This window comes from Trifolium pratense, linkage group LG7 (genome assembly GCF_020283565.1).
Source record: "Trifolium pratense cultivar HEN17-A07 linkage group LG7, ARS_RC_1.1, whole genome shotgun sequence".
Taxonomy (NCBI): domain Eukaryota; kingdom Viridiplantae; phylum Streptophyta; class Magnoliopsida; order Fabales; family Fabaceae; genus Trifolium; species Trifolium pratense.
Window position 1 is genome coordinate 19,019,985 of NC_060065.1, and position 50,847 is coordinate 19,070,831.

At 33.3% G+C, this 50,847-nt stretch overlaps 2 protein-coding genes and 2 non-coding genes across 4 annotated transcripts; all 4 read right to left on the reverse strand.

Moving 5' to 3' along the window:
• Window positions 1-4,565: 4,565 nt before the first annotated feature.
• LOC123893789 (aspartic proteinase CDR1-like) lies at window positions 4,566-6,366 on the reverse strand. Its single transcript, XM_045943586.1, has 3 exons — window positions 5,904-6,366; window positions 5,754-5,843; window positions 4,566-5,239 (listed from the first exon to the last, which is right to left on the reverse strand). The coding sequence occupies exons 1-3, from the start codon at window positions 6,364-6,366 to the stop codon at window positions 4,566-4,568; spliced, it is 1,227 nt and encodes a 408-aa protein (XP_045799542.1).
• A 14,745-nt stretch (window positions 6,367-21,111) lies between these two features.
• On the reverse strand, window positions 21,112-21,217 carry LOC123900188. Its single transcript, XR_006805839.1, has one exon. It is a non-coding gene; the product is annotated as a small nucleolar RNA R71 (small nucleolar RNA).
• An 18,220-nt stretch (window positions 21,218-39,437) lies between these two features.
• Window positions 39,438-40,736, reverse strand: LOC123893790 (aspartic proteinase CDR1-like). The gene has a single exon (XM_045943587.1). The coding sequence runs from the start codon at window positions 40,734-40,736 to the stop codon at window positions 39,438-39,440; it is 1,299 nt and encodes a 432-aa protein (XP_045799543.1).
• Window positions 40,737-42,572: 1,836 nt separating this feature from the next.
• TRNAR-ACG lies at window positions 42,573-42,645 on the reverse strand. The gene has a single exon. It is a non-coding gene; the product is annotated as a tRNA-Arg (tRNA).
• Between the last annotated feature and the right edge of the window lie 8,202 nt (window positions 42,646-50,847).

Here is a 50,847-nt window from a genome sequence, read left to right on the forward strand (position 1 = left end):
TTATGGGCGAATTGAAGATGTCGTTTTGGAATCAACGAAATAGAAGCTACGATTGTTTGGAGAACCAATTTTAGGCGGTAGCCTAATTTTGAAGTAGCAAATTGCTAAGGGGTTAAGGAGAAGTGGTATTGGAAAATGTTTGCGTTAAGGAATGCAAATATTGGTTGAGAGATTACTTGGGAACAGAGTAGTCGTATTGGATTCGACTCAATGTGAGAAAAGGAATTTGACGGTTAGAGACGGTAGTTTTTAGCATGTGTCAATGAAGTTTGAGAATGTTGGTCATCAAGTGATCGTTGGAATTGAAATATCGAGTGATAAGTTGGAATAAGATTCGAATATGACTAAGTGGTGTAGCACAGTTAAGTGATTCATGAGGGAATCAAAGATTTATGAGAATTATGGAGTTGTGGAAGTATTCCACGGAAGTATCTTTCGGAGAGTTCGATTGGTTATACCTGTTTTGGGGTAAAGTTGTGAGTACCGTAGAATGTGAGTCTATGGATGTTTAGTGCGAAGTGGATGCTTTAGCGGTTTGATAAGAATGGTTTATGCTGATATCATAATTGTTGACTATCTATCGACAAATTGAGGAACTGGCCGTCCTTGATCTCTTATTGATAAATAGACAAAAATTGTGTTGGATGGAATAAACTAATTTTGTCAAACTTGGTAATGTATAGCGTTTTGAGCGTTTTGTTGGAGGGTCGGATACAGGAGTTATCCGGAGTTGTTTTAGTAGCGTAATTTTCGAGGGCGAAAATCTTCTAAGTGGGGGAGAGTTGTAACGACCCAATTTTCATATTATTATTTTTATGTGTTAAAATATTTTATTTAACGTGGCATTTTAATTAAGTTAATAACTAGAGTTATTAATCGAGTACTTTAGTTATTAAGCGAGTAGAGAGAGTTAACGTGTTATTGGGCCAAGCCAATTGGGCTTGAGGCCCAATGGGCCTTGAATGTGTGTGAGGGGGCGCCCATTAAGGGCAAGGAAGAGAGAGAGAAATTCATTTCTCATGTCTTTTGTGTTCTTGAGAGAGGAAGAGAGAGCTTGAGGAGCTAAGGCAAGGGGGGATCTAGAGATTCGAGATCTTCGTCGTGTTTTCTTCGAATCCAGGTAAGAGAGTAGATTTCATATTCGTGGGTGACCCGAGGAAGGGGAGAATGTCGATTTCTCCTCACCCGAACTTCCTCCACCCCATTTTCGTTTTAGCTTAGGACGGATTTTCTTGATGGAAATCGTTCCTAAGGTTCTTAATATGTTTAACATGCTTTTAACATGATTAATGAACGGATTTAATGATTAAAAAACGAGTTTATGAAAGATTAAACTCAAGAACTTTGTGTTCTTGAGAGTTTTGATGAAAAAGTGTTCAATCTTTACTTTTTCGATGTTTATGACGTAGATCTGAGAAATGAACTGTCCTTTTGTGTTTATCTATGTTTGTTAAGCTTGAATACAAACTCTTTTGGGATTTATAACATGAAAAATGGGATTTTTGGGTCATTGGTGTAGAAAACGCCAGAATTTCGCCCCAGGCGAAATTTGTTTCGCCCCAGGCGAAAATTGATCAGTGAGCAACCAGTTCATTCTGCAGTTATTTCGCCCCAGGCGAAAATGTTTCGCCCCAGGCAAAAATTGATCAGTGAGCAAACCAGTACTTCAGGAATTATTTCGCCCCAGGCGAAAATGTTTCGCCTCAGGCGAAAATGTTGCAGATTTCACAAATTTTCATCTGCTATCTTCCTTTGCATGTAGTTTCAAATCAGTGTCTTATTCTTACATGATTGTTGATGCATGTTATTGCTTATAATGCTCTTTGCTAATCGTTAATTGATTGTTAATCATGTATGAAGTATATTAAGGTGTTAATCAACTTAATAAAGAAGGATATTAGAATTATGTTATTCTAATAAAGACGTATATTAAGGTATAGTGTTATCTTAATAAAGAAGTAATGTTGGATAGTGTTCCACATTAGTAAAGGAAGAGCTTAATGCTAATTAAAATGATTGTGAGTGAATTCATGAAAAACATATACATGCATTCATGAATATATGTGATATTGGATATTCCAATAAAGGAGGATATCGGATTATATTTATCCGATAAAGAAGGATATTAGAGGTGAGATACTCTAATAAAGAAGATGGTACCACATGCATTAGAGGTGTCTAGAGGACATAGCATGAATGTGAAGCATTAGATTGCATTAGGGATTATGTATGCATTTTATGATAGATGATGTTTGACACGTACTTGGTAAATGTTGATTGTTAATCCGTATGTGAGGAGCATAGTCCGTTATGACTATAAAATGAACAACGCAGGGTCCGTCATGACCATAATCTGAACAATGTATTTGTTGATGTTTTGGTATTGTCCGAGACGACGTGAAACTATATGTTTGGTGTATTTTGTGGATGATTGATTAGGTGATAAATGAAGTATATGCATGATATATGAATATGCATGAATGATGGTGATGTATATGTATAATGTATGATTATGCATGTTTTTATGAAGAAGTGTTTAAGTACCATTTACTTACACTTGTATATTTTGAGTATGTTATCTAACTCTCTTTTATATGTTATGTGCTGGACCGTTGGGGGTCCAGATTTTACAGGATTTTGTGGTATTCGATGTCGAGTCGTTGGTGAAGCTCCGCTCTGATTGTGACACGGGAAAAAGGGGTTTTATATGTATATAGAGTCTCCTTATCTAGGTTGTTTTGTATAATCAATAAATACATTATTTGATTCAAAGATTTGTATAAACACTATTTCTACTAATTAATTACATTAGTATTATTTTGATAGAGGAGTGTAATACTCGAACCGATATTCAATAAATTAAATGTGATTTTCCGTTGCGTATTTTGAAAAAGATTTTACTAAAGGTAGAAATATATAAATAATGGGTTTGGGTGTTACAAATCTCACCACCCACTTGCGGGGGCCCCATTTAAAGCCAGAGTTTTTTTTCTCTGTATGGACTTAGCCCACCGAAATTGGCACCAGTGGAAATCGAACCTGAGACCTTGAGAGGAGCATACTCCAAGGGCCCAAGCCAACACCACTCGACCAACCCCAAGTGGGTTTGTATCAATAATAAATTAATAATTGAAACAATAGATATTATCAAAATAATATTAGCAATAAAACTTAATTAAAACTATTAACAATATGAATTATATTTGTAATTGCATTTCAAACAATTTATTTGTAGTGTTTCGTAAATATCATGCAAAGTCCCACTACGGAAATATCACAAATTAGACAATAAGAATTCTAAGAAAAAAAAATCTTGAATATTAAAAGGGAAATAAATGAAGAAATAAGGATGGGAAAGAAGGTTGGGTAGAAGGGTTATACAATGACTATGATAAAGTGTTAAAATAGAATAAAGAGCATCAAAGTCTATATATACTTGCAAAATAGTCTCACTTGTTAAATACAAAGAAAAAGAAAGATACAATAAAATCATAAAATTTCAGAAACATATCATTCTTCTACAACACTAATAACTCTTCCAAATAGAAATTTCACATGCCCATATATGTATGAGGAGGGATATAATATATTATAAAATAATTAATTCACAAAACCAATTTTATCATAGTGGGAATGTGAATCAAAAGGTTTGTCATTAAAAAAACATTAAAATTAGAGGTGATTGTTTCACTTATTATCTAACTCTTGATTTATCCACAAAAAGAAATGATCTAAAGACTATGATTAATTGATACAATTAGGATTAAGATTAGTGGTAGAAGAACTATCTAGGATTTATATACATAGATAGATGTACAAATAGTAACAAAAGCGAAATGTGCAATTGTATTATAGTATGAAAGACGAGGATGGGAGAGAATCAGAGAAGAGATAAACAGAGTAAATTAAATTAACGGAAATTATGCAAATCGGTTCCGCTAATGGATGGCACATGATTCACAGTAGGGTTGGAAATAGGCCAGGCGGCCTACAGGCGCCTTTGGCCTGACTTGTGTAAGCCTGACCTGACCTGTTTATTAAAAATGTCAGGCTTAAACTTTGAAAAAAACATGTTTACATAAATAAGCCAGACTCATGCTTCTAAAAAAATCTACAAAATTTGATAGGCCGGCCTGTTTATATTTAATTATTATTATTTATGTTTTTTTTGCCAAAGAAAAAATATTATTATTATTTAATCATATTTGTTATTTTATTAACTTTTAATTATTGTGATAATCATTTTATTAACTTTTTCTTAATGTTGTAGAAATTATAAAAATTTAAATGTGAAATAAGCTTCTAAGGCCTGTTTAGCTTATTTAAAAAGACTATATAGAGACCTTTATGTAACACAAACTTTTAAATAGGCTACAAGGTCGACTTTAAAAAGACTCAGGCCAGACCAAAATAAATAACATTTGATAGACCGTAAGGCCTGAGCCTGGCCTAACCTTTCCCAACCCTATTCGCTACACATTGGAGATACAAATATTCGCTATAAGTAGCATTTCTCTTATTATAAATATGAATTTAAGAAATTGAGTAAACAAAAATTACATTTATTACAGCTTGGTACAATCTGTAGCCTTAAACGACACGATATTTTGTTGAATATCATAACCAACCAACAAATTCTGTTGAGCTAAGTTCCCAAAGATTGGACCAATTTCAGATGACTGAAAAGCAAAGCAAACAATGCCATCAGCTACTTTAACAAAGGTACTAGTAGAATGCAATTGCACATCTGCGCCTTTAAAATGTGCTTTGATTAGAGGAAAATCATAATCATCTGATGTGATGCTATAACAAAGGCTGAATATTTGATTAGGATCATCAACACGGTCTAGTTTCACTTTTTCTACCACAGCTGATTCCAAATTTGTATAAACATAATCGGGTAAAAGCGTCAATGTTGTACCTGAATCAATTATGATGTTACCCTCATCACCACTACCCTCTGAAAATAATACTCTATCGTTTTCCACACTAAATGCTTCCAATGTCAAATAGTAAAAAATTGGAGGGTCCTTTTTTACTAAAGGAGTCGACGAAACACCATCACCAGAAACAACAGCGGCTTCTCCAAAATTGAGTTTGCTCGTCCTGTTTGACTCATCTGAATATGGCAGCAAACAATAAGAGAATTTACCACCAATTGAAGACTTCAGTTGTGTTGTAGGAGACGCTGCTCCAAGTCCTAGACCAACTATACCAGAGGCTGCTCCGTGAAACGTCCCTGTATTACTGTGTCCACCAAGGTTTTAAATTGCGGTTGCGGTTGTGGATGCGGTTGCGGTTGCAGGTATTGCGATTGCGGCTAATGCGGACACTGCGATGCAATTGCGGCCGTTGCGACGTGAAATAATTTTTTATCCGCACAAACACAGAAAAAATACTATAATTATTGTAATTCCTTATATATCTTTTACTTATAATTCTATATAAATTTTGATTCATTTTTAAGTCATCGAGACATAAGAAGACAGAAACTCTAAAATGAAAGGACATAAAGGAAAAAATAAAGGTGAGATTCTCTGAATTTTTACGAAAAGGAATATTGGATTGAACCGTTGCGGCCGTTGCAGTCAAAACTCCGTTGTGTTGCGGTGAAATGCTGTTGCGTTGCGGTTGCGTTGCGGCATCACGTGTGATTTGAGTTCACACCGCAATTGCGGTCCGATGCGGTTGCAGTGCCTACCGCATCCGCAATATTGCGGCCGCATCAGGTGATGCGGTCCGCAATTTAAAACCTTGGTGTCCACATCCTATAGTAGTTTTGGGAAATGCAACAGAATGACCCGTCGTGGAATCCAATGTAAGAGTCTCAATACTAAGATCTCCTTGTGAATGAGAATGATCACCATATTTAATAGTATATTCACAAATATTTTGGTCTTTACCAGAGCTGCTTCTCACAGATTGGCATAAGTCAGAAGAGCAAGGAATATTTTTGTAACTTGACGATTTTGAAGGATTAAATATAGGAGTGGTTTGATTGTAACATTGTTCACAAGGCTCGCATTGAAGCCAAACAATGTCACTACCTGTATCAATAATACCATATATATTGAACGGTGGAGTACCAACTGAATAAGTCATCAAATACTCACCGCTTTCATGGATTACATCTGATTGAGGTGTATTAGTGAGGGAATTTTTATAGAAATGATTGGCTCGATTGATGGAACGACGTGCAGAATTGACAAGATGTTGGTATTTGTTTTGTGTTGGTTGGTATAGAGGTGATTTTGGAGAGTCACGGTGGATAAGCTCAACACTAAAACCATTGTTTAGTGCATGGGAAAAAGAAATAATGAAATAAAGGGAAAAGAAAAGAAGGGTAAGAAAGGAATGTTTACTCATTGTTGCTAGAGGCGCTTGCTGTGGCTTAAGTAGATCTATGGAGGATTAATATTTTGGTGCAGCTTATGCTGTTTAGTGCCTTTTTATAGACTCTTTCTGTGAATGTAGATAGACGCATAGATAATAATTATACTAAATGAGAATTTCTTAGTGTCTTCTTATTATTAAGAATGGAAAATACTTTATAATATAGCCTGAAAGTTGTGATTATTCAATCAGAATTCATAAATGAGAAAGGTAAGATTTTTTTTTTTTTTTGTGAATGCAAAGGTAAGATAAGATATTGATGATGCTGTTATGAACTATTCCTAGAGAATAACATGAATAGAGAAGAAGAGATGAAGGAGAGAAAGAGAAGAGAGAATAGACTCTTGTATTGTTCTATTCAAGGTGTATATCACATTGTATCATATGCTCTATTTATAGGACAATATATGGGCCAATGAATATGGGCCAAGACTAATTGACATCTACTAATATATTCATAACACTCCCCCTTAGATGTCCATTGAGGATATGCCTCATTAAAACCTTACTAGAAAAAAATCTATTGGGAAAAAATCCTAGTGAAGGAAAAAGAGTACATAGTCTTTTGTGTGTGAACTGCCTCATTAAAAACCTTACCAGGAAAACCCAGTGGGATAAAACCATGGTGAAGGGAAAAAGAGTGCATAACATATTTATATCTCCCCCTGATAAATACAAATATATCTAAGAAGAAAAATGTCAAATAATCTTCAATATTAGTTGCTCCAAAGCTTTGACGATTGGTGATGACGTGTTGACAATCTTATATCTTCGTTATTATATTCTTCAAATTAGCAGTGTTTGTGATATGATCTTCATGTTGAATTGTAGCAAAAACCCTTTATTAGAAAAATCACAACCCCTTGTATCTGGTGAATAGCGTACTTCAAAACAAATCACATTCTTGATCTATTTCATATAGTGCTAAACTTTCCGCATCATTTTATTTCATGAGATTGTTATTATAGTTCTTCATCATTTACTCGAACTCTAAAATGACATTTATTTACATCGGTGATCTTACAAAACGTAACTGATTTTATCTTTCATATAGAATCATTTTAGAACCTTCTGTATATAAACTTCATGATTCACAAAATATTCTTCAAATACTTATTTTGTAAGAAATGACAATATCTCAAGCTCTTCAGGAGTCTCTTGATCATATTTTTATCATCGACATAAATCTTAAATATATCAAATTCATTGCCAAATATTTTCTTAAAATGAACAAATTGTCATTTTCATATTTCTCACTTGGAAATATTCAACAGGAATATTATACAACATGCATATAGATGTTGCTCGAGTATATAAGGAGACTTATTCATGTTTATTAAGTCATCTCTCCAATATATATGTGTCTTACGAAAATTAAATCCTTCTGGGATTTTCATATAATCATCATTATCCAGTGAGCCAGTCAAATACGTTAAAACACATATTTCACATAAATTGAGTATTTCATATGCTACTCAACTTAATTAATTTCAAAGAAGTTTTGAAATTCACTTTAGGTGAATATGCTTATTGAAAATAAAATATAGACGTTTATCAATATACTTGAATAACAATTCAAACTCTAAATATTTGATTTTCATTATTTTTCTCTTGAAAATTTATTCATATCGAATTATTTCCATCTGCAGATGGAATGGACTATTGGTCCAAAAACGTTCCGCTTTGCAAAGCTAGTTTAATTTTGTATCAATTACGTCTATCTATTTAGTCAATCATTTCATTGTCTATAATCCTTAATAGACTTTGATTTATGATCCTCATTATTTCTTATCATATATAGCGCTATATTATATAAATAAACACCGTCAACGTTGATTTTCTTTCGGTTTCATCGGATTCCATTCATGACATAATTTGTCGAGATCTCTTTATTTTCATAAATTTCAGGTACCTGATAAGTTCTGATGGAACTAGAAAATTAATTATGTCAAATAATCTTTTTATATCCTCACTTGGGTCATCTTTCTTTTTAGCTCCTTTTCTTATTTGAGGATTTTTATCTTTGGAACCGACCGACCTACCACGCTACAGGGTGGTTAAAATTCATTTGCAATATAAGATTGTCCAACAGGGACATCCATTTTGATTGGAGCATTAGCAGCTGATAGTTGATTTCATAAACTTTGCAAATGATATATCTTTTGAACATCTGGTTCAATCTATTTTATATGAGGATCAAGATGAGATAATAATAACTATTTATTTCAAGTGATTCATTTGAACTTCTGGTTCATATTTTTCAGCTGCTAATTTCCTCCCCCTAATATTGGGAAAACTAATTCATCATCACTTGAATATTTTCCTTCTGGGCTATAAACAAGTCCCTAATTATTGGCTCAATATAATTTATAAGGGACGAAGAGTCATATCAAATATATTTTCCCAATATTCTTTAATAATTCATCGTATTGCATTATATTGGAGCAATTGGAACATACCAACACATCCAAAAATGCTTATATAAAAAATATTAGATTATAAAACTAAACTTAATTGCAAGTTAAGGGGAAGACTTTTGTATAATAACATATTGGCTTCAGCGAATCAATATCTCAACATATATATTTAAATGTTCCCAAAATATAAAATAGAACTTAGAAGTATTGATCTCATAAGTATCGACCATGTAATTAACTTTAGACGTCTAAAGAATTGATCTTCAAGTCCATTATTATTTTTGTTTGTATGAACATATTCTACAAGATGTTTGGTATAAATTTCAATTAACATATGATACTTATCAAATACTTTCTAGAATTTTTTTTTATATATATATAAAATGAGCTCTCAAAAATAATCTCACAAATTTTTGGTTGTGAGTTGATAACTAACATACATGTGACCATTTAGTTGATGGATCTTTTAAAATTATAGAAATTTAATTGGTCCACATGATCGGTGTATTGATTTATAAATATCACCTTATATATAAAATAAGAGACGCTCGTTTACTAAATTTATCAATTTTCTTCGGGAACTAGTAATACACAAAAAGTGTTAGATTGAATGAACTTCTGGCCATTCAATACATATCCATAAAAAAAATTTCGCATCATAATAGACCAGAAATGACCCAACTGATCTTGCCAATGACAAAAATAATATGATTTATTTGTAAACTTCTGGTTTACTTGAACATGTGCTTAAGTTGCACTAATATCATAAGTACACCACAAACTAGAGACAAAAGTTGATAATATGTCTCGTAATATAGAGATAAAATATCTCCGTCGTTTCTTGTTTCAATATGATATTCATTTATGTGAATATCCTTCAGTAACAAATCTCTTTAAGACTTAAAATATAAAATACATTAGCAAAGTGCCACTTCGTTTCTCGATATAACAATGCATTGATTCTTCTGGAGCCTTCAATAATTTTCGTACTACCAAATATAAAATTCAATTTTTCATGAATAGTAGAATCAATGAATATTTTCAAGCTAAACAAATATGTTTCTACAAAAAAAATCTTTTCGGTGGAACACAATAAAAAAAATAGTAATAATTTATTTGTATGAGAATTAAAAGAGTAAAAATAAAGTATAACAAAATAATGCTTATGTGGATTTCAGTAGAATTAGAAATTAAAATATAGTAACAATTAAAAGATTTTAAAATTCAAATCAATCAATTGATTTAAATATGTAACCGAATAATTAAAGTCAGTTTATGTTTGCAAAGAATTTTTTTTTTTTTAAGAGCAAAGAATAATCATTATTATGAGAGGAAAAAAAAAACGTATGAACCATGCATTCAATCATGAGTTTAATATATCAATAATATTCATCCAATGTATGTACAACAATGGATATACAAAATATTCTTGAACTTATTTTTTTTCTTTTCAAAGTTGCTACTTCAAGAGCATATTCAAGAGACATAAATAATTTTTCTATTGATTTTCTTTAATTTTGGTCTATCTTATACCAAGTTCAAATATATCATATAGATTGTAATCATGTTGTAAAATTTTATAAGTTTTTCAGGAACTTAACAATATATCTCTATCAACAATGGCTATGGAAAATTACAATTTTCCAATCCTTCTAGAATACTTGATATTAAATTTTTGCTTATTCAAGAACTATATCTTTAGGGATATTATATTAAAATATTAGTTCTTCAAGAATTATACCACCAATATTCATAAACATTGATTATGAAAAATTGTTCTTGAGCGATACTACAAGAAATGCTTTAATATTGAATTTTAAGTTCTTCAAGAACTATACAAATAATTTTTCATTAACAATGGTTCGGGAAATCCATATTCTTTGAGTGATCCATCGGAGATCATTATTATTAAAACATTAATTCTTCAAGAACTATATCACAAGTGATCTTCATAATGATTAAGAATAATTTATTCCTTGCGTCAAAGAAAAAGAATAATTTATTCCTTATGCATTCAATTGGATTTTCCCTTTTTCTTCCTTAGTTCTTCGGGAACTAATTTGCCCACTTTAATTTTAAAATTAACACGGTCATGACTATTACCATGACCACAATTTTTTTTTCATGGTAATCTTGTGTTACTACATTCACTTCTGGGAATGGAGTAACATCAGTGGATCGGATTTCATTCACTTCTGGGAATAATTTTTCATTCATTTATCATTGATATATACTATCATCAAATAATAAAATTAAGCAAATAATTAGATAAACATAGTAAACACAGTCAAATAAAAAATTCCAATTATCTTTATTAATATTAATATAATGTAACATAAAAGTTTATAATACAAATTAAATAGTAACATAATGAAATTAATAATAATTATAATGTAACCTATAATAATAATTATAATGTAACATATATTAATTAGTAAGTTATTGAAAAAAAATTGGCATATGCATAGAATAGGTAACGTAAATTAGCATATGATTGTACTTTTTTTTTTCTTTTTTTTTTAACTAAAAATTCTAACATGATATGTATAGATTATGAGCAACATACATGAAGTATTCTAAAAAAAATGGCGCATGATATATGTATGTTTAGTTTGTTTTTATTATTATTATAGTAAATAAATAAATCCAATGAAAATTATAAATTGATAAAGTCATCCTTCAGAGATGCATGTATAGGAAGTTCTTCAAGAACTATATAATATAATGTAAGAATAATCTTTCTTTTTTTGTGTACAATCCTTTAGGATGCATATATATTGAATCATTCATAAGTTCTTCAAAACCTCTATAATAGATCTTATCAATTATTTTGTACATCCTTCAGGGATGTGTCACAATTGAATTCATCAAGATTTCATGGAGGACAAAATTTGAATTTTTAAGTTCTTTGAGAACTATATAATAGATCTAATTGTACGATCCTTCAAAGATGTATCCGTAATGAATTCTTCAAGAATTATGGAGAATAAAAATTGGTTCTTAAATTGTTCAAGAATTGTATAACAAATCAAATCAATTATTTATCCAATCCTTCAGGGATTGATGTTTTTGAATTCTTCTAAAAGATTAACAAGATATTGATTTTACTTATATCTATGAATCTTCGGGATTCATATTTTAAAATTTCATCATATTATATCTATGAATCTTCGGGATTCATATTTTAAAAGATATTTTACGTTACTTTTATAAGCGTATGCTTATGAATCTTCAGGATTATATTTTAAAATTTCATCATACTATGAATCTTCAGGATTCATATTTTAAAATTTCATCACACTATGAATCTTCAGGATTCATATCACCACGATACTTCTGGATCGTAGGTTTGTGAATTAATATATAAAAAAACGAGAAGAACAAAATGATCTGAAAAAATAGAATAAAAAAAAATTCATACATAAAATAAAATTGTCAATTCCCATTGTTGTTATACCTTTTTTGAAAGAGGAGAGACTATCGTGCTGATAACGTGTTATGAACTATTCCTAGAGAATAACAAGAATAGAGAAGAAGAGATGAAGGAGAGAAAGAGAAGAGAGAATAGACTCTTGTATTGTTCTATTCAAGGTGTATATCACATTGTATCATATGCTCTATTTATAGGAAAATATATGGGCCAATGAATATGGGCCAAGACTAATGGACATCTACTAATATATTCATAACAGATGCTTTATTATTAATTTATTATTAATTTTATGATTGTGCGATTTTATTAGGCTTTTCCATATTTCCTTTGCATATTGTAAACTGTATTCTTGAGACTCCTTTACATGATATGCTTGAGAATGATAAATTGATTTGGGCCGATGATATGCATGGTCATTATAGTGTTAAAAGTGGATATAAACTAATGATGAATGTGACAGGCAAAGCTGATATGAGTTTTCAACAGAGAGATTGGGGTAGCCTTTGGGCAATCCGTTCACCTCCAAAAGCTAAACATCTCCTATGGAGGATTGCTAATGGGTGCTTACCTACCCGTATGCGACTACAAGAGAAGCGTGTTTCTTGTTTGTTATTATGTCCACTTTGTAATCAACATAACGAAGATGATTGGTGATGACGAATCGTCACACCCTCTAATCCATGCCTATTTTAGCAACATTAGATGCATTTTAGTAGGTTTTTAGCAATAAATAGAAGAGAAATCTAACCATAAGCTTGATTACTTGATTTGCAAGAAAACAGGAAAAATTGCAGGAAATAGAGGATTTTCACTACGCTGGGGGCGTAGCCCATCACGCGCCGCGTGATGGAGCTCACAGGGAGCCAAGATTTTCACTCTTATCACGCGCGGCGTGATGCCTTACCACGCGCGGCGTGAAGCTTTGTTGAAGATGAAGATTGCTCTCTGACTTGATCACGCGCCGCGTGATTCTGTTATCACGCGCGGCGTAGTTGATGGATTTGCAACCACGCGCGGCGTGATAGATCTGGCGCGCGGCGTGGTTGCATTCTGTATATATAGTTTCTGCATAATTCTGTTTTCGGGTTGGAAAACTTCTGCAACTTTTCACTACATTCTGGTTTTGGAACTTGAAGATCGTGATTCAACACTCCAGCGGAGAGCTCCAAGCACATCGAGAGCATGGATTCACAAGCCATGGCGATGAAGCGAGGAAGCGAACGAAGAACGATGAGGAGCTAAACTCCTTTAGAGGTAGGATCTAGGATAGTTTAGGATGTAGTTCAGCTGAATGTAACCTGCAATTGTTGTAAGATTGTACTCTCTCTATAGTGTTCATCAAATGCAATCTGATTTTAATGCTTTATAATCCTGCATTAGTGTTATAATGATTTCGAGTTAAGTCACGTGCGAGAGTATTGATTTAATGTCTGAACTGAATTGCATTGAGCACTCGAGTGTCTCCGGTCGAGAGATTGAGGCATAGAGTGTAGCGAACGATTGACGCGCGGTAATATCATTCGTTGTAGGTAGCTTCCGCCCGAGAGATCGGGGGAGTATCGACAACGAATAGAGTGGATTTTGACAAGAGATTGCGATTCACTAATTTGTCGATCTAGTTGTGAACACTTGAGTAGTTCTTATGACATTGTAGGTTGCATGCGGTTAGCTATAGACTAGATGATTCCGATGATTCTACCTCGTTTTTCCATTATTCTCTAAGCATTCGTTTTCTACCAATTGATCACTCAATCAACCCCCATACATGTTCTGTTTTTGCATAATGTCTATGAACACGTTTCGACTAGTTTAATCACACAATCCCTGTGGATCGATATTTTTATTACTACGTGGTAATTCGTTCACTTGCGAAATAATCCATCAAGTTTTTGGCGCCGTTGCCGGGGATTGTGATTGATTCGACAAGGCGATAGTGTTCATATTTTCTGTGTTTTCTTATTTTTTTCTGTTTTATATTTTTCTCCCGGAGCGTTCTACTTGTGTGTTTCATTGTGCATGCGGAGAACAGGTCCTCAAGAGCTGCAATTTGATCCAGAGATTGAAAAGACAGCTCGCGCAATTCGAAAGGCAACAAGGGAAGCTCAAGCTTCAAGGGGAACAACTTTGCTAAGGGATACACCGGACTGTCAAGGACGGACTGCAGCAACAATGGAAGAAGAGCAGATTCCACCGGTTCCTCAACCGCCAAGGCGTATGATCAGTGCATTTTAATGCACATTCTTCTACTATTGTACTAGTGTATTCCTATGGTTTAATTTACTATTTTCACTATTTTAAGGTGTTTTTATATTTAAGTTTATTTCTAACTCTATTTTATTTTCGCACTTAATTTATGAATAAATAGCACTTTGACACCCTTCCGGTCCGCAGGTCATAACTGGAGTTAAAAATATCGGATTGAGGCGTGGGAAGATGCGTTGGAAAGCTGAGATCAAGAGCTACGACTTTCATGTTGAGGCCAAAACCCAGTTCGGAGCGCAAGTGTGTCAAATAATTGCGTTTATGTTCCAGACGAATTTAATTCAGCACAACTTTATATTTTTCGGCCCAATTGTTTTAAGGCCCGTTCCATGTATTATTTAAACCGAAAAAAAGGCAGCTAGGGTTAATTATTCACTGTTCACGAAATATTCAAACCCTAGAGCAGCCGTCATCTTCCATGGAGAACTAAACTTCTATTGATCCATTGGTGTAAGGAACTTTGTTCTTGAATCTTGAGGTTCGGTTTTAATAGCAAATCGTTATGTTTATGCTTATCATATATCAATTTTCTTGTCTCTCTTTTGTGTATGAGTTGATGCAATTGATGCTTAATTATTTTGTTTCATGTTCATAACATTGAGACTATTCAAATTAATTCACGCTTGTTCAAATTAATCTGAATAGGAAATTGTTATATTATTTTCGCTTGCAAAATAGGGCTGCCGAATTATTGTTATGATTTTTAACTGTGTTATTGGTGACGCTTGATCATCGCCATAGTTAGTCGAACACGCTGGTGCTTAATCAACGAATTCGTTATAAAACTGATTTTCGCTTGTTAAATTAGTTCTATAATCAGCCGAAGCATAAACTGTATGAATATTCATATAAGAACCTATGATAGATGATAAACAAAGTTGCCTAAAACCAATGGATTGATTGCTTTTATATTAATTAAATTCGTAATCTCTGTTATTGCTTCCACAAACAAAAAAACCCCAAATTGCAACCTTTAAATTCATTCTAATATTGTTAAACCGATCGTGAGTCCTTGCGAAACGACCAAGGTCACTACCTTGTACTACTTATTTTAAAATTATTTTGATCACGAAACGACCGTGATCAAATTGGCGCCGTTGCCGGGGACTCTCAATTGATTTTATCTAATATTAGACTCAGTTTCTGTGTGGTTGCGTTCTAGCCTTTGCTTTCTCGTGTTTTCTGGATTTTACGTGCCCTAATAATCAGTTTTCGTAAAAAAACAGTTTTCTGGAAAATATTTTCTAAATCGAGTTTTTCCTGTACCTGTTCATCAGAAAAAAATCAGAGTTTAAAATCCCCTATTTTGGTACAAAATAGGTGACGGCAACCTAAAAAGTCCAAATTCCGTGTTTTACTATTTTATTTTAATTTATTTCTGTTTTTATAGTTTCAGAAAATTCCAAACTAATTTCCAAAATTCTTATTTTACTTAATTAGACTAAATTTCGTGTTTTTATATTTTTTTGAATTTATTTTAACCATATCTCTTCTTTCTATTTGTTTCATTAACGAGTCTGATTCTGATTCTTACATAGTTTCTCTTTGCATACTTTATTTGATTCTAAACTTGCTTTTGATAATGGCTGAACAAAGAACACTAAGGCAGCTTGCTGCTCCTGATGTCAATTACAATGGTCTATGCATTCAATATACTGACGTTGATATTCCTTTTGAATTGAAATCTGGTTTGATACATTTGTTGCCCAAGTTTCATGGTCTTGCAGGTGAGGATCCGCATAAGCATTTGAAGGAATTTCAGGTAGTTTGTTCTACACCATTGAGGCCTGAAGGTATCACGGAAGACCACATCAAGTTGAGAGCCTTTCCATTCTCGTTACAAGGTGCTGCTAAAGACTGGCTCTACTACCTTGAGCCAAATTCTGTTTCAACTTGGAATGATCTGAAGAAGGTCTTTCTAGAGAGATACTTTCCCGCTTCTAGAGCAGCATCAATCAGAAAAGAAATATGCGGCATTAGGCAAGGAAACGAATCATTGGCAGAGTACTGGGAAAGATTCAAACATCTAGTTTCCAGTTGTCCCCAACACCAGATCACCGAGCAATTACTCATCCAATATTTCTATGAAGGGTTGCTACCAATGGATCGAAACATTTTGGATGCTGCAAGTGGTGGAGCACTTGTTGATAAAACTCCAGCTGCTGCAAAGGCCTTGATCGAAAACATGTCACTCAACTCGCAACAGTTTACAACTAGAAATAATTCTGCAAGTGTGAATGAGATTCAGTCTTCCTCTTCCTCCATCAAGGCGCTCGAAACCAAGTTTGATGCTAGAATTGATGAACTTACTTCCTTGGTGAAAAAGTTGGCAGTTAGCAAAGCTCAACCAGCAAAAGTGTGTGGTATTTGTACTTCTTCTGAGCACCCGACTGATACATGCCCCATTCTACAAGATGAAACAATAACTGAGCTTCCTCAAGCATATGCAGCAGCAGCAGCCCTTTACAATCAAAACAGGTACAACAATCCTGACCTCTCCACCAACAAATATCACCCTAGTTGGAGGAATCATCAAAACCTCCAATATGGGAATCAGTCACAAGCTGCAGCCCCTGCTGCCCCACCAGCCACTTCTTCACTGGAAGACCTTGTCAAGCAACTGGCACAACGAACAGATGCTAGCATTCAGAACCTGACAACGCAGATGGGACAAATGGTCAATGCAATAGGCCAACTACAAGCTCAAGGCTCGGGTAACCTTCCTGCACAAACAGTGCCGAATCCGAATGTGAATGTGAGTGCAATTACTTTGAGATCCGGAAGAGTGTCAGAACCAGCTCCAGAGAAAAAGAAGAAGAAAACCGTTGCATCATCATCTGCTCCTGAACCTCCTTCTGTTACAATTGAGACCGAACCCGAAAAAGAAAGAGTATATGTGCCACCAATTCCTTTTCCTCAAAGGGTGCAGAAAAATATCAAGAAGACAGTTGAGGAAGACAAGGAGATTTTAGATGTATTCAGAAAATGTGCGGTTAACATTCCTCTCCTTGATGCAATTAAACAGATTCCTAAATATGCAAAATTCCTGAAAGACTTGTGCACACACAAGAGGAAGTTGAAGGAAAATGAGAGAATCAGTTTGGGACGAAATGTTTCTGCTTTCATTCAGCCCAAAACTGGTTCCTCAGCTAATGTCTCAGTTATCAGTCAGACCATGCCAGAAAAGTGTGATGATCCAGGAGTTTTTGCTATTCCCTGTTCCATTGGGGATCGCAAGTTTGAAAATTGTATGCTTGATCTGGGAGCAGGTATTAATGTTATGCCTACTTCTATTTATAATAACCTTGATCTTGGTCCTTTGCAGCCTACAGGTTTAATCGTGCAATTAGCAAATAGGAGCAATGCCCGCCCTGCTGGGAAGGTAGAAGATGTCCTGGTGCAAGTTAATGACTTGATTCTTCCTGCAGATTTCTACATTCTAGACATGGAGGGCGAAACTAATTCCACCAGGGCACCCATCATTCTAGGCCGACCATTCATGAGAACGGCAAGAACAAAAGTTGATGTTTATGATGGAACCATGTCCATGGAGTTTGGCGACATTGTCGCTAAGTTTAACATTTTTGATGCCATGAAACATCCCGTGGAAGAACATTCTGTTTTTTATATGGATTTAGTTACTAACACTAACCTTTGCTCTGTTTGTGCTAAGATTGAATCTGATTTGCAGGATAATAACATTCATACAGGTGAAGTTGTTGTCAATGAGGCGGTCTGTACGGATAAAGTTCTTGACATTCCGGCTGCCCCAACCAAACACTCCCATGATAAAGAAAAGACTACGCACTTCCATGATAAGATGATTTCCAAAAAGAAATTTTTTGTTGGCCAAAAAGTCTTGCTGTTTAAGTCTCGACTGAAAGATATGGTTGGTAAGTTTCGATCCAAGTGGATTGGCCCTTTTGTCGTGACTAATGTTTTTCCTTCTGGTGCTATAGAAATTAAAAGTACAGGTACTGGCAAGGTTTTCAAAGCAAAAGGACAGCGGTTGAAGCTGCTCCATAAAAGTGTGGAAGGGCTTCCACCAAAACCACCAGACATAGAAGCACCAGCACCAGCCGCTACACCTTAGCCCCTCGGGTGTGTTCCTTCCTTTACTCTCACTTTATGTTTAGATTACATTGCGGACACTGTCTGGTTTAAGTGTGGGGGAGGGACATTTTACATTTACATTTACATTTTTGTGTTTTAAAAAAAAATAAATAAATAATAATAATAAAATAAATCATCATGAGTAGTCACATGTTCTAAGGCTAGGGCAGATAGCTGTAAGGTCAGTGAAATTTTTGGAGTTTTTTGTTTTGATACTTGACATGATAGTCTTTGCAACTTAATGCACAACTGCTTGAACACTGTCAAACTTAGTAATGTCTAGATAAATCTCTGAAATATTTATTCTTTAGACTAAGTTCTCTAATTTGAATATAATGAAGGTATGATTAGAACTAAGTGTGGGGGAAAGGCTAGAGTAACAGATAGACCGATCATTGCTATTAATTGAGAAAAAGGGAAACTGTTTAAGAGCTAAAACTAATGAATATAATAAGTTCCTGTGCCCGAAACTGGAGGAACAAGTTCCTGTGCCCGAAACTGGAGGAACAAGTGTTGTGTAGGATGCTCTACTCTGAGTAACAGGTTGGACTTATTACAAGTAAGATCCCGTCAGGTGAAAAGGTGGAGTAGTACCTAAAGCTTAAAAACAATAAATAATAATAAACTATAATAAAGCTTGAAGGTAGTTGCCCCTGAGTTGATGTTGAAAAGCTTTTGATCTCTTGAAAAGAAATAGCCCCCCCACCTAGTCTGAAATTCTGGTTAAATCCAAAATTATAGGAAAAGAATGACAACTTAGCATCTAGAATGGTAGTTTCAGAGAGGGATCTTGACATTACTTTGGTTGACAGTGGGAGACAGTACACACACACGCAAGATTATTATTGAAAGTTGATAGATAAGAATTGTGCCAATCTTTGAATTTTGACCCAAGGTTTGAAGCTTGAAACCTGGAATATGTTGACTGCTTGTGATTTGTTTTTAAATTTTTCATTTGAGTTTTGCTCGGAGTGCAAAAGTTCAAGTGTGGGGGAATTTGATCAGTGCATTTTAATGCACATTCTTCTACTATTGTACTAGTGTATTCCTATGGTTTAATTTACTATTTTCACTATTTTAAGGTGTTTTTATATTTAAGTTTATTTCTAACTCTATTTTATTTTCGCACTTAATTTATGAATAAATAGCACTTTGACACCCTTCCGGTCCGCAGGTCATAACTGGAGTTAAAAATATCGGATTGAGGCGTGGGAAGATGCGTTGGAAAGCTGAGATCAAGAGCTACGACTTTTATGTTGAGGCCAAAACCCAGTTCGGAGCGCAAGTGTGTCAAATAATTGCGTTTATGTTCCAGACGAATTTAATTCAGCACAACTTTATATTTTTCGGCCCAATTGTTTTAAGGCCCGTTCCATGTATTATTTAAACCGAAAAAAAGGCAGCTAGGGTTAATTATTCACTGTTCACGAAATATTCAAACCCTAGAGCAGCCGTCATCTTCCATGGAGAACTAAACTTCTATTGATCCATTGGTGTAAGGAACTTTGTTCTTGAATCTTGAGGTTCGGTTTTAATAGCAAATCGTTATGTTTATGCTTATCATATATCAATTTTCTTGTCTCTCTTTTGTGTATGAGTTGATGCAATTGATGCTTAATTATTTTGTTTCATGTTCATAACATTGAGACTATTCAAATTAATTAACGCTTGTTCAAATTAATCTGAATAGGAAATTGTTATATTATTTTCGCTTGCAAAATAGGGCTGCCGAATTATTGTGATGATTTTTAACTGTGTTATTGGTGACGCTTGATCATCGCCATAGTTAGTCGAACACGCTGGTGCTTAATCAACGAATTCGTTATAAAACTGATTTTCGCTTGTTAAATTAGTTCTATAATCAGCCGAAGCATAAACTGTATGAATATTCATATAAGAACCTATGATAGATGATAAACAAAGTTGCCTAAAACCAATGGATTGATTGCTTTTATATTAATTAAATTCGTAATCTCTGTTATTGCTTCCACAAACAAAAAAACCCCAAATTGCAACCTTTAAATTCATTCTAATATTGTTAAACCGATCGTGAGTCCTTGCGAAACGACCAAGGTCACTACCTTGTACTACTTATTTTAAAATTATTTTGATCACGAAACGACCGTGATCAGCGTACCCTTGGTGATTATGGGAGGAGAGACAATGACGCGTTGGCAAATCAAGGCTTTCAGCCGGCGAATCCTGTCTCATTCGACATCAAGAACACGGTCCTCTCCGCCCTAAAGGAAAATCCGTATTCAGGATCGGAAGCTCAATGCCCGAATTTACACTTGTCTCACTTCTACGAAGCCTGCGACTATACCGATCCACCGGGGGTGAGCGAATCGGACAAAAGACTTAGGTTATTCAAGCATTCTCTCACCGGCCGTGCTAAAGATTGGTTGGACACGATACCCGCCGGAACTATTGAGACTTGGAGACAGCTGGAGCGGAAGTTCTTAGATCGCTACTTCCCTATTCATAAGTTCCTAGAAAGAAGGGCTGAAATTAGCAACTTTGAACAAGCGGATGGTGAAACGTTGTATGATGCTTGGGAGAGGTTCAAAGTTTGTCTTAAAAGGTGTCCGAATCACGGTTTCGACGGCCACAATCAGATGCAAATGTTTACCCAAGGGTTGAGGGCTCAAACGCGAATGATACTTGATGCATCAGCTGGTGGTTCGTTGAAGAACCGTGATGAAACTGAAGCAAGAGAATTGGTGGAAAGCATGGCTCAAAACGAGTATAGAGCTACTAATGATAGAGGAGCCAAAAAGAAAGGCGGAGTGTTGGAATTGGATACTCAAACAGCACTATTGGCACAGCAAAAGCTCATGACTAGCCAAATGGAAGCAATGATGAAGCTGCTGTCCAATCCGCAAGTTCAATCTTCTCCAATAGGTAAAATTGACAATGTGCGCTGTGATTTTTGTTTGCAGGATCACCCAAATGGCGGATGCTTCCCGGAGGGTTCAGAGGAGGCTCGCTACCTAGCCAATTTCCGGAAGCCGTACAACAATAATAACAACGGTTCCGGGTGGGGGAACGGTATGCAAGGTCAAGGTGCACCGCAACAGCAGCAAAGGCCTCCATCAAGAATGGAAGAGACTCTAAATCAGTTCATGCTCATGACCCAAAGCAACTTTGAAGCGATGAAATCAAGTCAAGCAACCTCCAACAAGAATCATGAAGCGTCTATAAAGAATCTTGAGGTGCAAATGGGTCAGCTGTCAAGGCAGTTTTCTATGTTGCAAAACCAAGGAGGTTTCGGTGGAAACACTCATGATAATCCGAAAAATGAAACTTGCAATGGAATCACTTTGAGGAGTAGAGAGATACCGGAAAGGCCAGCTGTGGAGAAGCCCTTGAAAAAGAAGGTCAATGAGGGAGAAGTTGAAAATAAGCAAGAGGTTGAAGTTGAAAATGAGAGACGTGAGGGAGAAGTAGAAAATGAAAATCTGTCTAAGGAAGTGGAGATTAGTGAGGATGAGAAAGAAGAAGTTGAAAAACAGAGGGAGATAAAAGAAAAAGAGAGTAAGAAGGTTGAGAAAGGTAAAGGGATTGATGAATCGCCGTATGCTAGGATGCCTTTTCCTAGGAGAAAGAAAGTTAAGAATCTTGAGCGGGAGAAGGAGTTCAAGAAGTTCATGAAGGTGTTGAACAAGCTTGAGATGGCCATACCATTGGTTGAGGCATTGGAGCAAATGCCGAGTTATGCAAAGTTCTTGAAGGAGCTGCTCACAAAGAAAAGAAAACCATTAGATGATGAAATGGTAAGTATGACGGAAGAGTGCAGCGCTCTCATCCAAAGGAAGCTACCTCAGAAAAAGAAAGATCCGGGGAGCTTTACAATTCCATGTTCCATTGGAACGCTCACTGTTGAAAAGGCTTTGTGTGATTTGGGTGCGAGCATTAATCTGATGCCGTTATCAATGATGAAGAAGATACCGGGAGCGGTAGCAAAGCCGACAAAGATGAGTCTCTCTTTGGCGGATAGATCGGTTGTGCATCCGGAAGGTATTCTCCATGATGTGTTGGTTAAAGTTGCTGGGTTTGTGTTTCCCGCAGATTTTGTGGTCTTAGACATAGAAGATACTAGGGATTGGGAGCCCTTGCTCCTTGGTAGACCCTTCTTAGCAACTAGCCGTGCCCTAATCGATGTAGAGATGGGCGAGCTCATGCTAAGGACCGATGATCAGCAGGTCACATTCAATGTCTTTGATAAGATGGAGTGTGATGATGGAGACCCACAATGTTTTAAAGTCCAGGTCTATGATCATATTGTTAAACATGCCCTCAAGTTACCTTGGAATGCACACTACTTGCCACATGGTGGCACTTCTTCTCCATGACCCTTAGGGGCATGGAACGTCAAGCATCGGGACGTTAAACAAGCGCTGGTTGGGAGGCAACCCAACAGTTTCTAATGTTTTAGTTTGTTTTCTTTTGAAGTATGTAGGTAGGTGTGCAGCAGAAGCAAGGACGGAAGCAAAACAGGGCAGAACAGAGTTCTACTACGCCGGGGGCGTAGTACAATCACGCGCGGCGTGATCCTTCAACACAGAGGAAGGAGTTTTTCAGAATCTATCACGCGCGGCGTGGTGATGCATCACGCGCTGCGTGAAAACTGGAGAAATGTGGAGTCTCTGACTAAGTGATTACGCGCCGCGTGATGGTTATTACGCGCGGCGTGTCCTGTTTGAAAGAATTTCTTGACCGTTACAATTAGTATTACGCGCGGCGTAGCATGGGTCACGCGCGGCGTGGTTTCACAGGAAAGCGTGTAAAATTTGAATTTCTTCATCTTTTCAACTACTCCATCCGCCTCATCATCAATTCACACGGTCTCCCACACGAAAAACTCCATTGATAACCCAGTTTCACTCTTCAAACCTCTCCAATTTCACTTCTAATCACCTTCAATCACCCATTTCCTTCACATTCACATACCACCCATATCACCCACTCCTAATTTCACTCCAAATCCCTCATTTCATCACATTTCACCACTTTCTCAAATTAACCCATTTCAATCTATCTACTATCACCATGTTGACACGGCTAACCGGAAAGGGAAAGAAGAAGAGTGATGCTAATCCACCACAAGAGCCTCCAAAGAAACCAAGAACAAAGATGAGTGCAAGCAAGGGCCAATCTTCTCGGTCCGCTCAAGCATCTCCTCCTCGCCGGAGCAATGTTACTCGGCCACAGGTTCACGCCCACTTCATCAGTGAAGTTCATGACAAAAGGTACTCACAAATTCGAACCTTTACTATTAATCAAGAGAAGGGTTTTGGTGAGGATTTGCTGAATGGTGTAGCTGAGTTAGGGAATGAGATAAAGTCTAGGGGATGGGAGAAATTTAATAAATTGATGATTAAAGATGAAGTGAATCCTGGAAATCAGATGTGGGCTAGGGAGTTCTTTGCAAATGCCTATTTGCCGGATCAACCATTGTTTCCGGAATATACTTCGGTGGTTAGGGGTGTTAAGGTGAGTTATTCTTTTGAAACTATAAACAATCTGCTTGGTTGTGCTGCGGGAGGTGTGTGTGAACTTCTGCGTGATAGGGAGAGGATCGACAAGAGTGGTATTGAAGTTAGGGAAGAACTGAAAAGTATAGTGTGTCGACCGGGAGCAATGTGGCTAGCCCACTCACCAGCTTCTGTCCCTAGAAGGTTGAGCTTAACAAGTTTTAATCCGGTTCACCGAGCTTGGGGTGAATTTTGGTTGAAAAATGTGAGGGTTGTTGGCAACAATTCAGAGATTCAGCTTGATAATGCGCACGCGGTCCGATTGTTGGTTGAAGGGAAGTTTATTAATCTTGGGTATTGGTTACAAAAAGATCTTCATGAAATAGCCAATCATCTGAATCCTACTTTTACTTTGGGACATTGTAATCTCATCGCTGCTTTGTGTAGGGCGAATAATGTTCCCATGAATGTGCAAGAAGGTGATCTTCATCCCGTCCGTCCATTGTCTTTATCATACTTCATCAAAAAGTTTGAGAGAGGTCCTATTGTGCCCCGAGGTGAGGGGAATGCTGCAAGGGAGGAGGCTTTGAGAGAAGAAGAAGAAATTAATCGGTTCGAAGAGGGTAACCATCCGGATCAACAGGGGGATCCGGCGTATGAGTCTCACGATATACCAGCTCAGGACCCTCCTCGTTACTCTCATGATATGAATCAGCTTGCTTCAATGTTGCATCAAATGGAAATTTCTCAATATTCAGAGCTGCCGAATCTTTACTTTGATACCGCCTCTTCCATGTACACCGAGGCGATGACTTATCGGTCTACTTTCCCTCCTCCTACTTTCGGGACTTTGTATCCCGTTGATACTGATTGGGAGGCGCATCAGGCGAGGGAGCTGACATCTTTTCAGGCCAGACAAGCGTATAATTCAGGTATGAGAATTTCTGAGTTGGCCGAGATCGAGAGGCGACGCCGGGTTTAGCAGGATGAGGCTGCTGCTATGGAGAGGGAAATGCTGGATGTGGATGGGCTAAATTTGAATTTGAATAGCCCGTTCACAAACTACTTCACTGGCCAGCCGGATGACGCGGTTTGACGTTGTTGGTGATGATGTTCTACTGCTGCTGCTGCTACTCTTCTACTACTCTATCTCTATCTTTACTTAATTGTCTTTTACTTTCGTTGGTTTGTAATAATATTCTGATGTTGCTTGGATATTGGCTGGATGTTTTAATTGTGTACTCTAAATTTGAATCTTCTTTTGTTTGATTGTGGAATGGTTTTTACTTCTAGAGTTTGTTTCAATATTTTGGCATGTTCCTTCTAGTTACTTGAGTATCAATTACTTGATTTTCTCCGTGTGTGATATGTGAAACCTGCAGTGCAATAGCTTGTTGCACTCATGTGATCAAGAGGCAAAGGAAGGGAACGCACACTTTTTGACCGGTTCTTTGATTCGACCCAACCGAGAGGTATTGAGCCAAACACTCATTTTTCTTCTATGTGTGATATCCGCTCATGTATTGTCTCTCGATTTTGCTTGTCGTCTTTTTATTTGATTGGTACTTTTGTAGCACACACGAGGCATGTTCCTTGGTACCTTTGAGCCTTTCTATCCACCCTTACTTATAATTATCCTTTGCTTAACCAATTTGAGCTGAAAGAAAATGTTATTTTTTGCAAAACCTTAAGAAATTTTTGATGAAAAAAGGAATGACTTTCTTGGAGGTTAGGCACCTAATTAGTGGTTGATGCGCATTGCTCACCACTAAGTTTGGGGTTGCTCTTTGGAATTAGCAACAAATAAAGTTTGGGGTGAGGGTACTAGAGATCTTATAAAAGTTTTGATCGAATACTTTTTCACAAAACAAAAAAAAAAAAAAAAAAAAAAAAAAAAATTTCAAAAGTTGCAAGGCAAAAGAGAAGAGAAAAGAAATGAAAAAAAAAGAAGATGAATGAATGTGAAAAATCAAAAAATTGAGAAAAGAAGTGATAGCCTTGAATTCAAAGAATTGCAAAACTTTGTTTGATGTTTTGAAAAAGTTCTCTAGTCCACTATATTTCAAAAGGGGTTTGGTTTATGAAATGTTCTTTGACTAATAGGGGGATCTAACTCCAAGTTTTTCTACTACTTATCCAAAAATGTCACCATCCACCCTAGCCAAGCCACGTTATAACCCTAAAAGACCTCTAATGTGTGTGCACAAGGTGAACCGAATGAATTCTTAGACTACTTGCAAAATTATTGTTGACTTGCATTGATGTGTTGATTTGAGTGAATTACCCAAACTGAAGAGTGCATGTGAGTAGTGTGATGGAATCATAGAGCCTTGGTCGAAAAGTGTGAACTACTTGAAAATGTCTTGCGGGAACGGTTGTGCAATTGAGCATTGTTTGCAGGTGGATCATTGATCATCAGGTGAGTCTCACGTATGTATGATTCGAGTGAATTTAAGGAAAATGCCAAGGTCTTGACACGAAAGCTTGAGGTAAAAGTTGTTTCCTTGAGGACAAGGAAAGGTTTAAGTTTGGGGTTGTGATGACGAATCGTCACACCCTCTAATCCATGCCTATTTTAGCAACATTAGATGCATTTTAGTAGGTTTTTAGCAATAAATAGAAGAGAAATCTAACCATAAGCTTGATTACTTGATTTGCAAGAAAACAGGAAAAATTGCAGGAAATAGAGGATTTTCACTACGCTGGGGGCGTAGCCCATCACGCGCCGCGTGATGGAGCTCACAGGGAGCCAAGATTTTCACTCTTATCACGCGCGGCGTGATGCCTTACCACGCGCGGCGTGAAGCTTTGTTGAAGATGAAGATTGCTCTCTGACTTGATCACGCGCCGCGTGATTCTGTTATCACGCGCGGCGTAGTTGATGGATTTGCAACCACGCGCGGCGTGATAGATCTGGCGCGCGGCGTGGTTGCATTCTGTATATATAGTTTCTGCATAATTCTGTTTTCGGGTTGGAAAACTTCTGCAACTTTTCACTACATTCTGGTTTTGGAACTTGAAGATCGTGATTCAACACTCCAGCGGAGAGCTCCAAGCACATCGAGAGCATGGATTCACAAGCCATGGCGATGAAGCGAGGAAGCGAACGAAGAACGATGAGGAGCTAAACTCCTTTGGAGGTAGGATCTAGGATAGTTTAGGATGTAGTTCAGCTGAATGTAACCTGCAATTGTTGTAAGATTGTACTCTCTCTATAGTGTTCATCAAATGCAATCTGATTTTAATGCTTTATAATCCTGCATTAGTGTTATAATGATTTCGAGTTAAGTCACGTGCGAGAGTATTGATTTAATGTCTGAACTGAATTGCATTGAGCACTCGAGTGTCTCCGGTCGAGAGATTGAGGCATAGAGTGTAGCGAACGATTGACGCGCGGTAATATCATTCGTTGTAGGTAGCTTCCGCCCGAGAGATCGGGGGAGTATCGACAACGAATAGAGTGGATTTTGACAAGAGATTGCGATTCACTAATTTGTCGATCTAGTTGTGAACACTTGAGTAGTTCTTATGACATTGTAGGTTGCATGCGGTTAGCTATAGACTAGATGATTCCGATGATTCTACCTCGTTTTTCCATTATTCTCTAAGCATTCGTTTTCTACCAATTGATCACTCAATCAACCCCCATACATGTTCTGTTTTTGCATAATGTCTATGAACACGTTTCGACTAGTTTAATCACACAATCCCTGTGGATCGATATTTTTATTACTACGTGGTAATTCGTTCACTTGCGAAATAATCCATCAATTGGCATGTATTATTCGGATGTGCAACTAGCAGTCAAGCTCGACAATCAACATGTTTAGAGCAGGTTATCTTGCCTCGGCTTCAGCGGTTTAGCAGTGCATCAGATGTGATTTTTGATATCTGCTCAAATGAAAGTCAGGAAACAGCAGGAAGTTTTGCTATGTTAGTATGGGTGCTATGGAATAATAGGAACAACTGTGTCTGGAACGATATGAATGAATCCAGATCATGTGGTGGATGCAATTCGTCATTTACGCGGTGGAAGCTCTGAATTTAGTTCCATTATTCGCCTTATTAATAATATTCTGTTATGTAATCCAAACTTCAAGGTTGAGTTTGTTAAGCGGCAAGCGAACATGGTTGCTCACACCCTAGCTAGGGCGGCCATTTCTTGGTCTAGCCGCTGTACTTTTGAATCCTTACCTACTTGTATTTGTTTGTTATTGAGTAATGAAATGAGATAGTTTATTGAGCATCAAAAAAAAAAACTGAATATGGTCAAATATTTTCCATTCGATGCATCAATTACATTTAATAGTATTTTATTCATTTTTTTGAGAAACAATATTTTATTCGATCGTTTAAATCCAAATTATTCAATTGTTGAAGTCAAAACAATTAAGATTTTACTAAATTTGTACCAAAAAAAAAATTTACTATTTTTTAGTCAAAAAAAGATTTAGGGTCTGTTTGGCAAGCCAGGAAAGCTAGTTTTTAGCTTTTGTCTTATGACTTATAAGCTGAAAGACCTGTTTGGTAACAGTCTTTTCAGAAAGTGTTTATAGCTTATTTTACTGACTTATAGCTTCTTTTTCAGAAGCTATTTCAAGTAGCTTATGAGCTTATAACTTCACTTTTCATTTTTTCTTCCTCTTTTACCCTTATTATGATTTTAACTAAAATCCACATTTACCTTTTATAATTTATTATCATTATAATTTAAAATAAAATAAGTAAATACATGTTTTAACGTTGCTTCTTTTAAAATCACATGTATATAGTATATTTTAACGTTGCCTTATTATCTATTTTCAAATATGAAGGCTAAAACATTTATTTTTTTTATCAATTCATAGGTACGTACCTTACTATAATTTTTTTTTGAAACAACCTATCTTACTATAATTAACCATTACACTAAATTGTGAATATATTTTGTTGTTATTTTTTCATAAAGTATATCAACTGAAATGAAAATAATTTTTTTAAAAAAAATTCAACATATAAAAATTAGTTTAATAATATTGTAAAAAAAAATAAACTTTAAATATTAAATTTTAAGTATCTTAAATAGTATTAATTTGATAAAAAAATTTATTGAATTAAAGATGTCATTTTTTGTCATTTTATATTTATCAGTCAGGTAAACCGCTAATTTTACCAAACACTTCAATCAGCTTATCAGCTAGAAGCTATCAGACATCAACCATAAGCTATCAGCTAGCTTATTATCCATAAGCTATTTTTGCCAAACAGAGCCTTACTACTTTTGTTTTTCTTTTTTATAAGCAAATTGTTAGTATTACAATGTTATGTTAGTTTTTCTCCTTGCCAAGGCTTGAACCCTGGACCTCCAACTCATTAACCCTTAGCTCAACTAGTTTAACCCCGGACCTCCAACTCCTTAACCCTGGACCTACAATGTTATGTTTGTTTAATTTGACTAGAAATATTTTGGATTTAATTTGTTAGACTATGGTACCGTTTGACCTAACTTTTTTTCCTTTTATTTTTTCTTAGAAGTAAGAAGTTAAGCCAAACTACAATTTTTAAAGTTTGTAGTAAGAAAAAAAACAGCTTCTATTTTTTAAGAAGAATTATAATTTTTTTTTCTTGACTATCAAACATATCTTTTAACTCTATTATAATAAAAAAAAACAATTTTTAACCTTTTTTTTATAAAAAAAATGTAAGATTTACTAAACAACTTTAATTTTAGTTTTAAAGCTATTATTTTTAGCTTTATGGTTAAAATAGCTTCTACACCTAAAAAAAGCTGGGTCAAACGGTAGCTAGGTAACTAATCTTTTTGGATCATAGGGTAAGATGGATAACTAAATTGATTGAGCAAAGGGTTAAAAAATTGGAGGCCCAAAGTTCAAATCCTAACAAGGAGAAAGCCTAACATAACAACTAACAATTTACCATTGAAAATATATATATATATATATATATATATATATATATATATATATATATATATATATTGAAAGCTTGGTATCCGGCCTTAGGACCGACTAATCTATGGGGATCAATCACACCGTCCACTTGCGGGGGGGCCATTTAAAGCAAGAGTTTTTTGCTTTGTATGGATTAGTCGACCGAAATTAACACCAATGAAAATCAAACCGAAGACCTTGAGAGGAGTGTATTCCAAGGACCCAAACCAACATCACTAGACCAATCCAAGTGGGTTAATAATAATAATATTAGGATCATAAAAAAAAAAGGTCATGTTCTAAAAACAAGCTAAGTGAATAAATTTCTTCTTTCTTCGTTGAAACCAAAAATATCTTACAAAAAAAAAAATTAATTCCGCACGCAAATACTTTGTTGAAATCAAAGTATCATTTCAATTTTAACTATAACTTCGACCCGTACGATGCACGGGTCTAATTAGCCTAATATGTAAAAAAAAAAAATAAGCGTTGTAATATTGGAAGGTGTGTTAAAAAAGTTGTGTACTCCCTCCGTCTCAAAACTTTAGTCATTTTAGACTTTTGCACGGAGATTAAGAAATGATAAAAATTGATAAGTTAAGTCATTTTTACCCTTATTTTATTAAGAAAAAAAATATATTTAATTAATGTTTAAACTTTAGTAAGGGTACAAATGATAAAGTATCACTAATTGTTCATTGATTTCGTAAGAGGACTAAAGATTTAGGAAAAAACTAAAAATTAGTTCAACAATAAATTTAGAAATATGTTTATACAACATAAATTATAGTATTATTACGAGATACTTCTTTATAGACTACATTGGAAGTCTTATTCGTATCTTCACCGTCTTCGTCGATAATCAATATTTTCAATCTTTCTCTAGAAGTAACTCTTGAAATTACAACATACAACTGACCATGTGAAAATACTCACGACAGAACTTATATCCCAACATGCTTAAAAGATTGTCCCTGACTTTTGTTAATAGTTATCACAAAAGATACGATTATAGGAAATTGTCTCCGTTAAAATTAAAATGAATTCTTACGTCAGATGGTGTCAGAGACTATCTAGGTATGAAAACTTGATCACCAATATTACTTCATGAAATATCTTTTCCTTTGTTGATGTACAAAAGTAAGTATATTTTTATCGTCTCCACAGGGACTGATGCGATATCGATGTCGTTCAACAATTAATATAATTTCAAGTAAAGTGGTTTCAAGATGTTTGCTTGCGAAAACGTGCGAAAACATAAAAGTAGTAACAATGATTAGGTTGATAGAGAGATTAAATTGATGGGATTAAACTTCAACTACTCATTCATACATATTTCCTTAATCAGTTACACATATTCAAGCTACTTATCAATACCATCACGTATTTACTCATCGAACGTTTCCGTCCCCAGATAACGTCGAGAAATCTATTAAACCTATCAAACCCCGATCCCTCGGGTGCTTAATCGATCCAATAGCATTAAGTTCCAATACTTTAAGTGAATATTAAATCTAATATTCCTAGATCTTAGCTTTTAATAGATGTTATCCTAGAGCAAGATTCAAAACATATATTCTTATACCATTTCAAATCCAAAGATGAAAACAATAACAACAAGGATAACATCAATATTGATTTGTAACTAGATTATATATAACACCATGATCAAGATAAACACATACTAATAGAGTAATTTACATTTAATCCCAACAACAAGAGAAATTAGTTACCCATATTCATGAGAACTTTACAAAAGATTAAGAAGAAAAGAGATGAACAAACATTACAATGATGATTCCTCAACTATTGTTGTGTATCCACCTCCAAAACCCCTTGAAACTGCCTCCTAGATCTCTCCTAAACGAATTTGAGTGGTGGGAATGGTATATTTCTATTTTTCTACATCTGGTGACCTTTTATAGTGAAACTGGATTTTTAAGCTGGCCCAGCCAGCTATAGCTGGCTCAGCCAGCTACCTTACTTCATAACTGGGTTTGCTAACACGTGTCCTCTGAGTCACCTCTCAGCTCTTCTGGCTTTCTCTGGCTGGAGCCAGAAATGTTTTGCCAATACAACAGGGTCTGCAGCTTTCTCTGGCTTAAGCCAGAAACTCTCTGCCAATTCAACCAGATTTCTAGCTTTCTCTGACTTTCTCTAGCCCAGCCAGCATATATCAGTTCAAACATTAATTCTTCATAAAAAATTCAACTTTAAGTACAAAGACCTGTCAAAATGGTTGGGATTAAAGATAAACTAACCAAAATTAGATCAACACATATATGTACAAGTTCTTGGGGACTTATATACACAAATCTTGCAAAATAAGTCAATAAGTGCATACATTATATATGTAAAATTACTACTTTTTGGCACTTATCATCCTTCAAGACACATTTTCTCATTCTTGTAATAATAAGTCTTGTTCCATTGCATAATCCAAATTTTTTATTCAAATTCCTTAATAGAATAACTGGAACTCCAACTTTATCAACTTGATCACGATTGAAGCACATGCTCTAGTGGTTGAAAGACTTTATTGTAAGCAAGGGATCCAGGTTCGATTCTCTTTGTAGACAAATTTGTATTTTTTTTTTAATATAAAGCTGCAATAAAACGAGAGGGAAAATGAGAGGAAAAATAATTAGATTTAGGGTTAGCTTATGTTAGCAAGCTTATGAGATAAGAGATAATTCTGATAAGAGATTCTACCATTCAAATTTATTGAAAAACGGAGTTAACGTATTAGCATTCCTAACTTTTATCACGATTGAAGCACATTCTCTAGTGTTGAAATGTTTTATTATAAGCCATAGATGTAGGTTCGATTCCCATTTTAGACATATTTGTATTTTTTTTTATATTAAGCTGCAACAAAAAGAGAGGAAAAAAAATTAGGTTTATGGTTAGCTTATGTTAACATGCTTATAATATATTAATCTCCAGCAAACAGTAGACAACCCGATATGGAAGCTCAGCAGAGGCGGCCTGCACACATGTGCGGCATGTGCGACGGCATCGGGCCTCAAAATTTTGAGGTCCTATAATATTAGTTATATATTATTTATACCTATAAAATATTAGATTAATATTAATTGATTAATTTTTATGCCTTAAAGTAATAGTTATATATTGTTAATGTTCATAAAATATGATATGAGTATCAATAGATTAGTTATTTATACTCCAAATATAGTTATAGTCAATTTTAATCTTTGCATAAAATTTAATCTTAGATTATGATTTTCCTTTTCGACGTTATATACAAAGATAATTGTTTTGTATTCTTTGTTCCATTTGATTAAATATTGGTAATTTATATGTTTACGAGAATAAGAGTGATTTTTTTTTGTATTATATACAATTTAAACCGACAATTTTTTAAAAAAAAAACAAAAATATTTTTTTATTAAGGGGCCACTTTTATATTTTGCACAGAGCCCCTAAAACTCGGAGACGACACTGAAGCTCATTATTGATGGAGGTCATTATTGATAATAATCACCTCAAGGTTGATGGTAATTGGAGGAAACTGTGGCATGTTTGTACAAGCTTTTGTGAGGAATTATGCAGGAACTCCACTCATTGCAGAGGCTGAAGCAAAAGGATTGTTAGAGGTAATGCATTGGTTGTGTGCCTCCAATAGAGTAGCTACTCCAATGGACTGTCTACATGTGGTGTAAGCAATTGGATCAAGGAAAAAAAACAACACTGAATTTGGAGCTATCATTGATATGTGTAGAAGAAACTTACTAGTTTTGAATGAAAACTGTAGAATCAGTTATGTTAGGCGGCAAGCTAACCGAGTTGCTTATGATTTAACTCAAATATCTCGTTTTTATGCTAGTCCCCAAATCTTTAATAATTATCCATCTTGTATTGAACCTACTATTTTAAATGAAATGAACTAAGTTGGTTTATGTCAAAAAAAAAAAAAAACAGGCTTATAATATATAAGAGATATTTTCTAAACATAAAATAACTTAGTATAGCAAATCATAAAACGTATTCACATATTTAAATCCAAAATTAACTTGGCCAATATGTTCCATACAATAAAATGTTTTAATGTAAAAATACTCTTTCCTGACGATAGAATAAAAGGTTTTATCTGAAAAATACTCTTTTCTAATGAATTGTCATTACTCAACTTGAAAAATATAATGAGTTTAAATTCTCATTATAGACAGCCATGTGTTGCTTGTTTTCTTGAAAATCTATTATTTATATATTTAGGAGTTTCTCTCTCATGGTCTTATTCATATGTGGCACCATTTCCTTGATCCATGTCTTACGTGGCATTCTAATATTTCTCTAATTCCTATGTGGCTAACTATGAAGGCCTTTACAATTTCTCTAATACATAATGATATCATTTTACTTAGAATCTTTGGCTAATTTGGAAATTCAATCATTTTTCAAATTGTATATGATATTTTGAATTAGTTGTCAATTGCATAATAATTAATACATGTTTTTTGGATGAAAGACACATTATAAATGTCATAATTTTATTCTAAATAATTGTATATAATAAAAAATAATATTTCTATTTTGAATAATTGTATACTATTATTGCACTGAAAGAAACAATAAACATATAATTTTTTTAGTAATTTATAGTTATAATAATACTTTCTGTAACAAAAAAAAAATAGTAACCATAATAATAATAATAATTTTATATACATGTTTTTTTTAATATTAATTCACACGAAAATAATTCTTTTATAATGTAAAAAGAAAATAATCTAACATTTATATTAATTATTCGCGTAATATATAAGTTTTTGCATTATTTAAATGAAATATTTAAAATAAATTCAATAAAAAATAATTGTAGAATGCCATTTATTATTTCGAATTTTCTTATAATTTTTTTATCAATTTCGAAAAATTACTGTTTCAGTATTAATTATTGATATTGATTCATGAAAAGAATCGGTTTATTTTACACATTATTAGCATTCAATATATTCCAATTTTACTAGATTCTTAGCTTATTTAAAAAAATTAATTATTAATTATTGTCTTACTATATAAGTTTTTGCATTAGCTAGATCAAAATGGTTAAAATAAAAAAAAAAAATTATAGATTATAATATATTATTTCAAAAAAAAATCAATTTTTTATGAATTTCGAAAAATTACTAATTTCTATATTTTTTTTGTTTTCACCACCAATTTAATCTGGTTTGGGACAAGTTCAACGTCAATCACCACTGACCAACTAACTATTGGTCTAATTTCTATATTAATTAGTTATGCAAATTTAATATTTTTTTTATTCATGTACGTCCAAATAATTCATTTGTGTGAAATTTTTATTTTGTGTAAAACATTGATATATTCCAAAAAAGGAATCAATATATTTTTAATTAATTTTTAGTAATGGTTTTAACTACACATTTTGGGCAAATTACTTATATACCCATGTTTATTATTCTATATAAGAGGTCTTTTGATGAACATTACAAATCACATTTCAGGTATGTCTCTTTGTTATTCTATAAGAGGTATTTGGATGAACATTACACATGTTTATAATTTTCGTGACTCTTCATTGTTTTATTTGTAGTAGTTAAGTCGACGATCCAAATTGCAATGTCTTGGTATATATCTTTAATTTACATCTTTCTACTACATTTTTTTGTTGATATAAGTTTTGTACTTAAATGATGTTTATAAATAATTATAATTGTACTAATTTTGAGATATAATTTTTTATTTGCAGATCCATGTAGAAGAATGACAATATTCCTTATACAAATTAGAATTTAGTAGTATCAACTATTGTTATTGTTCTATTAATATAAGCAAAATAAATCTGTCTACTTTATTTTTATATGCAAAATAAACGTGTTTATTATTCACATAGAAAAAACTTGATAAAAAAGAACATCGAAACAATGCACGCTATGAGTCATCTATGGTTCTAAATTATTATTTATTTTGACTTTATGGTTCTGAAATTTTAAATTCAAAGTTAATGAAAAGAATTTTTTTTGTTACAAGAATGAAAATTTTCAATTAATTAGAAAACATATTAATACCAATTTTGAAACACATACACTTAAATGAATTCAAATTAAATACCATAATGATTAAATATATTAATTATAAAACGTATCAATCTAATATTAACAGGGTCCATGATTTATTTCCTATTAGGTTTTTTCCTGGGTACAATGGCTATAAAAAAATAAAATACGTTGAAGACATAACCAAAATGAATCATGATTATATGTGATGTGATAATAATAATATTCTATGATTTTGAAATTTAATTTTAAATTCAAAATAAATTGAGAGAATATTTTATTTTAATAAAAAATATATTAGAGAATATTTTATTTTAATATAAAATATATTAATGGCAATTTTGAAATATTTCTACTTAAATGAATTCAATTCTTTAGAAAATATAACATGCACAAAAAATATGAAAATAAATGAGTAGTCAATTTATATTCTATATTTGGAAACAATTCAAAACTTTATTTATTTTGGTAAGAATTCAATACATTATTATTAGGAGATTAGGAGGCAATCAAACAACTTATAGTACTAATATTCTGAAATGGTAAGACCCCAATTTTTTTTTAAACAAGACCCCAATTTTTTTAACATACGAAAACAAATTCTTATTATGTGATAAAAAGAATTATGCTAAAAAACTAATATATTTTTATTAAAATATAAGCATTAGTTTGATAAAAAAATTATTCACATTCAATTTATTAATAAAAATTAAAATTCGAAATTTATTTTAAAATATAATTCTTCATATTTTTTAACAAGACAATTCTTCATATTTTATTATCTTAAAAAAAATGGAATATTTTAGTTATATTCATGTGCATCAATTTATAATATAATGGAATGGAATATGCCTTATTTACAAATATATTTACTAATACATTTTTTAAATTGAAAATGGAATCAATATATTTGACTTTAATGAATTTAATTTCACATTAAAGACAAAATTACTCATATGTTCATTTTTTTCACTATATATATATATATATATATGACATTTGTATGAAGACTAAAATGTCTTATGTTATTGTGAGTTTGTTAATCAAATTTTTTTGTTGCTACTAAAAAAATCAAGGGTGTTATATGTGTTATTTCAAATGATAGTGAAGGGCAAAATAGACCAAAGAAAAATTCAACCCAAACTCCCCTATCCCCTTTATATATTGTTATAGATTTCATCTCTCGATACTCACAATTTTTTTTGTCTATTGTCACTTTTTAAAAATTTCTTTATTATTTTTTCTTTGTTCGATATTTCTTATATTGTTTTTTTTTACTATTTAGATTATTTTCTTTTGGTCTTTATATTTTTATTTTTATTTATTAATCTAATTTATTATTTGTGACACAGAAATCATTGGAAGACAATAAGAAATACATCACATTCTGACAAAATGGATTGAATTGAGATCAAACTTGGAGTCTCTTTTTTTCTTATCTTGCTTTATCAATAATCATGAGTGGAATACAACTTGAAATATCAATGATGTATTTTCTTAATGAATGAATCAACAGAGTGATCAAATGATGTATTTTTTCAATAGTGTTATGTTCATCATTATTTATATATGAAATTTTATATGTACCTCACTATGTAGTTTTCTTACGTATTATTTTAGTTTTTGAATTCATATTAGTTATTTGTATAGTTTTTTTTTTTTTTTACAATCAGTGGACTTTGAATTAGTTATTTGTATAGTTAAAAATATTAAAATAAAATACAAATAATTATGTTTAATGATGCATAGTTTTAGGTATTAAAATTAGGTTAATTAAAAAAAATTCATTGGACTTTGAATTAGTTTAGCTTTTTTTTTACAATTTGGTACTAAACAAAAATGAAACTTTCTCTTCATCAATTTGTTTATTTTTATTTAAATACATTAATTTATTTTTGGTCTTGCAATACTATCATTAATTTATTGAAATTTTCATATTTTATGAGATTTGACTTTCTCAAGAAGTTTGTATATTAATTTCTAGCTTTCTATAGAAGTCTTTATATTAATCGTGTGTTAATTACGAATTAATTATTGCACCAAAAATATTATGTCAAACTTTGGTATATAAGATAGCTACACTCAAGGAATATGATTTGATGATAAAACAAAATTTTAGAAACATTGCCAAAATTGACTAAAAATATTTTTGCTCTCAGCTTTCTTTCATCTCTTTTTTACATATTCTTTTTACATATTCTTTTCTCTTATTTAGTTTTTTATCATTTCTCATCTCTATGGCCTATATGTTTTTTCTATTGGATCTAAAGAGCATATTTAAAGACGAATAATAAATTTATTTATTCAATTTTTTTAATATGTTGATGAGATCCTTACAGAAACTGATGCAGATGTCGTCTATGAGAGAAAAAATAACATGTGAGTTAGGAACGGGGAGTGGGAGATTAATATACACCCTCCCCTTTAAAATATGTAAAATTTGTATTATTTTTCATATCTAAATAAATTACATTAAATAAAAAAAATTATAGATAATTAAAAAATCACAAAATATTAAAATTTTAATAATTTATATTTCTCATTGAACATTAACCCGTGCAATTGCACGGGTAACTTATACTAGTTAATATATAAAATCAATTTTAAAATTCCAATATCGTCAGGATATTTTATAAAATTTTTTGTTATCTAGACATCAAAACAAATTGTCGCGAATAACGCTAATTGTCGCGAAAGACCTGCTTAACGAATTTGACGAGCGGCAATATAAAGATGCATTCCATCTTGTTTTAATGCAATTGCGCTATCACTTGTCAATATTCTCAATTAATGTTTGTTATTCTACAGTGATCCGTTTTATGCTTATACTATCCATTTTGATTTAATATCTTTCTTTAATTAATATGATTTTATATGATTTATATCCATTTTGGTTGAAAATTGATAATGGAGTATGATTAATTTATTTGATTTTATTCTTGTTTTGATTGAAAATTGATAATGGAGTATTAAGACCATTAATTAACCATCGCTTTCTCTTCGATTTTTTTTTTTTTTTTACACTTATGTTTTGAATATGGGAAATTTATTGCTTGATTGAAGATGGTCTCCTATTGTGGAAGGAGACTTATGGCACCGTGTCAAATATAATTTTACTAAAAAAATTAATATAAAATAAAGTGAGACAAACAATTATACTTTCACGCGCAGATTCTTATTTTTCGTTAAGGAGCTGTTTCTCGCAACATACAGAAAATTTCGTAGGATTTTTCTTGAGATCAATTGACAACAATTGCTGGATACTAATACAGAATTTAAATTCAATTTTATATATATTAAAATAGATGAAATAAAAAGCAAATTATTTTATTACATTAAAATAGATGAAATAAAAAGCAAATTATTAATACTAGTTAAACTTTGCTACAATCAATTGGCTTAAAGGACACAGTTTTTTGTAGAATGTCATAACCAATCAAGAAATTTTGTTGAGCTATATTTCCAAAGATGGGTAACGTCTGAGTTGGTGTAAAAGCTAAGCAAACAACACCATCAGCAACAGCAACAAAAGTATTAATAGGAAGCAACTTAACATCAGCGCCTTTAAAGTGTGCCGTGATTATAGGAAAATCATAGTTGTCTGATGTAAGACTATAGCAAAGGTTTAATAGTTGAATAGGACTGTCAACACGATTTAGTTTCACCACTTCTGAAACGGCTGATTCCAAATTGCTATAAACGTCAGATGGTAAAAGCGTCAAAGTTGTACCTGAATCAATTATGATGTTACCCTCCTCTGAATCACCCAAAAATGATCCTCCGTATTTGAATCTTTTGTTTCCAACAGTCATTGATTCCAATGTCAAATAGTAGAAAACTGCTGGATTCTTTTTCACTATAGGAGTTGACAAAACATCATCTCCTGAAACCACAGCGGCATCTCCAAAATTGAGTTTGGTCGTCGTGTTTGACTCACGGAAGGATGATGGCAACAAGCAATAAGAAAATTTTCCACCAATTGAAGACCCCAATTGTGTTATAAGAGACACTGGTCCACCACCAAGGCCAACTATACCAGAGCTTTGACCTTCAAACGACATTGTATTGTCTGTTCCACATCCTATCACAGTTTTAGGAAACGAAATACGACGACCAGTAGTGGATTCCAATGCAAGAGTTTCAAGACTAAGATCTCCTTCAGAATGTGATCCATCACCGTATTTAATAGTATATTGACAATTATCGCTATTACAAGAGGAATCTCTTACGGATTGACATAGGTCAGATGAACAAGGAATGTTTTTGTAAGATGATGACTTTGATGGATTAAATTTCGGAGATGTTTGGTTGAAACATGGGTCACAAGGTTCACATTGAAGCCAAACAATGTCACTACCGGTATCAGCAACACCGTATAACTTAAATGGAGGGGTACCAACTGAATAGGTCATGAGATACTCACCGCCATCGGGGATTACAGTTGATTCAGGTGTACTTGCTGTGAGGGAAACTTTGTTCAAATGATTGGCACGGTTGATGGAACGACGTGCAGCATTGATAATATGTTCATACTTATTTTGTGTGGGCTTGTAAAGTGGTGATTTTGGAGAGTCACGATGAATAAGTTCAACACTAAAACCATTGTTTAGTGCATGAGAGAAAGAAAAAACTAAACAAATGGAAAACAAGGTTAGAAAGGAAGGTGTATTCATGGTTGCTATTGTAGAGAAATACAGAGGTGATACTAGATGATTGTTACAACTTTGATGTTGTTTATTGCCTTTTTATAGGCTATTTGTGAGGATGAAGATAGACGGGTACATAAGAATATGAGGAGTTAAAGCATGAAAAGTTGTGATTATTCATTTGTCATTCATTCATAAAAGCGTATGATATGATATTTATGTTGCTTTATTATTATTATAAAAATTTGAATTTAAATTAGTGTTATTTGATATACCTGATTTTCCACTTAATGTGGTTAATTGGTGACGATATTACTGATCTGCTGAAGTCGTACAATAAAATAGTTTTGCTGGAGTGTATTTTGTAAACATTTATTAGCATTTATTTATTTTGTTGTTTTGGTCAATTATTTTCTTTTATTGGAAATAAAAAATAGTTGAGCGAAAGAAGTGCTAATAATAAATTCACAAGATAAGACCAGATAAGTGTTCTTCTCTCAACAAACAAAAGTATCATGAAACATTTCGGAATGATATAGATTGTTCATGTAAACTAATTTTTACAAGTAAAATGGATACTGGTTGATGAGGAAGTATCATGGCAGGTCCAAGCATTTTAAAATTTTAGGTTAAAAAAGCCTAAAAATTTCAATAGAATTATAAATATAAATATGACAAATAACAATAGTGGATTTTCTCTAACTTTGTTTGTTTAGGTGTAGGAATCAAACTCTTATACTCAACAAAATTTGATTATTAATTTTAGGGTCAAATATATTTTTGGTCCCAATAGTATCTCAGAATTTTGTTTTTAATCCCAAAGATTTTTTTCGTACTTTTTAGTCCCTAAATTTTTTTCTGTCAAGGTTTTTGGTTCGTACTTTTTTTTAACTCGTGCATGTCATTTGATTTTTTTTTTTGGTCATGTTTAGTACATTATATGAATCTCTCTTACAAAATTATAATTTTTTTCAACAAAAGATGAATTAAACATGAATTTTTTAGTTTTTTGCACATAAAAAATCATAATTAATTCATCTTATGTTAAAAAATTATATATTTTTTTTGGAGATGTTACTAATATTATAATAAAAAAACCATTTAAGAAATTCCATTTAGAATTCGCCATTGTATAATGCCTACTATATTTTGATGTAGTAGCCCTTTGCTACTCTTCTTTTCGTATAAAAATAAATAAATTAGAATCTGACATAAAAAAAAAAAATTGTTCTTGAGTTTAATCGAACTTGCTCGAGCTTTATAAACTATATTTTTAACAAAAAATATAAATAGTAAAAAAAAGAATATGTTCAGCTTCTCTCGAGTTTTTGAATTTTACACGAACTCTTTTTTATCTCGAGTTTAAATTTGTTTAAAGTTCACGAATAGTTTTATTTGATTTATTATGTTCAGTTCATTTTCTGCTCGAAATTCAACTCAAATTCGACACATTTTTTTTTAGATTGAACTCGATTCCATTTAATTTCACGAAAAACTCAATCCGGCTCATTAGCTCAAACTAAATAACTCAAAAGCCAAAAACTTTAAATTTGTTATCCATAAATAAATTGGAATTTATACCAATTTTAAATATATTTTTTAAGACATTTAAAATATTTTTAAGACAATTTGTCCCGTAAGTTATTAAGATAGTTTTTAAGCCTAATAAGTAATAGGAGGAAAAAAATTTCTCAAGTTAAATTTTAAAATGTTAGTCATTGTGAATATTTCTTTTGGTCACATTAAATTTGGGCTGCGAAGAAATTAAGCTAAACTTAAAAAAAAAAAAAAAAAAAAAAGGATTTCGGTCCAACAGAAAGTCAGAAACATAGGAAAAAGGTTTTGAAATGACAAAATATAAAGCGACTCCACTGGGGATCGAACCCAGAATCTCTGGTTCCGTAGACCAGCGCCTTATCCATTGGGCCATGGAATCACTTTGTTTATTAGATTTAATATTAAATTATAATTTGAAACGATTTTTGCTTCATAATAATTGGGTTAATAAATTCCTGTAAAAGAAAAATAGTTGAGTTAAAATATGTTTTTATTTTCAGTAAAATTATATTCAAGGTTAGTTCATATGAAATCTATAATTTTTTTTTTATGGTCATTAAATCTATAATTTTACCCTACCCGTAATTATGGGTATTTTTTGTGGATACCCACCAGACATGGGTCAAATTGCAATCCCTAATTTTGAAAACTAAAAAACAAAATTGTTTCAAACAGACCTTTAGTCTTTATAAATTTTTGGCAAAATGCATCTATAGTTCCTTTAAGTTTTACGTTTGTATCAGATAGGTCCTTTAAGTTTTTTAAGTATCAGATAGGTCCTTTAAATTTTACGTTTGTATCAGATAGATCCTTTAAGTTTGTATCAAATAGGTCCTTAAGAAATATGACCTATTTGATACAAACTTAAAACTTAAAGGACTTATCTGATACTTAAAAAAAGTTAAAGGACCTATCTGATACAAACGTAAAACTTAAAGGACTTATCTAATACTTAAAAAACTTAAAGGACATATCTGATACAAACGTAAAACTTAAATTACTTTTGCACATAGTTTTTTTTTTTTTGGGCCAAGCTTTTGCACATAGTTTTAGTCCCTACAAAAACCAAATTTGTTTAATTATCATTAAATTCCTAAATTTTTTTAATGATTTTTTATAGGCATGCTTAAAATATCATATAAAATATGGAATTTTTTAACATGATACCAATTAATACGAATTAGATATGACTTATTTAAACGGCAAAAATTTAAGATAAAAGCAACGAAAATCATGACCTATAGAAATCAAATTTTGAGCTAATCTTTTGTCGAGAAAGTCTTTATGATATTCTAAACATACTAATTGCGAAAAAATCACTCACAAATACAAGTTGTCTTAACGATAGGGACCAAAACTAAATACATGATTATTTTCTAGGGACTAAAAATTTAATTAAAATTAAGTAAGAATTAAACTTAAAAGGTCACCATTTTATACGGACCAAAACCATATTTAACTCGTCTAATTATTAAGCTACTTGATATACAAAATAATAATTAAATTTTGAGTTACTTTTTCGTGTTAGAACCCCCTTAAACAAGTTTTAACGAATTTAATATTTGACGCGAGCGTATAAAATTATTATTGATAAGAAAGATCTCATGTTATGTGCTCGACAGATTTTCAACGAAGATTATTCATCACCGAAAACTTCGCACCTATAAAGCTATAAGTATAACATATCCAAAGTATGGTATATGAAAATTATGAAAACAATAGAATCCCAAATCATCCACCCTTGCAACAAGAAATGGACGAAAAAATGAATCACTATATCCCCGTGCCTTTCCATGCAAAGCCTATAACACCCATGTCAATTTATCTAGAATATCGACAAGAGTAAACATAACTGAATCGGGAAACATTAATTTTTCAGTACATAAAGATCAAATACATGAATAGGATTTCAATAATCCACTAATTGAATACATGATTGAGTTAACTACTGAACTCAAATAAACTGAATCTTATATAATAATAAGATTATCATGATGTCAGCTCCATAACGTAATCCGTGTATCTGAATCTTCCTGCTTGCAAACCAATATATATCGATCAACCTGCTTGTCTGAAATCAAATAAGTGGGGGGTGAGAACAGTCACTTCGTTTCAGTGGATTCCTACTACCCAGTTACTATTGGTGTTTACACTAGGGCAACTGATGAACTAATATTTCTCTATCCTAATAGTCAGTCCATAACATAATTTAATAACGTAATTCATAACATAACATAATATCATAAAGGTGTATCACAAATTATTATCTTGTTCGTTTTATTCATAACAAAGACACTATGAGGTGAGCCGGTCTCAGAGGCCTGACATATCCGTCTGTGATAATAATATACATCGGCACGGCTGAAGCTCACAATCAAAGCATAATTGGATTCTACTGAATCCCATAACGTGGTACAAACGTAACCACCATGATTGACTGACTTTCCTAACTTAACTTGATATTCCTGATTGTTATCCTGCCCATGAATTCCCTCCCAAGGCATTTCTAAACTGTCCTGATTCCTGAAACGTAATTTCCTGAAGTGTGTTTGACGCTATAAACATAGTATATCAATATATTGTCTATGGAAAAGTTCCACAATGAATAAGGGTTTAAAACGAGTGGCTAAGTTAGAAAAATAGTAAATATGCAGTGTACTGTCCTGCTATGCTCGCCTAGAAAAGTTAATTCTCCCATAGCGAAGACACCAGTTCAGTTCTCTGTTTTGCATTTTCTATATAAATTCATTAAATTGGCATCTACAAACCACATTCATCCAGTCATTGTCATTAACCAATATCCATCATTTATAGTAGAGGTGGAATTGGGGATTTAATCCACCTCACACACATTATAGTCCTAAAATCCTTAATGTTATCATTAATTTTGGGGAATACCTTAACTTAATTTCTAAACTAATGTTGTCATGCATATGCTTGATTTGGGAAAACTATGGTACTAAACTAACTAGAGTTTAAGGCTCTAAGGGAACCCACCTGCAAACACGCTTGATGATAGAAGATTAGAGAGGAATTAGTTAAATAATTATAAGTAGTAGTTAGTTAAATAATTTAGATATTAATGAGACATAGTATTTATATTATTAGTTGGTCATCTATGCTATTGGGTTTTGTTTGGTTGGGCTTTATCCTCTAGGCCCATTAAGAGTCTTATATATATGTAGTGTTCTTATCAATTTGGAATCAATCAATGAAATGAATCGATTTATCTTTTATTTTATTTATCTTTATTTATTGCTTTTCTTAGGTTTAGCTTAGTATAGCTTGATAGAGCTTCAACACTCTATCAATTGGTGCTTTCACACCTCCCATGACTTATTCAAACCCTACTCATCTGTATTATCCATATCCCACCACCATTCCAACCTTTTCTCCATTTTACTCTTCCACCGTCCCTTCCACTTATCCCACAACCATACCAAACCCAACTCCAACCCCTACACCCAATCCAAGTTTTCCTTCATATCCACATCACCTCCATGACCCATCATACCACCCACCACCAAGTTTCACGCATCCACCTTACTCTTCATACCCAAACAGTACCGCATCACCATCACCTAACCATTACACATCATACACAACTTCTTCAACATCTGATTATGGATATTCAACCCACTACAACTACCCCCAACATCAACCTCCTCATTCATATTCACAACCAGCAAGACCTGCAAGTCCCAATGCAGAAATGGTTCAGAGATCTTGCAATGAGATTTTAGAATTTATTGAAGAATTTCGAAATGAGATGAAAGAATCATTTCAAGATATCCAAGAATCCTTTCAAGAAGTTTCTGAATCGCTAAAATCACGGGCAAAGAATATTCAGAACGTTTTCTCCACTTTGAGACGAGATTTACAAGAGAAAATTGAAAAGGAGCAAGTAGAAGAACATACGGCAGACACACCGAAAAAGTTCGTTGAAGGCGGTTATCTTCAAATTATTCAAGAACACCAAGAGAAGGAGGAAGAACTTGAAATTTCTCCAAATCCAAAACCATCACCACCACCAATGTTTCCTTCAACTTTGTTGTCGCCGCTAAAACCACTGAACCTGCTCATTGTTCACTCTGCACATTCACCTCCAACGCAGCAACTGTTGCTGAAGGAACTTGATAGAGTCCCTGCTCCGTCCCTATCAACGGAACCACCACCGAAACCACCGGATCGGTGTCTCATAACGGCGATTCTGACTTTCAAAGCTGCGCGAGATCTCAATCCCTCCCTGCCTCCTCTACGGCTCTACCTCCTAAGCCACCAGATAAAGGAACTCCGCCACTACTGTTACCGTCGTCACAATTCAACAACCCACCGCCAAGACCGCCACAAAAACCACCACCGTATCATTTACTGTCCTGTGAAAATTCTTTTGATGTTAGTACCAGCAAAATTTCATCTCCACCATTGGATCTTTGTATTGTGCTTTTAGCAAAATCTCATCCATTTATTAAAAGCACAATCCGTGTGACTTCATATCCACCAACAAAATTTCGCCACATGTACTACAATTTCAAACCTTTTGTCCATGAGATCCTCTGGTTTGCTGCCACGTGTGCTAAATTGTGTCTTATTCTAGCTGAAGGACAGTAGTCACATGCGCATTTGAGTGGTAGTAAAAGGAATTGGTACACTGAATTCTCTAATGTTATGCGCATGTGCCTGCTGCATTTTTCCCATAAATTATGCTACGCCTACAATGCACTAACCAACAAATATACTACCTCTCAGCTTTCCAATGCTAAAGCGCCAACTGTTTCTCACAAGTATCATAAGGGATCCTTTAGATTGGGCCGGAGCGTAATGGGTCAAATTTCTGCTATAGACTATTTTTGTACAGAATTGGGCCTAGTGTCACCACAACAAAACTTCGTTGATCTACTCTACATTCGTCCAGCTCGTAAGCCTCCAGACTTATCGCTGAACCTTGAGGACAAGGTTCAAGTGAACCCGGCGGCAATGATAGAAGATTAGAGAGGAATTAGTTAAATAATTATAAGTAGTAGTTAGTTAAATAATTTAGATATTAATGAGACATAGTATTTATATTATTAGTTGGTCATCTATGCTATTGGGTTTTGTTTTGTTGGGCTTTATCCTCTAGGCTCATTAAGAGTCTTATATATATGTAGTGTTCTTATCAATTTGGAATCAATCAATGAAATGAATCAATTTATCTTTTATTTTATTTATCTTTATTTATTGCTTTTCTTAGGTTTAACTTAGTATAGCTTGATAGAGCTTCAACACTCTATCACTTGAACAATACCAACGTCATTTCCAGAGCTCGCCGATATGCATAATTGCAATCGAAATTCTTCAAACCCGTACCCATAACTTTCTGCAGTTATGGGTAAAGCAAACAGAATCTCAAACCGAGTTATAGAGAGGGCGCAGTTAACCTTTAAGTGTAGCACTGTCCAAACACATTTTCTGCAGAAATCCTGTTTCGTATCTTCAACTTTAACATCACCTACATAACGCATTGTAACTCCGAATCCGATGAAATTTGATATTCCAACAAGGGTAAATTCGTTAGCTTTACAGAACTTAAAGAATTAACGAGTTACAGGGAAGGAGTACTTATTGTTTTTCTGAAAGTATATCCAAAAACGAAATTCAACACAATCTCTTTCAAAAGTCACCAATCAAAACTTCAAGCTTCAAGCATGAACCCATGACTCCTTGACTACTATATCTCACATACAAGCTCTCAATTAAAAAGGAAGGGAGTACTCATCAGATTTTGGTTGAATAATTAAAAAGGGAAATTACAAGGATTCTGTTAAAGAAAAGGAAAAGGTAAGTCTGTTACCTTGTTTACTTATGGCTAGAGAAGTTGCTACCTTTCCTTAGTTCCAAGCTTGAATTGAAGAGAATGGTTAGAGTGAGAGGGAGTAGGCGTGAGAGGAAGAGGGAGTATTGGAATGGTTACTGAGAAATGAATTTGATAGAAAATGAGTGATCTTGGAGTGGTTAGGCAATTAAATACTCTTCATGCTCAAATTACCAACTTGTCATTCAATGAGGAAGAGGGAGTATATAAAGCACTTTAATAAACATAAGTCTATAGCTCTAACTAATAATTTTTCCTTTTATCAAAGTTGGGATGTTACAGTTAGGTATGTTGTTTTAGGGTTTGTTTGGTTCGAAGTAGATGAAGGGGAGGTGAGGGGTTAATCTTGACAAAAAAATATTTATTTTTATTAAATCATTTTTTTTAAAAAATGTTTTTTATTCTTGAAAAAATTTAAATTTTTTTTTAAAAAATGTTCCCTCACAATTTAAAATGTTCTATGAATTTAAAATATTCTCCTTACCAATTTAAAATGTTTTTTTAACCAATCAAATCTCTCTAATAATCGAGATTTGAGACTTTTTGTTTTAATTTTAATTTTTTTTTTTAAGAATAAAAAGCGTTTTTTTTTAAAAAGAATTAATAAAAAGAAAACTTTTTTAGTCAAAATTACCCCCTCATCTCCCCTCCTCTCTCATCCATCTACTTCAAGTCAAATAGGTTTACGATCTTTCTGCTTTCTTTTTATTTTAACAAAATAAAAAAAAAGATTAATATAAAACAATAACCAACAAATTTATTTAACAAAATTACCATTTGTCTTGGTGGTCTAACGCCTCGATGACATACACATGATTCGATATTACCTAATTGGAATGACACATAAGATTCAAATTTTTGGCAATATAACGGCTCGATGTCAACTAGTTTGATCAAATCTATATATATATATATAAATCCTAGATAGTTATCCTATTAGTTCTCTAAACCCTAATCCACTTAAACCAATGAAATTTCTTTATTTAGCCATGTCATCCACTTACAATGTCACATCATTTTTCCTTACATTATTGTCATATTGATCAACTTTGCATATACCTACATTTATATGTGTAATGATGCATTAATATGGACTAATGGAAGCAAATAGTCACTATAAAAAAAAAACTGCCCGATTATATGTTTATATAAGAAAAAAAATGTATGGACTAATGGAAGCAAATAGTCACTATAATGATTGAATATATCTAATCAAAAGGAAATAAAGTAGTCATTAAATCATCATATTTGGCTAAACAATTGTTTAAACAATTGTCACTAAATCATCATATTTTATTTAAATTCTATAATCTAGACCAAACTCAAGTGATAACTTGATAATTTTTTTTATTTTTTATTTTTTTGAACAGCAGTGATAACTTGATAATATATAACCCAAAACCGTTTTGAGAAAATTAAGAAAATCGATGAATGAACTTAGACTAGAGTAGTCTAAGTTCATTCATTGATTTCTGTAATTTTATTTCCTTCCACTTTCTTTCCACAATTGAGGCGCAAAAGGTCACATAGTATGTCGTCTTCAGTTAGTCATAACAATTTCATCAATGTTATTCAATGATAGTGATTGAGATTGTTATATTAATTAACAAAAGGCTTTTTGACGCTTATTAAGTTCATTATTAAATGTTGTCTTCCCCAAAAGTGGCAGAATGACCTACATCATCGTTCATCCTATAGACAATTCATCTAAATCTTGGTGTCATAGCTTTCACCAAGCCAAAAATCCTAAAGAAGTCATAAAAGATAGACAACTCAGAGTCGTCGAGTCCATTCCGGCTAACCCTATTACTTTCGCCCATATTATTACATGGACTTCCACCAATAATCAAATCAAAACCACCGAATGCGCTCATCAGTTGCTCCAAATGATCAGAATCAAGTTGCTGCACATCATCCATATCGTACAAAGTCCCCTTCTGATTTGTCTGCTCCCACAAACTTTTGACAAATGTTCCTATTGACTTATGATTTTTCAATTGACACCACATTCTTCAGAGGGATGCCAAGTCGATGGAGAGCTACCTCTGCACCGCCAATTCCAGAAAAGTGAGAGACGGAAGATTAAACCCATCAGGATACATTTCCTTAAGAACAGATAGATGATATGCCACGGTGATTTGAATTTCCAAGTGATTTGAATTTGTCTGTCCGGCTTATACCACCCCCTTGTGTAATCCCAACAACATTTCCACTTCGTCGGGCTCTAGAGGGGGTAACTTTATTCTTGCCCACCCATACCAAATTCCACTTCCGACACTAATCCAAAACAAACTTTTTGACAACCTCGGTTGGTTCTTCCAACTGTTCACATTTTTCCACCACTTTCCTGATCCTATCTATGAGTTTTGCACTACAGTGTACTGTTTGCAGACAATTAAGCTTGGTTCTCGGATCCTATCTGTGCGTTTTGCACTGCAGTGTACTGTTTTCAAGCAATCTTCGATGTGTAACTACAGAGCTCGGCTCGGTGGGAATCCCAAACCCCATCATCGGATTAGGCAGATTAAGTGCATGAGCCTCATCATCCTCCTCACACAGGGCTCTCTTCTCAATTACCTTTGGTCTATTCTTTCCCATATAATTATTTAAATGTGGTGTATCGAGAAGTTTTTCGAAATGTATAAACATATATTTTATATCAATATATTATATTTAGATTGTAATAATAATTATTATTTTTATTGTTGTTTTTATTATTTTGATAAT

Excerpts from the sequence above, each read along its gene's own strand:
- LOC123893789 (XM_045943586.1), bottom strand. The coding sequence starts at position 6,366 with ATGAGTAAACATTCCTTTCTTACCCTTCTTTTCTTTTCCCTTTATTTC. Across the intron at positions 5,844-5,903 it reads ATCTGTGAGAAGCAGCTCTG|GAGATCTTAGTATTGAGACT; the intron begins GTAAAGACCAAA and ends CTCATTCACAAG. Across the intron at positions 5,240-5,753 it reads TATAGGATGTGGACACCAAG|GGACGTTTCACGGAGCAGCC; the intron begins GTTTTAAATTGC and ends ACAGTAATACAG.
- LOC123893790 (XM_045943587.1), bottom strand. The coding sequence starts at position 40,736 with ATGAATACACCTTCCTTTCTAACCTTGTTTTCCATTTGTTTAGTTTTT.